Source organism: Setaria italica, chromosome VIII, assembly GCF_000263155.2.
Source record: "Setaria italica strain Yugu1 chromosome VIII, Setaria_italica_v2.0, whole genome shotgun sequence".
NCBI lineage: Eukaryota > Viridiplantae > Streptophyta > Magnoliopsida > Poales > Poaceae > Setaria > Setaria italica.
In genome coordinates, this window is record NC_028457.1 from 30,532,963 (window position 1) to 30,586,704 (window position 53,742).

Consider the following 53,742-nt stretch of genomic DNA (forward strand, 5'->3'; position numbering starts at 1 on the left):
TGAATTCATGTCCAAATATTGACCTAATTATGGCTCAAAAGATTCGTCTCACAAAGTACAACCACACGAGTGCAGTCAGTCTCACACTCTGCAAAAAAATACACTCGGCAATTTTTAAACCTGCAATCTTACGCCGAGCGGCCGGTGATCCACCGCGACGTCAGTCGTCCAATATCCTTCTCGATGCGAGCTGGGCGCCGCGCTTGACGGACTTCGGTTTGGCACGCACATGGGAAGGCCCGGACCATACGGAGCATGTTGTCCGCGGCACCTTTGCATACATGGATCGGATCACCTTTGCACCTTTGCATACGGGGCTGGGGTGACTCGCTGGCGATGAATCCCCTGGCGGAGGGCGGAGGGCGAAGGGGCGGCGGCGGGACACGGGAGCCGCGCGGCGGCGGGACACGGAACTGGCGGTGGGCGGCGGGGACTCGCGATGGGATCGCGCGTCGCGATGAAATAGAAGCAGGAACGGACGCGAATCGTCAGGGGGTTTTGAAAAAAGGCCGGCGGGTGGGAGGGCGCAAAAAAATCCCACCTCTCACACCATTTAGAATAATTGGGGTGAGATTCTCTCCAGATTTTTGCGGATGAGGTTTGGCTTGCTAGCACAAGAGAGCCGAATTCGCTCATCTAGGCTGGGCAAGCGCATCCCTGCACGAGCAAAATGAGACGAGGCAAGCCTCACGCAGAAACCAAGAAGTCCTTTATCTGTCTCCCATACGTACAGTAACTCCACATCACCAAATCATTCGCTCATCGCTCACTGTTGGGTCCGACGGTGCATCACCGCGCAGCCAAAATCCCGATGATTCTTTAAGAAAATTAGTCAAATATCAAAGGGAGAAACGCCTATAGTTTCTACTAAACTAGGATCGGATCAGCTTCCGTTCCCGTTCGTTAAAAGAAAGATCAGCTCCCGGTCCTTGCCAGTTCCTGAGTCCACCCTGCGACCATGCACCGTTGGGTCCAGTCGCCGCTCCAACATCCCTCTACATCCCAGTGGAGTATACATGCATATGTATGCTTGATGTGCTGGAGGTGATGATGCACCTTTTGAGTGTCAACTTTGGGTATTACTAGCTTGTTTCAGTTACAACATACATGTGTGGTGAAAATGGGAACATCTTTTGTGAAGGTCCAAAACTTACCTAAATCACGACTATAAACAAGATATGGCACGGCATAATACCATGCAAAAAGAGATCACGTAGCCTCTACAAGACTGCAGCGAGGCAGCGATCCCACACCATGGCGTCGTCCCGCGAGCTCCCCCTCCTCTTCCTCCTCGTTGTCGCGCGCGCGGCCATCCACGCCGCAGCGGCGGTGCCCGTGCCGGCGCCGGCGCAGGCGCAGGAGTACTGCGGCGACTCGCTTGCCGGCCTCATGGAGTGTCGGAGCTTCGTGTTCGGCGGCGCGGCGGCGCCCTCGCGCGCGTGCTGCGCGGCGTACGGCGCCGTCTACGCCTCCGACGACGACCACCTCTGCCTCTGCTACGTCGACGATGGCACGTTCTGGCGCGCCGCGGGGTACGACGTTGACTACGCCACCGGCGACTCGTTCCAGATTCCGGAAAGGTGCGGCCAGGTCGGGCCGCCCATCGAGTTCTGGTGCGAAGGTAAGCAGCTAGCCGCGCCGCCCCGGCCCTGATCTGGTCAATGGTTATCATCTTCGCCTCCGGCGTGCATCGCCGAGCGTTTCCTGACTGCTCGATGGATCGGTTCTCCGTGTTGCAGAGTCGGGCCAGCTACCTCCCTACGGGCCGCAGGGCACGCCGCCGGCGCAGCCTCCAGCCGCCGCGGCCGCCACTCCGATGGCGCAGCCGCCGGCGCCATCAGGTAATAACCGTGATCCGTCGCCGAGATCAAATCAGTTCGTTGCACCCATATCCACGGGGCTAGTTGCTGCAGCTGAAACTGATGATCTTCTGAGAGCTTTTGATTTCTGCATTGCCGCAGGGTCGTCGTCGGTAGCGACGGCGCCGACATTCACCTCTCCACCGCCACCACCGCCACCGACCTCCAAAGCGAAGCGCCATTCGTCGCCAGAGCTACTCATGCTGCTCGTCGCCATCGCCGCCGTGTGTTCCATCATCTAGATCCCTCCGGCGAGCGGCCGCATCTCTGAACACCATGCATGGACTGAAGTTTGAGTCGACGTCGACCTATCGACGCCCCGAGGGCGCGTTTAGGAAAGACACGTATGCTAAAGTGAGATATGGCAGGCTGATAAGTAGTCATAATCATGTTTAAAACATATTTGCTGCACGTAATTCAAATTTTTGACGGAGTGTTTTTTCGGTTGGGTCGTCCATCGTCTCTGGTCTCTCTCGTCTCGGCTTGCCGACAGGTGGGCCCAAACCCCCAACCTTTTCGTATCTCTCGTCTCAACTCACCGACAGATGGGGCCAACCGCCAACGCCCCAACCTTCTGGTATCTCTCGTGTCGACTCACCGACAGGTGGGCCCAACCTTCTCGTGTTAACTATAGATGGAATCATGGAAAGGTACCCGGTGGGGGGAGATGAATTCTGCTTCAACAATATCTTCCATTGTGCACCTAGTAAATGATTAGGACTGCACTTGCATTTAAATTCCTATAATCATGTACCACTTTCTTTCCTATTCTTTTTGCATGAGGATAGAGGAAACTTCCATGAATGCATATGGAGGATCATGCACACCTCTTCTTTCTTCCTATTTTATCTCCAATAATTTTTTTCCCAATTTATATCCTTCAATTTTGTCACATGAACAAAGAGGCTTCATTCCATCATACGTGTATATAAGAATCCCACATGAAAAAAAGAGAGAGATTGTTTATTAACTGTTACATACCGCGCCCAAGCGGAAGGAGAGAGAGACTAACACTACTACAGAAATTGTCTTCACCAACACTCTATCACTGTTGGTTTCATTTGAACCGTTGGTGATGCCTTTTCACCGCCAGTTCCGAAGCAAACGGGGCAACAACTATTAAAACCGGCGATGATACATCTTTTCACTGCTGGTTGGTGGTTAAAACCAGCGATGAAAACTTTCACCACCGGAGTGATGGGGGTGTTTCGGACCTGAAATTTTTATTGAACTCACCTTCGTGTCACTACAACATATGTGGCCTTTTGTAATGTTTCATTTATGTCATAAAAAACTGGTTTTATTATCATGTTTCATAATTTGTGACGCTAGCGTGACGAAATTCCCTCCGTCGCCTATACCCTATAATAAAAAGGTAATTTTGAAACTTGTTATTTCTTTTGCACTAAAGCCTAACTCTATAGTGGGCCTCAACTATTGGAAGCTCAATTTCTTATTTAATTTGGACCGTATCCATTTAGAGGTTTAATTCTCGAGTGGGCCTGAATTATGCCCACATCAAATCCCACCCATCACAGGCTAGCCCATATATGCATCAAAGCCCAATAGAACCCAGCAAATTCATCATAACCAAACAGCACATTAACTGACAGAAAAACAACAGATTCATCACTACTTCAAAAAATAGCCAAGTCACTGGACTTATTACAGGTTCATCATTTCTCCAAGTTGCATACATTGATACATCCATGCCATACATCCAAGTCACATACATCCAACCATCACATTCAACCGAAGTAATAAGTCATACATCCAACCGAAGTAAAAATCATACATCCAACCAACCAAGTCACACACAATCCATCTGAACTTGCATAATGAACTAGCTATGTATCAGGTCCAGCAAGGTAGCAACATAAATTGCAGTCTCGGTCCAGCCAACATCAAGGTAGCAAAATAAAAAATGCAAGTCTTAGGTCCAGGCAGCAAAATGATTCAAACTCATGAATATGTAAGGATAGCAATGATCCAACCACATGAACCTGTATGGAGTTAAGAAAATACCTACTCCTTGTTGAGGCACAGCAAACGACGAAGAAGAGCATTGGTCTCCTCCCCTTGCTTCTTCAGACTCTATATCTCTTCAATCTGCTTCTGTTTTGATGCTTCTGATTCCTGTATCTTGAGATTCATAGCCTCCAATTTGTTCCTCTGGATCTCAATTTGATCTCTAAGTGCTGCAGCACCCTGCTTCTCAGCTTGAACTTCATCCTCAAGTTCTTGCACCCGTGCACCAAAAGCGGACGTGACGCTCCTCTTCGGGGCTGCTGTCTCAAAGCCGGCATTTTGCAGAAATTTTGTTGACGGCAAGACTTGTGCGCAGCATCAGCAGTAGACTTTTGTGCTTGCCCTTCTTCTGCAGGCTCAGCCATGATAGCTTCCATTTGTTCCTGACATGATCCACCAAAATTACACTTACATTAGTATCCAGACCACAAATTTGTCTAACAGTTTATTATTCATCGATTCAGCAAACAAAAGGCAGTCAAACGAGGGCCTCCAATCATTATTCTGTTATCAGCTTGCTACAGAGCTAAAAAAAAAGTTGGGCATCACAACCACTGATAATTAAGATGTGACCAAATCTTAATGTTTTCAGCATAATGCAGCTAAAACAAGAGGCTCAAAAACTAACCACAAGCTTCCAGATCTGAAATAAAATTAAACAGTAGATAATCCCAATTCTGAATTCAAACGACATGTCTCGTGATTCATTTCCAATTCTGACCCAAGTCAAAGTCAATTGCCCACGCATATAAACAGTTACATGTTCACTGTTTATCTCTATTTTGTCAATCATCAACAAGCAAGTATTATGCTCTTTCTTTCTACCTCAAACAATCCATTAAGCTACCCCTCACACACAAACAACAACAACAACAATGAATTGAAACTCGAGCAAGATAGTCCTTTGAACTGATACTTGTAGAACAAGATAGAATATTATAGTACTAATGCATGGTATTTAAACATGGTGTCATACTTTTATCATTCACTAATCCAATAATGCAACTTATAACTATTCAAGACAAAACATGATTCCATGCATCAGGTTAATACCAATCCATTTAGTTTTTCAACGCTTATCAAACATAGCAAATGCAAGAACTGAACTTACAATAGCTTCCTTAATAGGCTCACTAATACCGGTCTTCCTGCTGCAGTGAAACTCCTTGAAAAGATCAATCGCAGTGGTGTCTTGCTTCTGAAATAACATGCAAATAATTTGGAGTCAGCTGCTGGATAGTGATAGATATTAGCAAGACAAATAGCAGTGAAACTCCTTGAAAAGATCAATCGCAGTGGGTGGCGCATCTTTATGTGTGTCTTGCTTCTGAAATAACATGTAAATAATTTGGAGTCAGCTGTTGGATAGTGATGGATATTAGCAAGACAAATAATATTGCTTATTTATATGCTGTTTAGTGGTTTTACAATTGGACATAGACATTTGTTTCACAGGATCATAACAGTCATCGCAGGAGAGAGGATATCAAGACCATAACAGCATAACTCAAGTACTTAACATATCCACCGGTTCACATGACACTTGCTGATGGTAAATGATTGAACAATCGATGAAAAATGTCTTAAATTACAAGGTTCCATGCAAAAGTGGAGAAAGTAGAAGCGGTGGCGGCGAACAGGGTGAGCCGTGAGCGGCACAGGGAGCTGCGGTGACTATCAACATTCGTAGGCAAATACTGGCTTGGAGTGGCGGCGGAGCATGGGCTGGCCCAGATCCTATGATGGGAAGTCCAGATCCGGTGACCCACATGGTGGTAGCGACTACCGACGACGGCGGTAATGCTAACAGCGGTGGCAATGGTATGTTTTTTCTTTTTTTCCTTTTTGACAGCGGCGATGCCAGTGGCGGCGGCTCACTGGAACGGTAGTGAGCGGGGGAGGCACGGCCAGCGGGTCGCTATCCAGGGTGGGGTTTCCTTTTTTGTTTTTTTAAATGGGCATCACCGCCGGGTGGTCATCCGTTGGTGAAAGAGATACTCATCACCGCCGACCCTTCACCAACAACGCTCAAAACCGGCGGTCGTGCCGTTTTTGGATCCGATGGTGATAGGATCCAGTGTAGTAGTGTGAGAGAGCCACATGGGAAACTGAAATCCGCTTCCCCACATGTGCGCGTGCAACACTTGGAGCTAACTATTCGTGTTCCTTCAAAATAAAGGAAGAAAAACCTAATTAAGATACATGTATTTGGTATAATACAGTGTATTTAAAAAATAGTATAATAGGATGGACACGTGTGCATACATGTGAATGTCTATATCTTTAAAGTTATTTCAAAAAAGTTGAAGAGGCAAGAAGAGGCAGCCAATGACCATGCCAAAAGAGGTTCCGATCCGGTGACATTGTGACCCATTTGGAACATGAATTTTTCACATGTTATTGTGACCCTATGATATATAGCCATCCATTTTCAAATCAAGGGGTGGATTGGATCATGGTTAGGTAAGGGAATAATAGGTAGATAAGAAATCAATGGTTGGATAGCACATCATGTAAGTAAGATGGACAGTGTAGATAGAACATGTGGCCACGTATACACGTGGAGAGGCCTTTTGCCCGGCCCATTTGGGCCGTCACCACTCATTTTCCATATACCGTAGCTAGAAAATCGTAATGAATCGACCGGAGAAGAAGTTCATTTTTCTCTCTATCCGTACAAGTCACTACCAATGAACCCACTCCAATATAAAAAAAGCACTTCTCTACTAACTTTTGCACTTCGTTTCTCCTCACAAGCACAACAACAGACTTCTTTCTTCCATTCTTTATTCAGTATGAATCGGATTGAAAATATGAGTCGATTCTTTCTCTCCTATGAATCGCCCTCATCCAATACGATGATCCGATTCAGGCCGGTACATTAGGTGGTGCAAGTGGCATGACCACACCAGGCCACCAATTTTGAGGGGCCAACCTAAGCAACAATTAGCCCACTAAAATATAAATGTTATAATTCAACGTCTTCCACGTCAAGCCAGTCAAGCCAATAGCTCCAAACCCAAATGATCAAATCAGCCATTTACAAAAAAAGAGTCTGTAGTCATAACGTCTCACCTTTCATCAGCAACTACAGCACGAGGCTGACGCGGACGCAGATGCAATCAACATTTAGCGAAATTGCAACTTAGCACGAGCCTGCGAGGTATTAATGATTATGGTAATTACATTGTTGAAGAGGCAAGAAGAGGCAGGCAATGACCATGCCAAAAGAGGCTCCGATCCCGTGATAATGTGACCCATTTGGAACATGAATTTTTCACATGTTATTGTGACCGTATGATATATAGCCATCCATTTTCAAATCAAGGGCGCAGCCAAGAGGTGGATTGGATCATGGTTGGGTAAGAGAATTGTCACACCCTGAAATTTTCGAATTTCAGGATGTGATTAAAAAGAGTAATTGAACAATAATTTTCTCATAATTTTAAATTTTTCCCAACATTTATTTTTCTTCACAGGAAATTTAGTATAGGAAAAATACTTGTTTGCTTTTATTAATTAAATAATGTTGTTCTATGTCTGTGCATTCATGTTGTTGCATCTTGGTGTTTCTTGAGTGCAAAAGTTTGAAAAATGCGTTTAGACGTTGCCCAGACCCTTGTGAGGATTTTTCATCTTTTTATGAAATTTATTCCCCTTTTCCTAGAGCTAAATCCAATTTTTAGAAGGCTCTAGAATCCTTTTCATGAGCTCCAAGTATTTTATTTGGATTCCTTGCGTCCCAATTCATCTCTGAGATTTATCTCAGATTTTTCAAAATTTTCTAGATATTTTTCTTGCTTTAGAAAACGAGTCCGGCTATTTCTGGAATTGTTTTCGCGCAGATAAACAAATTCAGAAAATCCGAAAAATCAAAAAGTCAACTCGAAAATATCTTTTTCCGAGTGTGGCGCATATATATATCATCGCGTTCATCTTGACGTGAGGATTTCAGATCTGAAAAACTTTTTACGAGTTGCATCTCCTAACTCCGTAGATCTGAAGTCAAAGTTCGGTCTTCGTCAAATTCCGGCGAGCTTTTCCGGCGAAACCGTGGACTTCCGGCGAAAACCGACACCACTATGGAGTTCCTCTCTTCGAGCTCTACGCCGTGGTGTGGTGGATTGCATGGATCCGATGTCGGCTCCGTCGTCTTCCCCAACTCCGGCGAGCTTTTCCGCCGCCATTGTTCATCTCTTGCCGAAGGTGAGCACACCATCTTGTTCGCCTCGTCGATATCGTTCCATTTTGACGTTCATGCGCGAGATCGGGCTTCGTTTCCGGCTCTCCCATCTTCTTCTCTCTTTCTCCTGTTTCTTGCAACAGGAACCGTGACTGCTCCTGTTTCTCCTGTTTCCGTTCGTGCGCACGCCGCTGTGCGCCATCACCGGCCGTGCGCCTGGCTCCTAGCCCGGCCACCGCCGCCTGCACCACCCACCCGAAGCCCCGCCGCACCGGAGCCCCGGCAGGCCGACGGTCAGGAGCTGCACCATGCCCCTGCCGTTTTCATCTGATTTTCATCCGTGATGCAGTCTGGAGGAAGAAGACAAGCCAGTTTTGCAAATATATCCCGGAAGAAATAGGTAATTAATTATCTTCTTCTTGTGTCTTGACAACTTCACAGAAAACCCCTCAATCTTTCCGGTTCCATTCAATTTAAACCGAGCCTCACAATCTTTTGGATCTAACCCTGTTATTTCTATTATTTGCGAGCACTATTCCTGGTGTCTTGCAAATTTTCCTTGCTAACCCCTGAGGTCTACGGTTAATTATGTTTAGACCCCTACAACCTTGTTTAACCCATAGAATCTACGTTTTAATTCCGTTTTCGTCCGTTCAAGTTGCGTTAGATTCATAATGATGTAAATTACACGTTAGTGGTAATGTTTTCCTTCACACATGTTTTTGAAAATAAAATTTATATTAAAATTGATTAATGCATGACAAACGAGTTCTTCTCTAAATAAAATCTATTTAGTGTTAAACATCGTTTTTCATAATAATTGTTAATTTGATTAATACCTACTTCATACCCTCTTCTAAATAAAAGCTAATTAGGTTATATATCGGTTTTTCATAAACTAAAGTTAATTGGATTAATTCCTATCTAAATAATTCTTCCAATTAAAAGCCACTTAGAATTATACCTCGGCGTTTCATAAATTAAATTCAATTTGATTAATGTTTATTCAATTTGTTTTCTAAATAAAATCTGTATAGGTTATATCTCGAGTTTTCATAATTAAATATTAATTTGGCTTATATAAATATAAATGTGTTTTTAATTTAATCTACTTAGTTGAACTCGAGATGTAAAGCTATACGCTTAGATGTCTACATGTATCTTATTTTTTTTTAAATTAAATGTTTAATTTGCATAAATTGTACTCAAATATTTATAAATAAAATTGGAGTAAGCTTTACACCATCTTTTCTTATGAAAATATAAATATGACTTGATTAATTCTAACTAAGGATATTTCTCTGAAATATCTTTACATTGCTTTTCTCAACTAAAATAAATAAAGCTTGTAGCTCTTATCTTTCTTTTATAATTCAAAACTCTCGATAGCTTTATCTTTTCAACCATAGTTCCGTTTTAAGTGTTCCTTACGTTCGCGTGACCTTAGATCGAGCCTTGTCGTTAGTACGCTCTTTTAAAGCTTTCCTTTTGTTTTGGTGTATTGTTCTTAGTTGTACTTGTTGTTCGCTTGTATGTTTGTACCGGTGTTTGCTTCGAGTAGAAGGATCGCCGTTCGGAAGCTCTGAAGAGTACGAGTTTCAAGTGAGCAAGAGCCGAAGAGCAGTAAGAAGTAACTTGTCGCTGGAGAAAGGCAAGTGTGTCCTTGTGTTTTTGTCCCAATAAATTTATTTAATCACTATTGCATATGCTTGCATTAAATTTGATGGGTCCTATTAAGGTTTGCCTAGTTTTTATGATTATTCCTTGCCAACCTGGGTTTACCTTTCTGTTGGGTAGCTATGCTTAGCTGCTATACTTGGGTTATGGTGGTTCTAATGAACAAAGATGATGAACTTATTTTATTTATGCTACACCTTCCTTTAATACAAGATCACTGTGATTAATTGGAACATGGAGAACCACCCAGGAAAACAGTGCTACCACAAGACTAAATGGCTCTGGTCTTGGCTGAATAATTAGAAACTCTAGTTTGGGGTAACCTTACCGAAAGGGCAAGAGGGGAGGCGTTGATGGGGTATAGCACTCGCTCTCTTGGGAAGTGGGCTTGGCTAAGACACTATACCCTCTAGGGGACTGCTATGTTTCGCTTCGACCTGAAACCTTAGCGGGTTACCACATTGCTAGCGAATCTTTGTAAAGGCCTCGTAGCGTCCCTATGCAATCACACCTCGGAAGTGTGGTATTGTGCCTGATCAGCACAAGCGTGGTTGGGTCTAAAGTTCTTTTGAACTTTTACGCGACTTGTGGGTAAAGATGTGCCACCTCTGCAGAGTGTAAAACTGATCGATCAGCCGTGCTCACGGTTAAGAGCGGCCTGGACCCTCACATGAGTAATATACTTGAAGATGGATTTAAATTGTGGTTTATGCTATGGTTATGGTTGTGCCATATGCTTATGGCTTATGTTTATGTTTCTATTAATTGTGGGTTGGTATATACTTATACCTTAGTAATCATGTGCTAATAAAATTTGACCAACTAAAAATGCTTAATGCAATAAACCGGTCAGCCTTTCCTTGTTTAACCCTTGCATTCATATTCTCCTCACACTTGCTGAGTACGACAAGTGCTCACCCTTGCTATAAACAACGTTCCTCAGAAGAAGAAGCTGCTATGAAGTTGTTGTGAAGATGGTGCTGAGTCCTAGGCATACGCAGCCCCCAGTCGATTGCCTGTGAAGTTTGGAGCCTCCGTTTCCATAATTAAGCTGTATATCTCTGATGGTTTGTAAGTCTTTATTTGTATCTTTTCACGTGATACTGTTGCTGTTATTCACTTATGATGTCACTATATGTATGAAATTTGATCCGGGCACACATATAGGTAGCATTCGGTTTTGCCTTTAAAATCGGGTGTGACAAGAATCATCGATGGATGAGAAATCAATTGTTAGATAGCACATCATATAAGTAAGATGGGCGATGTAGATACAACATGTGGCCATGTATACACGTGGAGAGGCCTTTGCCCAGCTCATTTGGGCCACCACCACTCCTTTTCCGCATACTGTAGCTAGAAAATCGTGTGCGTGCTATATAGTCACGAAATAACCGACCTATCTTTTCTTTAAAAGTAAAAATATGATGTTCCTGAGATGATGCAATTTTTGAGTGGCAGCTTTGGCTACTAGCTTAGGGCATCAGCAGTAGTGAATCGACCGGAGAAGAAGTTCATTTTTTCTCTATCCGTACAAGTCACTACCAATGAACCCACCCCAACATAAAAAAGTACTTCTCTACTAACTTTTGCATCAGACTTCTTTCTTCCTTCCTTTATTCAGTATGAATCGGATTGAAAATATGAGTCGGTTCTTTCTCTCCTATGAATCGCCCTCCTCCAATACGATGATCCGATATTCCGATTCATCGGTTCCACGCTCGCTCATGCACTCTTATATTATTACAACATACGTGGAAAAAAAAAGCATGTAATACGATGAACATCTTTTGTGAAGGATATATTTTTTTGTCACGGCGCGTGGTGAAAAAGTTATAACAAGGTGTTAAGCGTGTCTGTTTCTTGCACGACGCAAACTCCTCAGTGCTTCCGAATCCAAAACTTCATCCCTCCCTTATTTCTCCAAGACTCTGCTATCTTGACTATAAATATAATATATGCATGGCACGGCATTACCATGCAAATTACGTAGCCTCCAACCTAGGACACACCAGGGATCCCATGGCGTCGTCTAGCAAGCTCCCCCTGCTCTTCCTCCTGCTCGTGGCGGCGGCGGTGCTGGCTCCTCCGGCGCAGGCGGCACCGCAAGTGTACTGCGGGGACTCGCTGTCCGGCCTGATGGAGTGCCGGAGCTTCATGTTCGGCGGCGCGGCGGCGCCCTCCCCCGCGTGCTGCGCGGCGTACGAGGCCACCTTCGACGCCAACCCCTTCTGCCTCTGCTACGTCGCCGACGGCACGTTCGGGCGCGCCACGGGCTACGACGTCAACGTCTCCGACGCGCTCCGCATCCCCGCCGCCTGCAACCAGTTCCAGCCGCCCATCGAGCTCTGCGCAAGTGAGTAGCCGCCGTCCGCCGCCGCGCCCGGGCCTCCCGTGATCTTCTTCACCACCTCCGGCGACGGCGACCTCTGCAAATCTGCAATAATTCCTCGACTGTTAATTTTTCTGATGTTGTTTGTGCTGCAGTGCAAGGGCTGGTGCTCCCTCCCTACGCGCCGGAGGGCACGCGAGCGCAGCCTCCGGCCACCGCCGCTGCCGCTCCGACGGCGCTGCCACCTTCAGGGTCCTCGGAAGCGCCACCGTCGTTCACCTATCCGCCGCCGCCGGCACCGACCTCCAAAGCTGATCCGTCAGAAGATGCGTTCTTGCTGTTGGTCGCCACCGCGATCCTGTGGGCGCTACTTTAATTTGACTCGTCGGACCTGCCGACGGGGCGCTACTTCATTAATTAGACTGTTATTAGGGCAGGCACATATGTTATTACAGGTTGATAGCAAGTACTAGTGATAATCATGTTTAAAACATGTTCGCGACATGTAATTATATAAATTTCTGTGCCTTTTTGTGTCATGTGATTTGCTTACGAGTTCACATAGCAGATCATTAACGTGATGAAGGTACAGTGTTTTCAGAGATACGTGAGGTAAAAAGGTAGATCAGGATCTCAATCAAAGCACACTACTAATTTTTGTTCCTAATAACGAGACGTATAACTTGAAGGCATGCCTATCTTATTCAGCACTGCTCTTAGGCCTTTGGGCTAGAAGGCTTTTTAGCTCCCTTTTAAATAAAATTTTGATATACAATACACGCTTTGTCAGCAGCTCCAGGCTCGACAAAACAGAATAAGCTTTATCGAAATTGATTCATGACTTCAGAGACAGATCCATCTCAATATGTTGGTTATTTCTCTGAACTTCCTTGCGGAATTCTGCCCTGCAGACTTCAGCTCTGTCCCCAATTTCTTCCGGTGGCAATCCTGAACCAAGCCCAACTTCAACTCAACTGATGTGCCATGTTTCATTCAAACTTCATCCCGTATCATCTAGTTAGTCGATCACAACGCATCAGCTTGCCTAGTATCGCTCCATCAGACACCCGCCGTGTTCGAATTGCAAGTCTTGATGACAGCACTAGCCACAACACTAACCACTGCACAGAACATAGCACAAAAGTTGAGCTTATATGGCAACGCTGAACTTTGGATTCCTCAACTTCTTCCAGTAACCACCCATGAACTTCTTTCAGTTTTTCCATGGAACCAGATGTGACACTCCGTTAAGTTTGATGTCATCCCATGGCATATTATGGTGGACCAATAGTACCAAAGGGTGTCGCACAAACAAGAAACAGTCATCTTGCATGACTATTGTTCCATCAAGGATCTGCAATGTTGAGTCCTGAAGAAAGCACTTGCCATGAGAGCATTCACTACACAACACAGCTCTGGTATCACAGTCAACACTTGTTCCATGCAGCACCACCCCAAATAACTCACTTTTCGAGGTACAGGGAGGTTCTAATTTTCCTCCCGTGCGAAGTGAGATGACATCCTCAATAGCAACTTCTTTCAAGATTGTCTAGATCTCCTGTCAACCAAAAAGGGATGCATGGTAGCTTTTTTATGCGCAGAGAGCTTGCCCATAGTCTTGATCGAAAACCAAGCCCATTGCTTCAAAAAGACCATCATATAGATGATCCAACCACAATGATGGTTGGATAGCACATCCGGTAAGTAAGATGGACATTGTAGATAGAACATGTGGCCACGTATACACGTGGAGAGGCCTTTTGCCCAGCCCATTTGGGCCGTCACCACTCCTTTTCCACATACCGTAGCTAGAAAATCGTGTGCGTGCAATATAGTCATGAAATAATCGACCTATCTTTTTTTTAAAGTAAAAATATGATGTTCCTGAGATGATGCAATTTTTGAGTGGCAGCTTTGGCTACTAGCTTAGGGCATCAGCAGTAATGAATCGACCGGAGAAGAAGTTCATTTTTCTCTCTATCCGTACAAGTCACTACCAATGAACCCACTCTAATATAAAAAAGTACTTCTCTACTAACTTTTGCACTTCGTTTCTCCTCACAAGCACAACAACAGACTTCTTTCTTCCTTTCTTTATTCAGTATGAATCGGATTGAAAATATGAGTCGATTCTTTCTCTCCTACGAATCGCCCTCATCCAATACGAAGATCCGATTCAGGCCGGTACATTAGGTGGCGCAAATGGCGCGACCACACCAGGCCACCAATTTTGAGGGGCTACCCTAAGCAACAATTAGCCCACTAAAATATAAATGTTATAATTCAACGTCTTCCACGTCAAGCCAGTCAAGCCAATAGCTCCAAACCCAGATGATCAAATCAGCCATTTACAAAAAAAGAGTATGTAGTCATAACGTCTCACCTTCCATCGACAACTACGGCATGAGGCTGACGTGGACGCAGATGCAATCAACATTTAGCGGAATTGCAACTTAGCACGAGCCTGCGAGGTATTAATGATTATGGTAATTACATTGTTGAAGAGGCAGGCAATGACCATGCCAAAAGAGGCTTGACAATGTGACCCACTTGGAACATGAATTTTTCACATGTTATTGTGACCATATGATATATAGCCATCCATTTTCAAATCAAGGGCGCAGCCAAGAGGTGGATTGGATCATGGTTGGGTAAGAGAATCATCGATGGATGAGAAATCAATGGTTAGATAGCACATCATATAAGTAAGATGGACGGTGTAGATACAACATGTGGCCACGTATGCACATGGAGAGGCCTTTGCCCAGCCCATTTGGGCCGCCACCACTCCTTTTCCGCATACTGTAGCTAGAAAATCGTGTGCGTGCTATGTAGTCACGAAATAACCGACCTATCTTTTCTTTAAAAGTAAAAATATGATGGTCCTGAGATGATGCAATTTTTGAGTGGCAGCTTTGGCTACTAGCTTAGGGCATCAGCAGTAGTGAATCGACCGGAGAAGAAGTTCATTTTTTCTCTATCCGTACAAGTCACTACCAATGAACCCACCCCAACATAAAAAAAAGTACTTCTCTACTAACTTTTGCACCTCGTTTCTCCTCACAAGCAGAGCAACAGACTTCTTTCAATTCTTCCTTTCTTTATTCAGTATGAATCGGATTGAAAATATGAGTCGGTTCTTTCTCTCCTATGAATCGCCCTCCTCCAATACGATGATGATCCGATATTCCGATTCATCGGTTCCACGCTGGCTCATGCACCTGTCACTGAAGTCCGGAGAAGTCTTATATTATTACAACATACGTGGAAAAAAAAATAAGCATGTAATACGATGAACTCTTTTGTGAAGGATATATTTTTTTGTCACGGCGCGTGGTGAAAAAGTTATAACAAGGTGTTAAGCGTGTCTGTTTCTTGCACGACGCAAACTCCTCAGTGCTTCCGAATCCAAAACTTCATCCCTCCCTTATTTCTCCAAGACTCTGCTATCTTGACTATAAATATAATATATGCATGGCACGGCATTACCATGCAAATTACGTAGCCTCCAAAGGACACACCAGGGATCCCATGGCGTCGTCAAGCAAGCTCCCCCTGCTCTTCCTCCTGCTCGTGGCGGCGGCGGTGCAGCTGGCTCCTCCGGCGCAGGCGGCACCGCAAGTGTACTGCGGGGACTCGCTGTCCGGCCTGATGGAGTGCCGGAGCTTCATGTTCGGCGGCGCGGCGGCGCCCTCCCCCGCGTGCTGCGCGGCGTACGAGGCCACCTTCGACGCCACCCCTTCTGCCTCTGCTACGTCGCCGACGGCACGTTCGGGCGCGCCACGGGCTACGACGTCAACGTCTCCGACGCGCTCCGCATCCCCGCCGCCTGCAACCAGTTCCAGCCGCCCATCGAGCTCTGCGCAAGTGAGTAGCCGCCGTCCGCCGCCGCGCCCGGGCCTCCCGTGATCTTCTTCACCACCTCCGGCGACGACGACCTCTGCAAATCTGCAATAATTCCTCGACTGTTAATTTTTCTGATGTTGTTTGTGCTGCAGTGCAAGGGCTGGTGCTCCCTCCCTACGCGCCGGAGGGCACGCGAGCGCAGCCTCCGGCCACCGCCGCTGCCGCTCCGACGGCGCTGCCTGCACCTTCAGGGTCCTCGGAAGCGCCACCGTCGTTCACCTCTCCGCCGCCGCCGGCACCGACCTCCAAAGCTGATCCGTCAGAAGATGCGTTCTTGCTGTTGGTCGCCACCGCGATCCTGTGGGCGCTACTTTAATTTGACTCGTCGTACCTGCCAACGGGGCGCTACTTCATTAATTAGACTGTTATTAGGGCAGGCACATATGTTATTACAGGTTGATAGCAAGTACTAGTGATAATCATGTTTAAAACATGTTCGCGACATGTAATTATATAAATTTCTGTGCCTTTTTGTGTCATGTGATTTGCTTACGAGTTCACATAGCAGATCATTAACGTGATGAAGGTACAGTGTTTTCAGAGATACGTGAGGTAAAAAGGTAGATCAGGATCTCAATCAAAGCACACTACTAATTTTTGTTCCTAATAACGAGACGTATAACTTGAAGGCATGCCTATCTTATTCAGCACTGCTCTTAGGCCTTTGGGCTAGAAGGCTTTTTAGCTCCCTTTTAAATAAAATTTTGATATACAATACACGCTTTGTCAGCAGCTCCAGGCTCGACAAAACAGAATAAGCTTTATCGAAATTGATTCATGACTTCAGAGACAGATCCATCTCAATATGTTGGTTATTTCTCTGAACTTCCTTGCGGAATTCTGCCCTGCAGACTTCAGCTCTGTCCCCAATTTCTTCCGGTGGCAATCCTGAACCAAGCCCAACTTCAACTCAACTGATGTGCCATGTTTCATTCAAACTTCATCCCGTATCATCTAGTTAGTCGATCACAACGCATCAGCTTGCCTAGTATCGCTCCATCAGACACCCGCCGTGTTCGAATTGCAAGTCTTGATGACAGCACTAGCCACAACACTAACCACTGCACAGAACATAGCACAAAAGTTGAGCTTATATGGCAACGCTGAACTTTGGATTCCTCAACTTCTTCCAGTAACCACCCATGAACTTCTTTCAGTTTTTCCATGGAACCAGATGTGACACTCCGTTAAGTTTGATGTCATCCCATGGCATATTATGGTGGACCAGAACCATAGTACCAAAGGGTGTCGCACAAACAAGAAACAGTCATCTTGCATGACTATTGTTCCATCAAGGATCTGCAATGTTGAGTCCTGAAGAAAGCACTTGCCATGAGAGCATTCACTACACAACACAGCTCTGGTATCACAGTCAACACTTGTTCCATGCAGCACCACCCCAAATAATTCACTTTTCGAGGTACAGGGAGGTTCTAATTTTCCTCCCGTGCGAAGTGAGATGACATCCTCAATAGCAACTTCTTTCAAGATTGTCTAGATCTCCTGCCAACCAAAAAGGGATGCATGGTAGCTTTTTTATGCGCAGAGAGCTTGCCCATAGTCTTGATCGAAAACCAAGCCCATTGCTTCAAAAAGACCATCATATAGATGATCCAACCACAATGATGTTTGTAGGATATTATTTTTTGCTATCTCTCATGTGTGATAGATCCTGTGAATGAACCTTGAACTGTAAGAAAAAACCATGGTCAGCCTTCTATTGCAACAGAGATCATACAAATACGCAAGAACAGATAGACAGATATACACAATCCATTGGTAAATTGAATCCTGCATGATGACTTTAAGGTCGACATGATGCTTATTGAGTGAGCCAAATACAAATTTAACATAAGGTGCGGTGAGCAACTAGCTAGAGGAGTGTTTTATGAGATTATCAAAGAAACATAAACAAATGGAACGAAAATGCTAAGCTGGCAGAACAACCTACCATCAGTCAAGATGAACTTTTGGCTCAAAATTGAATTTCACCTCAACGTAAAACTGCTTCTTTTGTAAGTCCACATATAGACAACATGTTGAAAGTCAACAAAATGGAACATGGGATGTGGAACAGAACAGAGAAGACCAAAACACTAATTTCATATGCCTACATCAAAAGATTCGTGGAAAGTTGATAAGAGAGCGACCGAGATAATTAGAATTGCACGATCTCTTTATTGAACAGTAAACATCTTAAATTTCTACAAAATTACAACACTACCATGTATGGAGAGCTGGCTTCTACATTCAACATATGTCGTGATAAAATTATTAGTCCACAAATAACATGGGGCATAACTTAATTATCTTCAATCATGGCAAAAATTCCAGATATACTAGCATTCACCAAATCCTCTAGAACAGTCATTCCCATTTTCTAAATGACAAAATAGAGTCTGATTGCACAACATAATCTCCATCCTGTAGGATTGTTAGACTAACTGCAAGAATAAGTAGCAGCCCTCACAAAATTATGCTACTCGTTGCCAAGATGCAATATCCCGTACCTGAAATTACAAGGCTGAAAGAAATCACAAGGTTCTCGCTATGCAGCAGAACAGCTTCTCTAATATCTTCATCTCACAAATCAACTTACTTTTCCATCGAGCTTCAGAAGGATTTTATCACATTCTGGATGTTTGTCACCTCCAGCTGCAAACTTGTGATTAGGATCATTCAGCTCCATCCAACTGGATCCTGTTTCTTTCGAGAACCCATGGAGTTTCATTACTCCCCTCACCTCCTCAGCATCATTCCAACTGCCAGATTTTGCGTATATCTTCGATAGAAGCACAGATGCTCCATCATGATTAGGATCCAACTCCAAAACTTTCTTTGCAGCAAATGCACCAAGCTTGAGATCACCATGCATCCAGCATGCTGCTAACAGAGAGCCCCAGATAGCCACATTGGGCCCTAAGTGCATTGACTCTATGAGATCAACTGCTTCTCGCAAAAGTTTAGCTCTTCCCAGAAGATCCACCATACAACCATAGTGCTCATGCATGGGCTCAATCCTGTATTCTTGAACCATACATCTAAACAACGAACGACCTTCATGAACTAGACCAGCATGACAGCAAGAACAAAGTAAATTAAGAAACGTCACTTTGTTGGGTTCAACACCTTCCTTTTTCATCTGCTCAAACATAACTAAGGCAGATTTTCCATCGCCATGCATAGCAAAAGCAGCAATCATACTTGTCCAGGTGATAACATTCTTGTGAGGCATTTCATTGAAGATATTCAAGGCAAGAGTTATACCCCCACATTTGGCAAACATATCAATAAGAGCATTGCAAATGCGCAATATCTTGGTCATTCCGTTATTCTCAGTGAAGGAGTGGATCCATATGGCTTTATAAAGGGAACCTAAATTGGCACAAGCAGATATGGCACTTAACACAGTAACTTCATCAGGCCTGATACCATGCTCTTGCATATCACTGAATAAATTCAATGCTTCATTAGGTTGGTTACTTTCAGCATATCCTGAAATCATAGCACTCCAAGACACCACGTCCTTCTCTGGCATTCCATCGAATATAGAGCGAGCAATCTCAACTTTTCTGTTCTTGGCATATCCAAAAACCATGGCAGTTGATGATACCAAATCCTTCCTTGGCATCCCATTGTATAGCTTTTCTGCTATATCCATTTTGGCACAGCTGGCATACAAGTTTATGAGAGCACTACTGAGGTGAGCATTGATAAGAATATCCGACACCAGCATGTATGAGTGGATGGCTTTCCCAATTCTCAAATGTCTTAAATGCCCACAGGCTGATAGAACAGTAGCAAGGATCAATTGGTCAGGAACAACTCCAGATCTCTTCATCTCAGCAAACAGAAGCAAAGCTGCTTTGTAGTTCCGAGTCTGACAATAACTGTCAGATGATATTACATGGTAACGGTAAATCAACAAACCAAAATGGATAACTGCTTATTTGTTTTTCTGAATTGCGTAAAAAGATGGCTGCATTTAAGGAATTATGCTATCTGAAACTTAAATTACCTAGAGAGTTCATGCATGATAAATGGAGATCTTTTAATAAACTAAATATTGTGCCATTCCTGAAGCATATGACTCACATGGATAATGCACAATGTATATTCTACTTTCTTAGAATGTCCTTCATTTGCATCACCTTGCAATTTATTAAGTGATGTTTAGAAAAACATAGAAAAATCCCACAACTAATGCATCTTTCATAATGATTTGAGGCATTATGCTACTGCAAAGCCAGGTCCTGGCTACAATTTTCCAACTAATGTGTAGCTGATCTGATCGAATGTGTTCTGAACCTTAGAACAAGGTAGTTGCTCCTTGCTCCAATAAAGAAGTGTGGCAAGCAGCAAAAAGAAATATAAAGTTCTTGGCACGCAACCACTACTTATTTCTTTTTTTCACCCATGTAACATTATTTTCATGCAAAATACAGACGATGCTAACTTGCTAAGCTGTACAGCAAGTGCATTGGGCGGAACCATTGAAAGAAGTAAGAATCCATCTTTGGTCTCGACTCTCAAACGACCGCACAAAACAAAAATGTTGGATCCAAGCGCGTGGCACGTTACCTATCAAGCATCACGCCCCAGGCGACGACGTCCCGCACGAGCATTCCGTCGAACACCCTCCGCGCGTCCCCCACGCGCCCGCACGCTGCGTACGCCCCGACCAGCGCGGTCCCGACGAACCCGTCGCCCAGCGCCCCGACCCTGACCGCCACCGCGTGCGCGCCCCCCACGTACGCGCCGGCGCCATCGCAGCGAGCGGCGGAGCGAAGCAGGGCGGGGAGCGCGAGGGGCCCCGGCGCGGGCAGGCCCGCGCGGCGGAGGCACGCGCAGGCAGCGAGCGCGAGGCGCGGTGCGGAGGCGGCGGCGGCGGCGCGGATGGCGGCAAGGTGGGCGCGGTCGGGGTGCGGGTTGGCCTCCGGCGGCGGCGGGATGGGGAAGCCGCGGCGGAGGAGGGCGGCGCGCAGCTGGCGCGGGTGCTGCTGCTGGTGGTGCGCGTGCGCCTCCATCGGGACGGCGTGTTGAGCTGCTAGCGTTCATTTGAGCCGTCCGATGGGAAGCTTGGATGTCCGAGATTCATTAGACGTTGGTGGTTGATTGGTAGAAAAAGAAAGACAAGTCTAACTAAACCAACAAAAATAGTTCAACATCCAACATAAACACAATGCGAAATGAATAATGTTCAATCCAACTATTTTAAACCCAAGTCCATCTAAGAAATCCAATAGTAGAAAGATTAGTATAGTTACATGTGGGACTCCAACTCAAAAACCGGACCATAGAATTAAGATCCCATGTGTCACATATTAAAATGTTAGCAAAATTGAGTAAATTTGTTACGGAAGAACCAATATATGACTGCTAGCTACTTGGTATGGATTAACGTTTCTAGATACACATGTAGCCCCAGATGAGGAATGTCGAATGTTAAAACTAACACCTCACATACACTAGTAGAGATTTGGGCTTTAGTCCCGGTTGGTAGGGTGCAATAAATGGGGTCACCCACGGCCGGCGTTGCAAAAAAAAAAATCCCGAGCTCCCAGGAGGCCCCCCACACGCGATTTTTCACGCGAAATACGCGCGTAGCTTCCTTGCCATCCCACCTACACACCACATCTGACTATGTAGGGGATGCTATCCTTTTGTATTAACTCGTGGGGACCCTTTTATCCCGGTTGGTATTACAAACCGGGATAAAAGGGTTCGAGGATTTAATCCTATTCCAGTCACCTTCCAGTCATCTCGTTGGGGACCCTTTTATCCCGGTTTGAAACACCAACCGGGATAAATGAGCCCCTTTTATTTCGTTTTATCGCGGTTGGTATTACAAACCGGGATAAAAGGCTCTTGACCCTTTTATCCCCGGTTGGTGTTCCCAACCGGGATAAAAGGGGGGTCTTTTATCCCGGTTGGTGTTTCAAACCGGGATAAAAGGCCTCTCAAAGTCTTTTTTTCCCACTAGCCTTTGCAACCGGGATAAAAGGTCCCGGTTGGTGAGCCCCCCACCAGTGACCGAGTTTTAATCCCGGTTGGTGAACCTTTTGTCCCGGCCAACTTTAAACCGGGACAAAAGGGAGCGCATGGAAAGTCAATTCTCTACTAGTGATACATTAACTAATATTTGTGCGTGTATAGATAATAACATATAAACTAATTTAACATAGCAAATGTCTGTATATATAAGAATTGTACTCCCTCCGTCCCAAAAAGAATACAACTCTCGCTTTCCGAGAAGTCAAACAATTTTAATTTTGACTACATTTATACAAAATAATACTAACATTTATGGTACAAAATAAGTATCATTAGATTAATCATAGATATGTTTTCATACTAAATCTATTTAAAGACATAAATGTTCGTAACTTTTGGTACAAATTTGATCAAATTAGAAATCGTTTGACTCCTCCGGAACTAGGCCCAGAAGAACCCACGTACCAAATGGTAAGCAGCTTATTATTTGCCGTTTTCAGGCTGAATCCTAGAGAAGATCGTGTAGCCTACTTGCATTGTTTGTTTTTCTATAGTTTTCATTCTTTGCAATTAGCTCAGACCTACGGCTACGGTACATAACATTGGTGAGAAACTGATATAAATCGTCTGAAAAAGGGGAGAAAATTAGAGGTACATTAAGAATTTATTAGCAAGGGTCATGTGAGAATCGGTGAACCGTGCCCGTGACAGGGTGCAGCTAGGGATGAAAACGGATCGGATACGAACGGATATATCATATACAAATATAGATAGTTTTTTTTCTCAGATTGAATTCGGATACGAATAGCTCCAAGATGTGTCGAATATCGATACTCATCCTATTCTGATCTTAGAAATTCAACGGATACGATACGAATAACTACAGATATTGAATGTACAGATTTATTTGAGTGTCTCAACCCCTTCGGTCAGACAATCGAATGGATCATCCCTATGTGCAGCCGTGGAGGGAGGGAGCCAATCACCTATGGTTCAAACTTGAATGGCTGGGCCGATACAGCAGGGTATAATTTGCTTATGGGCCTTGTTTTGCCTACAAGTGGCCCAGTTTGGCACTAATTTGTTTGCACCGGGTACAATGTCTCATTCACGTGACACAAATCATAATCATAAGCAAATACTCTTTTAATTCGAATGTAACAACGACAATCTTCTGTCGAAAAGATTACTCATACATTTAACAGCATAGTCGTTGGTCAAAGGCTTATCCGATCCTAATTAACAAAATTAAATTGCATGATGCTTATTAAGTTTTTTAGGCCAATGATGCTTATTATACTAAGTTGGAGTGCAAGATTTTCCCGAATAGTGTGACATAAAGGTTGGTGCATCATGCATGTGATGTTGTATATGCGTGAGTCCATTAAGTTTTCCTATGTGAAAAGTGGAACTAGTTAATTTAAATTTTGTCATGAAGACCTAGATAGTTAAAGCAACTCCAGCAATACCCTTCAAACCAAAGCCCTTAAAAATTAAATGAGGTTCTTTCTATTTTTAAGGGTCATCAAAATTTCTCTAACTCCAGCAATAACCTCATGGATAGAGGACTCCCTAGAGACTCTAGGAATGGAGGGTGGAGGGGGGAATTTGGAGACCTCCCTAAAATAGGAAGCCAAGTAGAGGACATGCTGGAGTGCGTTTTTTTCACTTGACCCTCTAAACTTCGAGTAGGTGGCTATTGTTGCTCTGACAACTTTCTCATTTGTAAGACCATATTAAGCCCCGTTTGGATACCTCCTGCTAAAGTTTAGCAGCTGTCACGTTGGATGTTTGGATGCTAATTAGGAGTACTAAATATAGACTAATTGCAAAACTAATTGCACAGATGGAGTCTAATTCGCGAGACGAATATATTAAGCCTAATTAGTCCATGATTTGACAATGTGGGGCTACAGTAACAATATGCTAATGATGGATTAATTAGGCTTAATAGATTCATCTCGCGAATTAGCACAGGGTTCTGCAATTAGTTTTATAATTAGCTCATATTTAGTCCTCCTAATTAGCATCCGAACATCTAATGTGACACTGCTTAGCACCTAGTATCCAAACACCAGTTCAAGGCCGACACAACTAACAAAGACGAAACGGTCAATGCATGGTAGAAACGCATCGTAGTTCATTGCTAGAGAAGTAACTTTTAGTATCAGATCCAAATCCTCTCTTTTAGTACCAGTTTCAAAATTGGTATCACTATGTCGGTACTAAAGGGATCTGGGTCATCCACGCGGCACTAAAAGGCACCAACCAAGACTAAATTGTTTTGCTCCAAAAACTAAAGAAAAAATATTTGTTGAACAGCCGGGAGGCTCGTACACACGCGCATCGTCATAAGTTACAAGTGACCTTTTGGTACGTGGGATTCGAACTCACAACCTCAAACCTCCCGCAACCCTTCTTTATCATCTCATCTACACAAACACCCGGTACTAAAAGGTCTTCGGAGACCCCTAAATTTAGACCTAGTACTAATATTAGCATTAGTACCGGGTCAAAAATGTGGCTGGTACTAGTGCATGGGACGAAATGTGGTTAGAGCGAGTAGATACCGAACGATGAACCACACAATTCAAATAGGTCGAGAATGAACCACATTGCAGGTGCACGCATGAACCATTTTAGTGGGTTTACTAGTCCCTCCGTTTCAAATTTTAAATCATTCCAACTTTCTTGGAGAGTCAAACCATTTTTATGTTTGACCAAAATTATAAAGAAGATCATAAAGTTTTATGACACCGAATAGATATACTATGAAAATATATTTAATGAATAAACTAATGGTACTTATTTAATATTATGAATGTTAGTATTTTATTGTATAAATTTGATTAAAGTGTTTTTATCTCGAGAATGATTCGTAACTTGGACGGAATGGAGGGAGTACGCGGCAACGTTTGTTCGCGCATACATTGGCTCTACTGCGGCGTGCTACGTCGGATAAAGGAACGGCGGAGTCCCCATGCAGAGGCAAGGCGATGCTCATCCGCTCCATTCCTCCACGGAAACACGACACCGTCTCACCTACTCCCCTTCCCGGCAACCTGCGAAAACTCCAAGTCCCGATCACTCCTCTCCGGTCACGTGGAGGTGGAGCCCGCACCGCCGAGCCCGCGCCGCTCGTCACGCCACCTCGGTCGTCGACGACGCAAGCCAACTCTGCCACTGAGCTCGGTCACGCTCACTGTCACCCACCCTGCTAGCCGTCAAGTCACACCGAGCGTCCGATCGTGGACGTGGCTGCGGTCGACGTGGTGTCGCCGCGCCACGGCCACACCCCCGCTCGCCGCGCCACGTCGCCATGCGCCTCGCCACGTCCCGCCGCCGCCGCCGCCGTCGTCGTCGTCCCGAGATGCATGCACGCGCTGCGTCGATCGATCTCCCCCTTCCCCGCGCGTGTATAAATACACCCGCTCGTCCATGGCCATCGGCACCACACCACCCATCTCATCTCCACAGTCCTCGACCACTCCTCGACCGCTAGTAGTAGCAGTGATCGATCGGCGGCCGGCCATGGGGAAGTGTAGTGGGGGCGGCGCGTGGTGGGCGTTCCTCCTCCTCGCCGGGGTCCTGCTAGCCGCGGCGGCGACGGCCGGCGCCGCGGAGGAGGTAGCGTCCGCGGCGGGAGAGGTGGCGGCGGCCGAGGCCGACCGGGACCCCAAGGGGGACCTGCAGTGGTGCAGGATGGGGTGCCAGTGGCAGTACGGCAAGGACCAGGGCCGGCGGAGCGAGTGTGAGCGCGAGTGCCGCCAGCGGCACCGCGGCCAGGACGGCGAGATGCAGGAGGAGGCGGCAGCGGACGTCGACGTGCTCCGCTCCGGGAGGGGCGAGTGCCGGTGGAGGTGCGTGCGCCGCTACCAGGACCAGCCGTGGCGGTTGCAGGAGTGCATGACCCGGTGCCGCCGCCGCGAGCAGCAGGGCGACGGCGTCGAGGAGGAGGAGGGCGAGAGCGTCGGCGCGTACAACTGCAAGAAGTGTCGGGAGCGGTGCGAGCGCCGCCCCGCCGGGGACTGGCAGGAGAAGCAGCGCTGCCTCATGGAGTGCCGCTGCCGTGACGGCCCCATCGCCGACGAGGAGGAGGACAACGACCGCTGCAGGCAGCGGTGCCAGCACCACCACGACCACGACAGGAAGCAGCAGTGCGTGCGCGAGTGCCGTCGCCACCACCAGGGCGGCCGCGGCGACGCCGACGAGGACAACAACTACTGCTCCGACCGCTGCCAGCAGAGCTGCCAGCGCCACGGCGACCGTGAGACGCAGCGCCAGTGCGTGAGCTGGTGTGAGCGCCAGGAGGGCTGCCGCCGCCGCGACGGCCCCATCGCCGACGACGAGGAGGACAACGACCGCTGCAGGCAGCGGTGCCAGCACCACCGCGACTACGACAGGAAGCAGCAGTGCGTGCGCGAGTGCCGTCGCCACCACCAGGGCGGCCGCGGCGACGCCGACGAGGACAACAACTACTGCTCCGACCGCTGCCAGCAGAGCTGCCAGCGCCACGGCGACCGCAAGGCGCAGCGCCGGTGCGTGAGCTGGTGTGAGCGCCAGGAGGGCTGCCGCCGCGGCGACGGCCCCATCGCCGACGACGAGGAGGACAACGACCGCTGCAGGCAGCGGTGCCAGCACCACCGCGACTACTCCAGGAGGCAGCAGTGCGTGAGCGAGTGCCGCCGCCAACACGGCGGCGGCTGGGAGGCGGCGGTGGCCGGCGCCGTCCTCCAGGTGGTGTGACGCGCATGGCGTGGCGCACAGCGAGTAAAATAAAAAAACGGCCGTACGACGTGTCACCAGCCGCCGCCGGCGTGCCTACGTGGCTAGCTGGCCTGCGGAGACAACCCCCACATCGACCGAGCACTGCTTCCCGTCCGTATATACACCTGTATATACGCGCGCGTATACGCCTCGCTGTACGTAGAGGAGGCGTAGGAATAAAGAGCGGTGGATGCGTGCGTGGCGATGGCTCTCCGCACGAGAGAGCTGTCCTGTACCGCATGCGATGATGTAAATACGGGGATGTGAGGGACCTGCTATGTGGTAGCATGTTGAGAGGCTATGTGTGGTGTTAAATAAAGTGAACGTTTTCTGAAATTTTATGGTTCTTTTTTTTAAAAAAAAAGACTGTCGTGGTGATTTTTCTACGTTCCTACGAAAATTGAATTGTTTTAAGTTTTAACTACATGTCTACATCATAAACACATGGAACCAATCGCGCATGCTAAAAGTTCGACTGCGGTGGATACGATATGTGTACATATAGTACCTGTTCCTCAAGTTATAAATTTAGCATCAATAATAAACGATGTTCACACTATTCCATCCATTATTCTGGGATAGGTGACACTTTAGACATCTCTTCATTTCGGATTGATCAATGAATCTACAAAATCCCTCGAGTTGGATATAAATCTAGGCTTGCAACCAACTGGAGTGGAGTTGGATATAAATCTAGGCTTGCAACCAACTGGAGTGAAGTCGTAACAAGCCTTGCAACGGTCTTAACTAAATATTCAGACAAAAAAGCACAAAAATTTGAGTCAAACTTCTCTAGTTATGTTTATAGAAAAATACATAAACATCTACAAGCCTTGCAACGGTCTTAACTAAATATTCAGACAAAAAAGCACAAAAATTTGAGTCAAACTTCTCTAGTTATGTTTATAGAAAAATACATAAACATCTACAAGATCAAACACTTTCATAGTTTCATTAGATACACCATACAATATATATTGGTTGAGCATTTATTTAAGATTATAGATGTCAATTTATTTTCTTATAAACTTAGTCGAAGTTAGATAAGTTACCAGTTGCTATGTTTTACAAACTCCCTCCGTTCCTGTTTATAAAGCGCGCACGCATACTAAGATTCAAACTTTACAATCTTTAATCAATAATTTAGCTAACAATTTTTTATTTTTACAATGTAAACTTGGTACAGTTGGATTGTAATCAAATGTACTCTCCAATAGTTTTATAAGTTTATAATCATGCAGATAAGATAAATGAATGGTCAAAATCTAATTTGGGAGACCATGTCATGTCATATCACACCTTATAACTAGGAATGGAGGGAGTATTTTGAATAGAAAGTTCTCTCTCTCATTATAAATCTTTCCATATCTTGTCCTAAGTCAAATATCTACTACCATTTCAGTTACTAAACTCAACAAGTGAAAGGTATTTTGCAACCCAAAACTTGAAATGATTGGTTTTTTTTGAAGAACCCACGAAACTTGTCACTTGTTTGTTGTTTCGAGAGGCAAATCAACAGCTCGCAAGCACTAGATTTGTGACCTACTACTAGCCTTCCTAATCAACCTCCATGTGGTCGTGAAGAGATTTAGCCCAACAAATAATATCACATAACAATTCTATAATATGCGTGTACATTTATATATAGGTATAATAATTAGGCATTGGCACATACAACAATTAACATACTCTCTGTTTATTCTAGTGTCATCTCTAATCTCTCATGTCCAGTACTAGCTACATACACGCATATTTCGGTTGGACTGCTCTATAATCTATACTTGCATATTTTGTAGAGAGACGAGGCGACTTCACTATCTAGGCCATACCTTTCCTTTTGCAATGCTACAATGCATTTTGTAACCTGTCAAGTGCAGCAAAGAGCTGCAGTCTTTTCAGTGGCACCCCTTTGTACTTGTTTATTAGTTATTTTAAAAGAATGAATCTACCAGTGTAGTCTACTACCATCAACTCTGCAGAAGGTCACTAGCTTTGTTTTTCTGGCTGGCACAAGTTATGATTCATCCCATAGTACATTTAATTAACACATCAAGGGATTCACAGCCAAAGCACAACACAAAATTTCCTGCAATTAGAAACTCTCGAAGACTACTTAAGTACTGGTCTGCTTTTTCCACAGGTTCCATACTTCAGGATTCATCACCGCTGTTCGAGTCCACGGAGGAAGACGGGGATGGCGAGTCAGGAGACTGGTACTTCACTTGAGACCGTCGCCATGTCTGGTTCATGAGGCTCTGAGCATGGAGCAGCGGGGGGTGGCGAGACTGGTTTGCGGAATGCTTCTGGCTGTGGCTCATGTTGACGATCGCGGTCACGAAGTCCATGATTGTGGGGAGCAGTCTTGATAAAATCGTAAGAAGAGCAGATAGCTGCACATGGCAAAATCGTAAGAATAACAATCATTTTGAAATCAGTGTGAAACTACAGTAGTACAATTGCACTGAAATGCATCAGGCAGAAACACAAGAACATTATTATGTTGCTTGGTGAAAACAGATGAAGTGGGGTTCTAGGAGCAGAAACGCTGCTTTATGCAGCAACTTTGGATCTAATCTCTGTGTAAAGCGATGTTCTTACCGTGCCATGGCGAAAATAAGCAGTGATGTCATATTGCAGCCATATGGCATATGATAGCACGAAGGCAACAAAGAGCCCTAGAAGGTACAACGGGTTCCTGTTCATCAGCAAAAGAAAATGATTACACTAGTTACACGTGCTGACGTGCCAGCAATGAAATCTGCATTCTGGAAGTGTGTGCAATCGCTTATTAGGCTTAACCAAAGATGGAAAGTGAATAAATAAATTATTTTGGCGAGATGATTACCTAACAAGAAACATAAATTCATTGTAACCTAGAATTGCCAGAAGTAGAACAGTCCATGCAGGCGGCAACCAGTTCTTGCTACGCCTATGCGATTCCTGGCAGGAGAGAATTCAGATTGGAAGAGTTTGATAAGCAAAATGTATTCAGATTGAACTATCATAAACATAATTCATCAAAATTCACGTTATACCAATGATCCAGCAAAAGTATACTAAATTTAGAAACAGAATTCTGTGAAACCAAGGAAATCAGTTTCAAAGTTGATTATATGCAACAAAACTACGGATGCAAGTGGGCTGACCCGCGAACCCAGGCCTAGACGTGGGTTTGCCCGTCAGCCCCACCTGCATCCCTAAACAAAACTGTGAACATGGATCATAGTTATGCAATCACTGACCCCTCAACATGATGAGCAATTGAGAAGCAACTGAAAAAAAAAATACCTGCATAGACATCGCTTGTGCAACAGCATACTCTGTCTCTGCTTTGAATTGCCTCCAGATGGATTTACACTGCACTGGTGTAATCAGTGTATCCCTTGGTGACACCTGCACAATTCGAAAAGTATTCCAAACTATTTCTCACTGTATATCATCCTAATAAACCGTAAATATGCAGGTGCAGTGTAGGCAGCAAAACCTCTTCCCACGTGCTTGAAGCAAGTGGGTCATAAGTAAATTCAACACTCCTCTTCTGGGAAAGGGGTCCACCATCTAAAAGAGCAGTAATCAGAGCCCGTTCTATTTTGTCTGGTTTATCATCCAACCGTATAGCTGCCATTACAGACATAAGTCTTAAAGCCTGCAGTGCAACACGAGATCCAGATTATGTTATGGACAAACACTATGAATCAGGTCAGTGCAATATTGATTAGCTGAAAAAATGTCAAGGATAAATACTGCTAAGCGTGCTTCTCTAGTGATTGCCCAAAGATCTTCATCTCCTGTCCATGTCCTTGGCATTGAATCCCTATCACGGCTCAACACAGTGAAAAACCTACAATGATGTTAGGAGAAAAGGTATGCACGCTTATGGTAGTAGGACATGAAAACTGGGACTGCATTATCCCTTTCTAATTTTTCAAATAAAAAAAAGAAGAAAAGTATACCTTTCTTTCATACGCAGCAGAACATTTCCAGCTTCCTCTCTAGATTTCATTTCCACTACACTTCTTGCATGTTTCCTTAAGTCTGAGACCATCTCACTGGAAATTGTCTGGTCCAGGTCAAACTCAGAAAGGGAAGCTGAGAATGCAAGAGCAGCATTTTCAGTCTCACGCCTATATAGTCTCCTAATACAAGCCCAGGAGTCTCTCTCGCCAGTTTCCAGTAAGGATTGTACAGGCCCAGCAAGTGCATCTGATAACAGCTTCTGCAACATGCAATGGGAAAAGGTCAAAAGATAAGAAATGTTCTGAAAATGACCATGGCTTGTAGAACTTGCAAGATCAAGGGAGTTAACCTCATAATTAGCTTTTAGTTCAGCCAATTTTGCATTCCTAATAGATTCTACATGAGCTTGTATATGCTCTAGCAGTTTGTTCCTAAATTTTGAAGTATCCCACTCTACATGTTTTACTGCTGCATCTGCATAAAAAGGAACAAGGACTTGACATCACTGAATTGTAGATTGGCAAATATAAAAGATACATAATAATGAGTATTTTTTAAAGAAAACGCATGAGCAGGTGTTTTATTAAGAGGAGAGAATACATATAGCACAACTATCTATATAAGCATCATCTGTTCCAGAAAGACACACAAAATGGTAAAGGGCTTCATGAGCTTAGGATTGCACTGATGCTAATGCTACTGTCCACCAGAAGCTCAGAAAGCAAAATCTTACTGAAACCTGAAGTGTGCAATGAGTTGAGGATAACTTTGTAGCAATATATGAGATTTCACTAAATGTTACGTAGTTGACAAAGGAATATCTTGTTTAACTTGATGGCTAAACATTTTCTTCCCAAGACATCTAGTGGCAGTTGTTCACATACCTCTCAGTCCAGCATCAAACTCTGCTATTGCAGCCTGAGCACACTGACGAACTGATGCTGCAAATCCCTCTCTGCTCCTTAATGATTGTTCCAGATCACTTTCGAATTTTTTCAGAGTCACAACATGCAGGTGCTCTATCACTGTCTCGAGAGCAGGATATGTGTGCTGCAAAACAGAGTTACTCTCATGATACTATGAAATAAAAGGCCAGCTATAGGGAAGGTGAAATAGTCCATTAAGTTTCAAAGAAGTTGTCCTTTATTAAAATGTCCCATTTATAACATTACAGCAGCCATAATTATGCATGCATCATCCCATAGGACTTAGAAGCACACGGGAAAGATCTAGCTGTCCAAAAACAGGGCTGAGATGTTTGCATTATGATCACAGTGACTGGAATATACACTCAAATACTAGAAAATAACAACTTACAAAATAAGTCATCATTAACCACTGATTCTTAAGCAAACATAGATATTAGTCCTTGAGCTTAACTATGGCCCTCCTCATCAGCAGATATCATCAGGTAGGATAAACTAGCTTCTCAAATCAGAGGTGAAATTGGCCATTTGGAAATGAGTTACTTACATGTAGCATTGAAGATTCTAATTGTTGCCGCTTAGCAGTTCTTACACCTTCATCAAAATACATGGTTTCCATGTCGTACCTACAACAAAATTAGTATGATAATTTGTCACATGGGCTTACAAGAACCAATCAAAATAGCTCAGGAGACCTCTGCATCTGTGGGGTATCCAGGACTAAAATACGGCCAGTCAGATGTAAAAATATACTGTTCCCGGTGTTTGAGAATTTGCATGCTCCTGTTTGTAGGTTAAATTGTTTCAAGAGAATAGACTGCTTTTATCCTAGTACAAGCATTAATGGATGGGTATTTTTAGAAGTAGAAGGAGAAAAACCAAGGGCATTATAAGGAAACCAGTAATTAAATTGATTGATTGTCAGATACCAACTTAGTTTCCATATAAATGTCTAAGCATGCAGCATGAAAGGAAATGCATTAGCATTATGTCTCATGACTCAAGAGAATGAAGAACGACAAGTAGTCAAAGCCAGCGAATTCAGGCTGTTGAATTCATGACAGCCACTGTGTTTATCTTAACTTTCTTAAAAGAAACGCCGCAATGATTAGTCAGATCACCCACCCTGATAGATAAGAATTGAGAATAGCTCCGAGCCTCGTTCCAAAGCTCAGTACTGGACCAGATTTTACAGCTGCATCTAGCTCCAACCAACCCTGCAGATCACAAATTCACAATAATTAATCCCCATTCAGTCAATTAAATAAATAATGCAGAGCTAGACACAAGAGCACTGTTACCTTATCGGACAAAAATTGCCCGAGCTTTTCATTCACAATCTCTTCACATCGAACAGTAGCAACCATGACCTAGGAAACAGAAGAAAGTGTTACATTTTCAATATATAGTATTGAAAAACAAATTGATGGCATGCTCACGTGCACAATTATAACTGTTTAGTTTTGTAGCATTGATGGCAAAGAATTGCACAGCAACCTTGTGAGCAGGAAGGTTGAGGTCCTTATTTTCACGTATTACTTTCCAAATCTGCAGTGCACTGAGACAGAAACCTGAAGCAGGTATCACACCTCTTCTATCAGCTGCAAGACCGCCTGGTGCAATTGAATGATAAAACCTCTGCCTGAGTTGTCCAACCTGTAAGAAAGGAAAAATAAATATGACATGGTACACCATAAGGCATTAAAATGGAATAAGGTATGCATTAATGCAGAGCTCGTATGTTCCATTGAAGACAAAAGTTCCACAACAAATGCAATTGTAACCAACAGAGAAGTGAAGGGAATTCTGGTACATTAAAGAGAGAGAAATGGAGTACTTGAACGTCCAATGTACCTGCTCCATGAATAGTTCTTCTTTCTCTTCATAACTTGACAGAGCAGTAACCTCCACCTTTATATTGCAGAAAACATAGGTCAGTTGATGCATGAAAGTGTCACTTTCAGAAAACTGATGCACTGACATTGAAGAATTCACTAAGCGCTGCTTCCTTGTAGGCTTCCGGTTTCCGAACAGAGTCCCATATCTGGTAGAAAACGATCAACAGTTAGAGACGAAGAGAAAAGCAGGTAAGCACATAATAAAAAATTGGCACCTTCTGAATATCCTCCTTGAGAGCTTGAGTTAGAAACTCTAGTGGGGTCTAAAAATAGGAAAAACAGAGCACAGAAAAGTCAAACCAACTAAGAATATCAGACTGCAGATATACAGAGAAAGTGGAGCTCAGCCTCCGGAACTGTACAAACCTTTGTTTTATCACGGATAACAAGTAGCAGTGTCGTCTTGCGGGGGCTGAATAAGCGCATCAAAACCTTAAAGAGATAATAATAATAAGACGACTGAAAATGGGAGAATTCAGACACTGCCTTATTGGAAGATATCTATCACCTGAAATACCGTTCTCAAAAGAGGCCTGTTTGCAGCATGTTCTCGTCCTATGTCATGACACCACCTGCAGAACAGATAATAATTAAACATCTCTCTACTCATCCAAATTTTAACTTTCAATAAAGCATCAGTATGTGAACAGTAACTCACAAATTTATCATAACAATGTCTGAAACTGCAAGAGCAAACAGAGCACTCTGCTTCTCGAAAGCAGTATCATCCTGCAACAATAACACAAAGAATAGTATTTGAGTGATAAATAACATTATCATACAATAGTAACTAGGGGCTCACGAGTGGTAAACTGAAAACACTAGAGCATCACAACAGGAAACGAATGTCAGATTTATGAAACAAAATGACTGAATATGTACATTTTAAGTTGATGCGATGCAAGGAAATCTTCACTCGGCACTCATAGCAGGTATGATTAATTAAAAATGAAGTTAGTCTAATTCCACTGAAAATAATAGATGCTCAAATGAGTGGCTTGTATTCAGGCAGCAGGATGGTAAGCTAGTAAATAACATGGAAAGGGTCATGTATAGCTCCAGGCAACCAAATGCATTAATCACCAACGTGGCCCCTTTTTCGGAGCCATTACTCACAGCATGGTAGTCCTGGAGATCATCACAGCAAAGTTAACAAGGGCACTAATGCTGCATGTGAATCAAGCCAGGTACCACTAATTACTAAATGCAGCCATTTTCTTCTTGACAGGTTAGATGCAATGGTACATAGGAATGCAGCTACTTCAAATTTGAAGATCTGTCAGCACATAAGGTACAAGGAACACAAGAACATGCTATAGCGCAACGTACAGTTACTCCATCAATTCCACATGGAACCAAAAATGGATATGATGGGAACAAAAGGAAAGAAAAAAAACTCTGTTCAGGAACATTTCTGCAAGTAAACTTTCACCTGCCCCCTTTCCCTCCCGTCCGTCCCCTCCAGATCCAGTACAACGGTGAAGGGCTCGACCCCAACGGCCTTGGCGATCCAAATCCCCTTGGTGGTCTGGTGCCTGCCATCAATCAAACAAACAACAACAAAAAGCGTCCAGAATTCCGCACACCGCAACGCACCAAAAAAGCAGCTGATGAAGTCGACGGTTCCGGCACGGCCGTGCAGTTGGGTGCCCGCGGTGAGGCGGCTTACCTTCCTCTCAAGGCATCCATTTCCCTGAAGCTTGTCCCGAAGAGATGGTTGAGCAAGGTGCTTTTCCCTGAGCGCGGAGCAGAGCAGCCGTGAGCTCAGAGGTTTTGGATTTTAGTAATAACTTCCTAAACAAAACTTGCGACATGACGATAATTGGCGAAACAAAACGAAATCACCGCGGTTGCTCCCGACATCCTCTATTCCTCACCCCCGGTGATCACCGGAAGTACGTAACCGAGACGAACATAGCGTAGAGGGGAAAATCACGCAGCATCCACGGAGGGAGGGGAGGCGCCGAGGCGGCGGCTGGCGAAACGTACCGCTGCCCTGGGGCCCGAGGATGGAGACGACGGCGTAGGAGAGGCCCTGCCCCGGGAGCCCCGCGGCGGCGGCGAACCGCTCCATCGCGGCGCCGTCCATCTCGCCGTCCGCGCCCACCACCTGCGCCGCGTGGCACTCCCCGCCATCCCCGCCGCCAGCTGCGGCATCGCCCATCGCCCCTCGCTCGCCGTAGCTCCGAAGCAAACCCGCCGGCGGGGGGGGATCGGAATTCGGAAGCGACCCGCAACGGCTAGAGAGGAAGCAGAGGAGAGGGAGAGGGAGAGACAGGTGTCGGCGTGTGGCGTCGCCGCCGCCGCTGCGGGTTTATACGTGGTTTTACGGAAGGAATTGAAATGGCGGGTGGATTGCGACGGAAGGGTTGGAAAAGGGCCCAAAAAGGACACGATCACACACGGTCTAGGAACCCCTCCAGTGGCTTCCGAAGCATACGTGTGGCAAACCATGCAATTTCCTTGCCTTCTAATGCGTAGTACGTGGCTCCGAGAAGAGTTTGGTTGCATCGTTGGAATGCGTGGAAAAAAAATAATTAGAGTAATACTTAGTATCAGGATGTAAGTAAATAATAAGTTGGATGGAATTAACCTAGCAAAAAGGGATTCTCGTGCGTGAAGGACTTGATTCTGATGCGGTGACCGTTTTTCAACGGAGATTGTTCCATCGGGCACTGCACCTATAGCAGAATCTTTATTACATACCATGGAGCTTCTTTGATCTATCATCAGCTTATGATAACTAAGGGGGAAAATGTGATTTGGTATAATCTAACTTAACATTAGCGCTCGGCCTTAAAGAAACAAGGCCAAATAATATGAGTGGGAGGGAGTAATAAATTAGGTGTTCAAGCACTTTGCAAATTTAAATAACCTGTTATTAGCCAAATTCTAACCTCTTTAGGCTAGTGTGATAAGGTTTATACTATATTCCCAATCCAGTATTTGAAAGCCAATTACATGTCTAAGGCAATCAATTGACGAATTAGACAAGGTTCAAATTTAGAAATTAGGTGTAGGCATGTAGCATGGACATCATTAATTTTCAAAAAGAAATGATAGAAACTTTGGTTGTGGGTTCGGGGATTGCATAACTTGCAACCTCTGTAAATGGAAGCATGTTAGGGGAAAACTGGACATGGCATAGTAATTTTGTTTTTGTATAGGGTCATTTCGTATGGAATAAATATATTTGGACTGAACGTCAGACGAATTTGTGGGGAACGTGTCCTTTCTTCTGCTAAAACCTTTGGAACCTCAATTTTTTAAAGAACATAAAAATTACAAGTTTAAGATAAAAATAAATTCCCACGCGATGGATAATTTGCGAAGCTGCTTTCCTTTTTTACCGAACCTTTTCTACAAAATCCTGGCTGTTACGGCCCATGTGAAATGATGGGCACTTACCTTTCGTGGGCCTTCTGCTGGAGGCCTTCTCCAATGTAGATACTGGGCTGTTCGTTCCATGCTTGTTGCACATGTTGTGCAAACTGCAAAGTGCAGAGCACGCGTTCTTTTTTTTTTTTGTTTGTTTATTAGGTGATCGCGCAGTAAGTAACATTTGTACTATCCAAGTTCGCTATGAGCTTGAGAGATTGTTGTAGGGTTCTTTTTTTTGCGAGGAAAGTGGATATTGGACATTATTGTTAAAGATGAACAAATGTGAGACTACATAAGAGCTGTCTGCTATATTGATGAAGGAAAAGTTAGATGCTTGGATCTAGATTCAACACTTACATGGCTAAAACTAAAACTGCTGTATATCCTTGAACAACCAATGCTTATAACATGTTAATTAGATTAAAAATAAATTAATAGCTTATCAAGATCGAGAGAGAGAGAATAATGTTTTGCAAGGGAGTTGATTAATGTTGCTCACAGCTTGGCTTTCACATTTATTTGACGAAAAAAACTATTACCAAGTACAGTGCTTGTTTACCACGATACTGTTTTATGTGTAAGTAGGAAAACAAAATCATAACACGGAAGTCAGCAGTTGCAGATATCACCCTAGAAATATAAAAGAGGGACATCTCGTGACGGAGACCCTGTTAGATAGACGGAAATTAAAGGAGGCGGCCATCACCGTACCGTATCAAGTCAATCAGCCTGAATCCAAGGGCTCTTCAAATTACGATTTAAAAAAGACGAACCACCGTGAATGGGAATTACAAGCGCCTTATTTAAAGCTATAGGCAGTAAAAGAATTTCCAGCAGCCGTGCACGAGGTCTTGAAAAGAGAAGTACCGTGCTATACGTGTGTTCATGTTGCAAAGATCGGCTTAGACTTGGATCGTGCAGCCAGATGCTTTGGTTGCAGTAGCTATCAGAGGATATCGTCAACGTCGTCGTCGGTTGACCGAAACGCCGGGACGGTAGCGCTGGGGCGCTCGCTCGAGTTTTTTTATTCCGCAGAGTCGAACGGCATATTACAGTTTATGGCTACACGTTTTGACCTGGTGTGCGCTGGTTGACCCAAAAAGATCATATTACAGTTTTGACCTTTTTTAACTCCCTCTCTTTTGAATTTATATAACATTTGGATAAAATAGTTATTTTAAAATAACTAGCTAATTTATTTTAAACATCATATTTGATAACAAAGGTAATATCTTTTATGGCTACACGATACGAGATGTATCCTTTGAGCGGCGAGCGGCTGACCATCCCAAGCATGTCATGCATGCATATAGTAGAACCTATAAACCATTCCAAATTATAAGTTATTTTAACTTTTTTGAAAAGTAAAATTATCTCAAGTTTGACCAAATTTATACAATAAAATACTAACAATTTTATTACAATAAAGTACTAACAGTTTTATGATACCAAATAAATACTATTAGATTCTTCATTAAATATATTTTCATAGTATATCTATTCGGTGCCATAAATCTTTGTAATCTTTCTCTATAATTTTGATCAAATATAAAATAGTTTGATTCTCAAAAAAGTTGGAATAGCCTATAATTTGGAACGGATGGAGTAGTACTTATGCTATGTCATGTTATAATGGACACCGCTATAGAAACAATTCCAATACACCATATTCAGTCTGTCCAATTAATTAATCACTCAATTTCTCCCACTCCTATCCACTAATTAATCATCTTACCCATTTATCATCTAGACACGAACTCTGCACCAACACAAAATTTGGTAGTACCTAGTGTATTGGTTTTCTCATTCAAATTATATCTTACATGAATCAAATTGGTTTAAAAAACACTAGATGGCAATGTATTTAGTGTCATGGATACCATTCTTATTGGAGCATTATGGACTGCCCCGCGAGATGTTGCACCAAATATTTAGCTCTTTCAATTAGTTTGGACATTTAAATTGACATCAAAATTAAGGCCTATATATATGTATTCGTATAATAAACAAAGTGTACATTTACAGGACGGGGCCGCGTGGCAACGTTTTTCTCCTTTCCGCCGTCACCGTCAGGCGGGCCCGCTAGAGGGTGGTCTGGTAGGGCCTGTTCGCTGATGAGTTTTGGCCCGGCTGTACAGCCCAGCCGTTCAGCTACGGCCCAAACAGCATCAGCCAGTAGCCCAGCTGTTCGGCTGTAGGCTTATCTCCTGTTATCCGGTTCCCATCTGAACTCCCGTCTCCGGTTCCCCCAGTTGCCTTCCATCAAACTCGAGAGAAGGTAGGGTTTCGAGGCCGGCTACCGCCTGTCGCCTCCTACCCCGTGAAGGTCGCCGACGCTAGGAGGGCTCCAAATTGAGTTCTCGGCGCCTCCTTGATCCGTTCCCTCACCAGTGACAGGATCTCGCCGGAGCCGGCGTCGACACACTGTCGCATCTCTGCCCATCAGTGACTGCAAATTGAGCCGGCCTGCCAACGTGAGTATCCCTCCAATCTCCAATCCTCTCCATTCTCGATCTGCATGTTTGTATGCTGCTAGATTTCATGCATCTAAACACATAAGCTGGGGTAAGATCTCGTGTGCCTTTGATTAGGCCGTAAGCTTTTATATCGTGCGAAATTGATTAGGGATTTATCTTACGTTTTTTCTTTTTACTTTGGACATGGTTCAGTTTCCGATGTCAGAAATTCTAACGTTTCAATTTTGTTAGCTACACTAGTGTTCGTACTTCGTAAGTCAGAATCACACTGGAAGAGTCCTGATAGCTTCTTCGATCTATTCTTTTTTCCTAGCAAATGCAAAATTGTAATGGTAACTCATGATAATGGTTGTTGCATATTGTGCACATTCTTTTTTTACTCATTCCCAAGATGGATGGCCGTAGGCATAAAGAGAAAATGAAGTAGTAAAGGATAATCAGTATGGTAAAAGTTCATAATCTCACAATATATCAATGTTTATTCTTCATTGTGTTATCCAAGGAATCATAGTATTACAGTATGAGTTAGTATTTTGCATTGACATCCGCGACAAAATTTCCTGACTTCGCCCCTGTTGTTTACTCATATAACTGTCATACATTGTGCGGCCTTATCTGAACTGCATATGTTAGTATTCCAAGTTCAGTACATTACTATGTAATATGACTACATCTTTTCAGTAACATTAGAGCAGCTTACATATATTAGTTAATTTCTACACTTCCTTAATTTTTCTTATTGATATTTGTAATGTTCCATGCTTCATTGCCACACTGGTGTTATTTGGGCACATGGTGTTCCATGGGTGCAACCATTGGTGTGTTAGCTACGTATGCATCATCTACCTCAAGTGGAAGTGGGGTGCAAGATGGTTCCTTGCACTTGCAGGAGTTGACTGGCCGTCAATAGGTTGCTATTAACCTTGCTGACAGTAAGAAGTGCTACAAAAAATTTCTGTCTCCATCCATCTGCATTCCAGTTGTTGCATTCAATCTTAGTGTCCAACCATGGGCTAAAATCCACACGACAATGTGATTCAGTTGAGGCCTTAGGGATGTTCCTATGGGCATGTGGCACAAGATAATGCCAGAGACAAATGCCAGATAGATTCTGTAGGTCACTGGACACCGTGAGTCGGAAGTTCGGTGAAGTGTTAGATGCCGTGGTCTCTTTTGCACGTACTATTATTAAGCCAACAGATCCATTGTTCAGATGTGTGCATCCTAGGCTGCATCAATTCTCACCATATTTTGATGGGTGCATAGGAGCTATAGATGGAACGCACATTCCGGTATCAGTTCCTGAACATGCACATGATGATTTTATCAATAGAAAGAGGTTCGCTAGCCAGAATGTCTTGGCTGTTTGTGACATGGGCATGAGGTTCACATTTGTCGGTACGGGTAAGAAGGGTGCTGTCCTTGACACTGCTATTTTGAGGGAGGCTTTAAACCAGGCTGAGCATTTCCCTCACCTACCCCAAGGTGAGCTTATTTGTTTGTAAGGTTTATGGTAACTAACATATATAGGATTGCCATTCTAAATTGCTTTATGTATATCAATGTTGATATGTAGGAAAGTACTATTTGGTGGATTCTGGTTACCCACTGCGTGAGGGTTATATGGCGCCATATCGCAAGGGCATATGAGTTTAATGCCAAAGATCCTGAGAATTTGAATGAAATTTTTAACTACCATCATTCGTACCTTCGGAACGTTGTGGAACGGTCTTTTGGAGTGCTAAAGAATAAGTGGCAGATTCTACGAGGGATACCGTTATATACTAGCAATCAAAGATTATTGTTGCATGCTTTGCGCTACATAATTTTGCATTGGACAACGACGAACTCGGAATGGATGCGGCTGACATGTTTGGTCATGGCACCTACTTTTTTAGAATTGGTGATGAAAATGACCCTGTATCAGATTGGTTAGCTGCTACTGCCAACAACGATATTAGTAAAGTCCGTGATTGGATTACGGCTAGAACTATATGGTTTGCATTGATTAGATTACATTCTTGACCACATGATTTTGCTGATTTTATGGTTATAGTAGCATGAAATCTGTTAGGGGGTAACCTGCAACATATGTATGGTTAATTTAATGTGTGTAACATGTGGTGAATTCTGTCATCCGTGTGTCTTGGATTGAACATACTTTAAATTATCTTCTGTAAATTACCTAATTGCAATCTGGATGCATGGAGTGATTATGTAGAGGTATAAAGAATTCATGCTCTGTTCAAAATTGTTTTAGGGTGCTCCCCGCCAAGTTTTGATTTGTTGAGCTTCATATGAAATCAGCGTTGGTTGGCTGCACTGTTGGGGCTGCAGCTTGGTGTAACGGGCTGCTGCAGCTGCAGCCAGCACTACCGAACAGATCCGTAATTTCCTCGCGGTAGCACATATCTCCTCCTTGATTTTCTTTAGAAAAAAAATCGGATCGCGTTTTTCTCGCAGTTTCCTCCCGCGCTGCGGTTCGCTACGCCACGCCACGTCATCGTCTCGTCTTCCTCCCCTCTGCTCCAGGCTCTAGCACCACGACATTCTTCCAGCCGTGTTTCAGGGGGTGTTTGATTCCAGGGGCTGAAGTTTAGTCCCTGTCATATCGAATGTTTAGATACTAATTAGAAATATTAAATATAGATTAATTATAAAACTAATTGCATAAATAAAGACTAATTCGCAAGACGAATCTATTAAGCCGCTAATTCGTGAGACGAATCTATTAAACCTAATTCACGAAGTGTCGATGCAGCCTAGGAACCCAGCACCCCCTCGCTTCACCGCCACCATATATAAGCGAAATCAAACCAAGATCACGAGGAAGTTTCGCGGTTAGCGGTTACTCCACCACCACCACCACGCCACCACGGCCGAGGCGCACACCAGGCACCACCCAACCCAGCGCCCGCCGATCGAGAGGAGAAGCAGCAGCCAGCAGGGCAGCAGCAGCAGCAGCCACACCCGCCGCCGCCGACCGCCGGGGAGAAGAGGAGGAGGAGCTAGGAAGGGAGGATGCTCCGGGGCGTGGAGCTCGCGCGGCGGCGGCGCGTGCACTACCACGGCGACGCCGCCTCGTCGGCGGCGCCGGGCGCCGGGGACCACCACCACCACCACTACGCGCACGCCCGCCGCCACGCGGGGGACGCGGCCGTGGCGGGGCCCGCTATGGCGGCGCGCATCCGGCTCGAGGAGAAGCTGCGCGGCGCCGCGCTGCCGCCGTCGGCGACGTCGCCATCCAGGTCGGTTGCCTCGTTGCTTCCACCCCCTGCCCCCCTCCTGCCCTGTTTTCCAAGCTTTTCGTTGGGAAGATACGTGCTGACCCAAAACCAAGCGATTGGACAAGAGCAGGAAAGATTGCTTAATCCTTTCCTGCACTCCAAGATGTAGGATCACCCTGCGAATTCTCTGTTTCGCTGAAGAAGAAAAAAACATTCAGTTCGAGCAAGATTCTCGAATGCAACCATGCTACCTGCTGAAAGTGACATGGCACGCGGTTTCTGAATTGTTTTTGTTAGACAATAATGGAGCGGTTGAGATTTAGATGTAGAGCTCGTTTGATTACAACAGCATAAAGCCAAGCAGCCAGTCTGATGGCGGCTTCGATTCGGAGGCTCCAACTTTCCGAAACTTCCCATGTTAGATCGATCAGAGAGAGCCCAATGCTCCGTTGTTTTGCTGTCGACCTATGACTTTGACTTGCATCTTTCTTTGTTGATGTCTGAATCGCGTGATCAGATCGCTAGAAGGTAAGTAGGCCTAACATGGGAAAGGGGTGTTCCCTTTCTCCTTTTTTTTTTGGCGTTGCTAGCGCCCGGACGTCTGATGGGAATTTTCCCATCGGACGCTCCGTTGCAACATTCAAAAATAACATCTGCAACATCGAAAGTATGAGGTTGCAACGTTGAAAAATATACAAAAAATCATTCAATGTAAACATCATTTCCGATTAAAAAATTTCCCACCGCAACATCAAGCACATGTTTCATGCAACATTTCCAAACAAAAAATCACCATATGATAGGTTAAACACTTGCAACACGTGTGCAAAGCATATGCAACATCTAGATCTACTTTGCAACATCAACATGAAATTCTTGCAACATTTTTCTGAAACATCCGAAACACGTGAAACATACACTTGCAACATGCAGAAACATCTCGTCGGCCATGGAGACCGCTTCCCGCCACGCGCGCCCATGGCTGCCGGCCTCGCTCACTGACAGCCTCGCCGCGCCATGCGCCATGCCGGGAGGCGGCGGACGGCGACGCAGAGGAGGTTGGGGTCACGCCCGAGAGGATGCGGATGACGAGCTCCAGGCGCGGGGGCCTCCATGGTCGGCGAGGCGGGGGCGCGGTCCGGGCACGGCGAGGTGCCTCCATGGCTGGCGGGTTGGGGGCGAGATTCGGGGCACAACGGCATCTATAGCCGGCAGGGTGGGGGCGAGGTCCAGGCGCGGCGCTCGCCATGGCTGGTGTGGCGAGCTCCAAGGAGAAAGCAGAGCAGGAGTGAAGGATTTTGGGGAAAGTATAGCGGGCAACCCAGCATGCAGCACTGCAGCAAATAGATAACTCTCGATCGGACTTGAGCTTGCAACTAGCTTGGTTGAAATGATACTTCGGATCCATCACCCTAACGCCGTTTGAGTGGACCTGAGCGTCCGATATTTTCCGTCCGTGTCGGACGTAGGACGATTAGCATTACCGTTTTTTTTTGCTGCCACGTCACAGGATTTGTAGTGTAACTGTGTACCTACCGCGACATTCTTTCGCCGTCGATCTTGTCATGGGTTCTAGAGTTTTCTAGAGCCTGAATTATTGTGCGCCTACTTGGAATATGGAATCTTGCATGTGTTGTAGCATGTGTCTTAAAAGTTCAGTAACCCCAAAAGGTTCAGTCGAAAGAAGCAGAGGAGCTAGTACTTGCCATGTGATGAGAGAACACTTGAGTTTGCTGTTCCAAGTAAACGGCCGGGCAATCAATCAGCCTCGTTTATCTGAAAGGATTTTAATTCTGTTTCGATCAAGTAAATAGTGAAGACCACAGAGGTGATATATAAAAGTAAAACCACGACTAGATTAACCTACCTCCATGTAATGTCAAGAATTAGCGCCAGTGAACAAACCACAGTAATCTAACACTCTGTCGTCGATCTGTGAACGATGCAGGTGGAGCCGGCTGGTGGGAGAGCGGCAGGGACGGCCGGCCTCCGGGCGCCGTGGCCGACGAGAGCCGCAGCGGCCGCAGCAGGAGCAGGCCGAGCGAGGGATCCCGTCGGCGACACCGGCCCTCACCACCGCCTCGGCGGCGTCGACGGTCGGCGGCCGCCGGCGCGCGGAGCTGACGAGGACGCTGTCGAAGGTGGAGGTGTGCGCGGTGTGCCTGGACGAGGTCCGGGAGCGGCGGCAGCGGGTGACGCGGCTGCCGTGCTCGCACAAGTACCACTCCGAGTGCGTCCTCCCATGGCTCGCCATCCAGCCCGACTGCCCCTGCTGCCGCGCGCTCGTCCCCTCCGCCGACACCCTCGACTAGTGTGTAGTAGTAGCTAGCTGCTGGCGGTGACGTGGCAGTCCGGCCCTGCAGGCTGCAGCAGCTGCAACAAGTCTCTGCATCTGCAACTGACGATAGCTCTTTCAAATTTTTTTTTCTTTTCTTTTGGTTGGTTTGTGTAGTAGGAGGCTGTAACTGAAAGTTTGCCACATAGAGAAATTAGTTGTAGATGCAGGGTAGTTGAGCTTGAGCACTGGGAGATGATCTTCTGATGCTGTGCTTTTGTTCAAATCCATGTCAATTATGCACGAGCTGCGATGTGTGTTTGTATTTTGCCTGTAGTGCTTCATGATCTGTTGCTCCGGTATTGTGCGGGGTTTCTTTTTTGCATTGTTTTCATTTTGTTTTCCCACTTGTTGACTAAGAAATGGTCCTGGAATGTAGGTTTTGACAAGTCATCTAGGAAAAAACATGAGGAATAATGAAAGAAATTAGTGGCTACATTTGAATTTGAGGTTTTGTTAGTGGTATTAAAAACAAAATTTGTTATTTGCCGAAATATGAACTTGGAGATGAAATTTTCGGAAATTGTTTGTTAAGGTGCTTCGGTTCAAGGAGGATCCCAATTTGTGCTTTGGGCTGGACTAGAATTTGAACTTTCTGGCCCACAAACGGCAAGCCCAAAACGCCGTTCGATAATTTGTTTATTAGCAAGAGCAAAGTAGAACAAACAGGAGTCATGGACTCATGATGACGTGTCGAATAAACATGAAATGAGTTTTCGTTGGCTAGGAAACTTGGATCCAAGACAAATGCTGACGGTTGAACAGGAAAATAAAAAGAAGAAAGAGATATGGCCTAACTTGTGACGGTGTTCCCCATGATAGGTGATGGATGTACTGAATGAGCTGCAGCGGTTTGACTGAATTAGCAGAAATTTTCATACATACCACCTTGCTTTGCCCAATGTTTTCTTTTTTTAAAAAAAAATATATCAGGAGTCAGGACACCGATCTAGGGAGCTGCTCCGTATATGCTCTTGGTAACTCCCATTGATCCTTAGGCCAATAAACACGTATTTTGAACGTAGCTCTAGTGACATATATCTCTTTAAATGCCCTGATTGTTAACATTACATTTTTTTTTGCGAAATGATTGTTAATTTTACTAATTAGGCAAGCTGAAAATATCATAAGTGGGGTTTTCTCAATAATATGCTCTTGGTAATTAGTAACATTAACTTGCCATTTTAGTTTTGTTTTTCACTCTTAAAATTAATTACACGGAATGATATTTTGTATTTATTTTACCAATTTTTGGGCCGACCAAATGACCCAAAAGAATTGAAACTTGCATCCCTAGCCTTATGCCATTTCAAGAATACTATTACAATATTCGAAAGTAATGCTATTTGGTTTAACTAATATATTATATATTTTTTATATGGGTACTGAGAAATAAAGAGGTCATGCCTAATTAAGCATCTCTGCTTAATGTGCTCATCTTAGCAGACCTCTGTCCCATTTGATATGAACAATGCATCGATCAACTCTAATAAACCAAGAGTTATCCAATTTCAGATTTTTTTTCCACTTGGCTTCCGTGTCTTTACATGACGAATGGATATGCTTCGGCGCAGCTCGTAAGCATGTTTCGTCCACTGCATTAGTCCCGGTTGTAATTGGACCTGGTACTAATCTAAATCCTCCTTCTTCCTCCTCCTACCCAAGCCATTCACCACAGCTCGAGCTTTATCCTATCCATAACGCCATAGGGGAGGTGCTGCCGGATTGACGACAATTTCGTTGGGATTTCACTCATTCAAGTGTTATAAAGGTTAGAAACTTTATCCTCTCTTGATACTCTCTTGATACATGGTTAGTATACTAAATTTTATACTTTAGAGCTAGAGTAATTTGTGATTTTTAGAATAAGGTACAATGGAGAAAATTTTCATTTATCTACATATGTTATTTAGAGTTCATATTTGTGATTTTTAGAATAAGCTACAATTTTTTGGATGCTATGTTTCGTATTAGTCAAAGAAATTGATATGAGGTTAGAGAAATAATTTCATATTTTAGTACTTTTCAAATATGAGCTAAATAAATTATGACAAATATGAGCGAGATAAATTGTGGTACATAGAGATAATAAGATAAAATAAAGATACATAATTAGTCATTTTTAGAATAAATTACAATGGAGAAAATTTTCATTTATATGTTATGTTTGAGCTAAGTAAATTGTGGGGAAAATATATAATTCGTTCATAGTTTAGTCATTTGCAAATATAAGCTAAATAAATTGTAGTACATAGAGATGGCTTCTGCTGCTGGAAGTAGTGGTGATGATGAGGGCGATTGTCATTCCTCTCGTGGCAAGGGGAAAACCATAGTTGGCCCTCATGATAAGTCGAAGAAAATGAGCACGTGGGAGAAAGCAATGCTTTGTTATGCAAAGATGTCATGAAGATGCTGTTGCGATGGGTCATAAACCTCCTTTTGGTGGTCGTTATGCTCCACCGCCACTCACAAGTGTTTCAGGTCTACTTAGTACTACCGTTGCAGGAACCACAAATAAACCACAGGATGAGCCTGGGTCAGTGAAACCTTCGTCTTCGTTGCCCAAGGATGCTTAAAGTCCTCCTAGATAGTACTCAGTGGATGGTTTGTCATAGTGTATCATGTTGTTTGGGTCTGAAATTTAAATTTGTGTATTTCTATTTAAACTTTCAGCAACATTTGAGTTTAATGCTATTTGTATCATGTTTGTTATGTTTCATTTATAATTGTATGGATGATCAGAATATCTTTGGTTCGGTAATACTTTGTAGATGAATCAAAAATGGATGTACAACACAGACAAACGCTCCATGAAGTATATTAATGGCTTGCGTGGTTTTCTCGATCTGGTAGAATCTAACAAACTGCCGTTCGGTTTCATTTGTTGTCTATGCAGAATTTGCAAAAATAAGAAGGATTACACATCTAGAAATACTATTCACGCTCACGTATATAGTTCTTGATTCATGCCTAATTATTTTATTTGGACCAAGCATAGGGAAAGAGGAGTTATGATGGAAGATGATGATGAAGAAGAAGATGACAACATTTCTGACTGGATTCAAGGAGGTGCCTTTGCAGATGCTCCAATGGACGAGGCTGAAGAAGAGATAGGCGAGGCAGAAGATCCTATCGATGATCTAGGTCAGGTGTTGCAAGATACAAAGGAAGACTACAAGAATGTGAAGGAGTTAAAAAAGTTCAAGCATATGTTAGATGATCATAAGAAATTATTGTACCAAAATTGCAAATAGGGGCAAAAAAAGTTGGGTACCACACTGGAAATGCGACAATGGAAGGCAAAAAATGGAGTTTATGACAAGGGTTTTGATGAGTTAATGAAAATCATAAAGAATATGCTTCCCGAGGGGAATGAATTGTCATACTCAACGTATGAAGCAAAAAAGATTGTTTGCCCTCTGGGTTTGGAGGTACAAAAGATACATGCATGTCCCAATGACTGTATCCTCTATCGTGGTAAGGAATATGAGAAATTGGAGGCTTGTCCAGTGTGCGAAGCGCTGCATTATAAGATCAAGCGAGATGACCCCGGTGATGTTGAGGGGCAGGCCAGCAAGAAAAAAGTTTCTGCAAAGGTAATGTGATATTTTCCTATAGTACCACGGTTGAAGCATTTGTTCAGAAATATGGCACATGCAAAGTTGATGCGTTGGCACAAAAAAGAACGTAAGCAAGATGAAATGACCAGACACTCCACTGATGGGTCCCAGTGGAGAACAATTGATAGAGAATTTCCCAAGTTTGAAAAGGATGTAAGGAATATACAATTTGGTTTAAGTACAGATGGATTCAATCCATTAGGTGAGTTCAATAGTGGTCATAGCACTTGGCCTGTAACTTTATGTATGTTCAACCTTCCATCTTGGATGTGCATGAAGCGGAAGTTCATTATAATTTCAGTAATTATCCAAGGTCCAAAACAACCTGACAATAACATTGATGTTTACCTAAGACCGTTGGTTGATGAACTTTTATTGTTATGGAAGGAAAAATGTGTATGTGTGTGGGATAAGGACAAAAAGGATACTTTTAATCTACGAGCATTGTTGTTCGTAACCATCAATGATTGGTCGGTGCTCGGTAATCTATCTGGACAATCAAACAAGGGATATCGAGCCTGCACGCACTGTTTAGATGATACTTGCAGCATGTATTTGAAAATGGTCGTGTATACGGACTATTGTTGATTTCTTCCTGCTAAGCACCCATTAAGAAAGAAAGGGAAGCATTTTGAAGGGGAGGAAGAAAAACGTACTAAGCCTGTTCACCATAATGGTAAACGTGTATTTTCTATGATAAATGATGTGAGGGTAGTCTTTAGCAAGGGCTCTACTAGCTAACCTGTTCCGAACGATGAGGACGGACATGCACTCATGTGGAAGAAGAAGTCTATATTTTAGGAGCTACTTTATTGGAAAGTCCTTGAGATCTGTCATGTGTGATGCACCTAATGAAAAATCTTTATGTGATCATGCTTGGCTTCTTGGGTACATATGGAAAGGCAAAGGATACAATTGAAGCACACCGAGACCTGAAACGTATGAAATAATGAGATGGCCTACATTTGGAAAAGAGAGATGATGAATATTATTTGCATCTTGCTAGTTACACTCTTAGTAAGGAAGAGAAGGAAAACATGTTTGAGTGTTTGAATAGTATCAAGGTCCCATCGGGCAACTCCTCGAATATACAGGCAATAATAATTTTTAAAGAGAAGAAATTCATAAATCTAAAGGCCCATGATCGCCACGTCCTGATGACACAACTGCTACCTGTTGCACTGAGGGGTATTCTACCAGAGAATGTGAGAATTGCAATCGTGAAGCTATGTGCATTCCTCAACATGATTTCTCGGAAGGCAATCCATCCAAACAATTTACTAGAATGACGTGGTGCAATGCCTTGTCAGTTTTGAGATGGTCTTTCCACCTTCCTTCTTTAATATCATGACCCACCTTCTAGTCCACCTTATTGAAGAGATTTTTGTTTTTGTCTTATATTTCTACACAATATGTTACCTTTCATGAGGCTTATGACAGTTCTGAAGAAGTATGTTCGTAACCGTGCCCATCCGGAAGAAAGCATCGCAAAGGGATATGGAATAAAGGAGGTTATTGAGTTTTGTGTTGACTTTATTGATGACCTAAGTTCGATTGAAGTCCCTGTATCACGCCCTGAGGGGAGACTCAAGGTAAATGGCACACTAGGGAGGAAAGCTCGGATGGATATCGATAAGAGTACATTTCATAAAGCACACTTCACGGTCTCGCAACAATCATCCCTAGTGGCTCCATATATGGAGGAGCACAAGACCATTGTACGGTCCTCAAACTAGGGGAAGATTGAGGCCTGGATTACACATCATCACATTGACACTTTCGCATCTTGGTTGCGGCGACGACTGATGGGTGATGACACGATTGAAGAGCAACTAGCATGGTTGGCTAGGGGTCCATCTATCTCAGTATCGACATTCCAAGGATACAAGATAAATGGGTACACATTTTACACGAGAGGCCAAGACCAAAAGAGAACAAACCAAAATAGTAGTGTCCATATATATGCAATAGACAACAATGGAAAAAAAGACAGATACTATGGTGTCATTGAGGAGATATGGGAACTGGACTATAGACCTTTGAAAATTCCTCTGTTTTGATGCCAATGGGTGAAACTTACTGGAGGAGGCGTAACAACAGATAACTATGGGATGACAATAGTGGACCTCAACAAGATTGGATATAGAGACGAACCATTCATCCTAGCCAATGATGTGACTCAAGTTTTCTACATGAAGGACATGTCAAGCAAACCAATAAGGAAGGTTGCTAATAAGTTAGATGACCAACCAAAGCGCCACATAGTTCTTCCAAACTTCGAGCACAAATAAACCGTTGGATCAAGCCTCCATGTACCATTGGTTCAATTTGTACATCTTCGTTGGAAGACGGTCCACCAACTTATTTTCACATCTAAAAGTATCAAAGTAATTTTCACTTATTTTTATACATTTCTAAGAATTAACATGATTTTCTATAATTTCTAGCTACTTCAAGAATTTTTTTTCTAAGAATTAACAAGATTTTCTATAGTTTTTCTTACAATTTCTAGCTAATTTCTATTGCTGTAAAAATAAAAAAGAGGATGATGATGTCAGCGACCGGCTGTGGGCGTATGTAAGCAGACATGACGCGAGCCCACGCCTGGCCGTGTGGAGGGGCCGGGGGGCACGGTGGTGGTGGGGTTGGGGGCGGCGATGGCGGTCGATGGGGGTGGCGACGAGGGGGCAGCAGCGGGGGTGTACGGGCAGGGACGACGGCAGCGGCGGCATCAGTCGATGGGGGCGGCGATGAGGGCGGCATGGAGGGCGATCACGAGGGTGGCGATGGGAGCGGCGACGGGGGCGTACGGGCTGGGGGCGGCGTCAGTCGACGGGGTGGTGGTGACGGCGATCGACAGGGGCGATGACAAGCTACGGCATACAAGTCGGGGCGGCGACGAGGCGGGGCGTCGTTGGAAGAGGCGGGGCGGTGACGGATTTGGCGAGGCGGCGGTGACGGGCGAGGCGAGGAGGCGGGACAGATGACGACGACGACGAGGGTGCGGCGGTGTGGATTCGGATTGAATGACGAAATGGCTAAGTGTTGGGGAACACGAAGGAGCGCCTCCTACTTTAACCCCCCAGTATCGGGCAAGAAGCCTACCTGGTACTAAAGGCCCTTTAGTACCTGGTGGGGGCAACACCTAGTACTAAAGGCCTCCTTTTAGTACCGGGTGTACTAGGGGTGGGTGCGCGCGCGTGAAACGAAATCCACCCCTTTAGTACCGGGTGTACTAAGAGGGGGGAGGGTGGGTGCGCACCCGTAAAACGAAATCCACCCCTTTAGTACCGGGCGTACCTAACACCCGACACTAAAGGGGTTGCTTTCTACTATTTCAGTTTCTGACTAAACATCTTTTTATTTTTCTTTCTTTTACAATTGCTATTATATTAGTTTATTGCATAGTAAATAAAATAACATTCATAAAAATTGGAAAAATAATTTGGTAACTTGATGTTGATTAGATATACCCTATAAAAATATTAGATGCAGTCAAATATCAAAATTAAAATTGGTTAAGTTATTAATTTTAACTTACTAATAGGTTATAATGGTCATAATACTTATGTTAACTTTAAAATTCAAAAAATAGATATTTTGACCATGCAAAAATTTAGAAGAATAGTGCCTGTAGTGTTATTAACATGTTTACCATGACTTAATCATGTACTTGTTTAATTTTACGTAAATTTATTGTTTAGTATTTAATGGTGCTACAAAAAATTGAAATATTTAATGTTTTAACCATGAAAAATTCAGTTCTTGTTTAATAGGGTGAGATTTTTGCAAATAGTATTGTTAATAAATGCGACGGATACATGACATATCATTACAATGCGTTATTACATTAATTTGTTCCTTTGTTGATAATCACATGCACAATATGTCTATATATATAATAGTATCTCAAATGTAATATTATAGATAAATACAACTTCATATATATATATATATATATATTAACATATTAGAACTAGTATACGTAAAGGAAAAAAATACGAAATACTAATATAGAATAAAGAAACAAAAAAGAAAATGAGAAAAGAAATAGGAAAAAAATAAATTAGTATCGGTTGGGAAGACCAACCGTACTAATTTGGTCACGGCCACACGCGACGTGGCAGGCAAATTAGTACCGGTTGGTCTCCTGAACCGGTACTAAAGGCCCCCCTTTTAGTACCGGTTATTTTTCAACCGGTATTAGAGATCCCTTAGTACCGAACTAGCAATACCGGTTGCGAAACCGGTACTAAAGGACGGGACTTTCCCTAGCAGAGATGCTTAATACCACTAACGGATATACCATTGTTAACTGTGACGACAAGCGTAGCTTTGCTTCACCGACCCTTCTATCTTGGACGAAAAAGTTCTCGTTCCCTTATACTATATAGGAGTATGTTGTACAAGAACAGTAGAAATTTAGACAGGTTCATGTTTTATATATAGGAGAAAGACTGCTCAGTGGTTGCATTCAACAGAAATTTATTTACAGAAAGTTTATGAATTGTCTGATACACATGCACTGCACGATTTGTGGAGGTATGAACCTTCCCCATTTGTTGTTGGTCCACTGATGTGTGTGTTTTCCGCACCTCCTTTCAGCTTTGTCCCTAGCTGATAAAACATTTCCCTTCAAGCTTAAAGACACGTGCCGGTGAAGAAGTGGAAGATCCTATGGCAGGGCATGTGCGACCCGGCTGGCCGATCGACGAGGCGGAAATCCTGTACGTCCAACATCAGCGGCGGCGCGTCTCCCGACCGGCCGGCAATTTGCAACTAACGGAGCTAATAAGCTAATTAAGCTGGCTGGTCCCGTGCGGATTCTCCAAGTAACAAGAGCTCAACAAATGTCAACGGGAAAGCCTGGTGATGACTGGTCGATGACAAAGCCACTTGATCGGGGGGGGGGGGGGGGGGGGGGGGGGCACCAAAGCACCTGAAATCGCTGCCATCATCCCTTATACTTGCAGGAGTACGGCATGTGATTCCATCATTGCCTTTGCATCTGCCTCGTAAGAAGGAAATTTTGAGGGCTTCGGTCCGACTGCCTCATCAAGAATGAATGGAACACACCGCGAATTCAACCATAGCCTACGACTATGACACGTCTAGATGAAAAATCAATTGAAGAAGAATTTATTATATCTACCGCCGAAGTTGCTGCTCGCTTTA

The 53,742-nt window shown here is 44.2% G+C and overlaps 5 protein-coding genes across 8 annotated transcripts; 3 read left to right on the top strand and 2 right to left on the bottom strand.

The window, feature by feature from the left end:
* Positions 1 to 11,769: 11,769 nt before the first annotated feature.
* LOC101777818 (non-specific lipid-transfer protein C6) lies at positions 11,770 to 12,455 on the top strand. Its single transcript, XM_004980592.1, has 2 exons — positions 11,770 to 12,103; positions 12,235 to 12,455. Exons 1-2 carry the CDS (start codon positions 11,770 to 11,772, stop codon positions 12,453 to 12,455), a joined length of 555 nt encoding a protein of 184 aa, XP_004980649.1.
* A 4,149-nt stretch (positions 12,456 to 16,604) lies between these two features.
* LOC101758751 (pentatricopeptide repeat-containing protein At4g14820) lies at positions 16,605 to 20,849 on the bottom strand. Of its 3 annotated transcripts, XM_014805600.2 has the most exons (4): positions 20,567 to 20,848; positions 18,496 to 19,875; positions 17,937 to 18,095; positions 16,605 to 17,675 (listed from the first exon to the last, which is right to left on the bottom strand). In XM_014805600.2, exons 1-2 carry the CDS (start codon positions 20,608 to 20,610, stop codon positions 18,576 to 18,578), a joined length of 1,344 nt encoding a protein of 447 aa, XP_014661086.1. In that variant the 5' UTR covers positions 20,611 to 20,848; the 3' UTR covers positions 16,605 to 17,675; positions 17,937 to 18,095; positions 18,496 to 18,575. The 3 variants fall into 3 exon arrangements, 2 of the variants coding, with proteins under 2 accessions (XP_014661086.1, XP_014661087.1); XR_002678700.1 differs by lacking the exons at positions 18,496 to 19,875; positions 20,567 to 20,848 and adding an exon at positions 18,210 to 18,481; XM_014805601.2 differs by lacking the exon at positions 17,937 to 18,095 and having other exon boundaries at positions 20,567 to 20,849.
* Positions 20,850 to 25,510: 4,661 nt separating this feature from the next.
* LOC101778627 (antimicrobial peptides) lies at positions 25,511 to 26,725 on the top strand. The gene is made up of 2 exons (XM_022829531.1): positions 25,511 to 25,609; positions 25,643 to 26,725. The coding sequence occupies exons 1-2, from the start codon at positions 25,511 to 25,513 to the stop codon at positions 26,723 to 26,725; spliced, it is 1,182 nt and encodes a 393-aa protein (XP_022685266.1).
* Positions 26,726 to 28,672: 1,947 nt separating this feature from the next.
* LOC101759155 (protein ROOT HAIR DEFECTIVE 3 homolog 2) lies at positions 28,673 to 35,832 on the bottom strand. 2 transcript variants are annotated; one of them, XM_004979503.3, is made up of 22 exons: positions 35,517 to 35,832; positions 35,197 to 35,263; positions 34,960 to 35,062; positions 34,186 to 34,256; positions 34,036 to 34,099; positions 33,894 to 33,959; positions 33,743 to 33,790; positions 33,611 to 33,673; positions 33,484 to 33,540; positions 33,127 to 33,285; positions 32,931 to 32,999; positions 32,755 to 32,846; positions 32,177 to 32,255; positions 31,588 to 31,753; positions 31,053 to 31,177; positions 30,700 to 30,962; positions 30,491 to 30,560; positions 30,231 to 30,392; positions 30,035 to 30,139; positions 29,592 to 29,686; positions 29,345 to 29,441; positions 28,673 to 29,136 (listed from the first exon to the last, which is right to left on the bottom strand). In XM_004979503.3, the coding sequence occupies exons 1-22, from the start codon at positions 35,689 to 35,691 to the stop codon at positions 28,897 to 28,899; spliced, it is 2,436 nt and encodes an 811-aa protein (XP_004979560.1). In that variant the 5' UTR covers positions 35,692 to 35,832; the 3' UTR covers positions 28,673 to 28,896. The 2 variants fall into 2 exon arrangements, with proteins under 2 accessions (XP_004979560.1, XP_004979559.1); XM_004979502.3 differs by having other exon boundaries at positions 30,491 to 30,587; positions 35,517 to 35,830.
* A 6,417-nt stretch (positions 35,833 to 42,249) lies between these two features.
* Positions 42,250 to 45,212, top strand: LOC101759839 (probable E3 ubiquitin-protein ligase RHY1A). The gene is made up of 2 exons (XM_004979504.3): positions 42,250 to 42,633; positions 44,561 to 45,212. Exons 1-2 carry the CDS (start codon positions 42,407 to 42,409, stop codon positions 44,922 to 44,924), a joined length of 591 nt encoding a protein of 196 aa, XP_004979561.1. The 5' UTR covers positions 42,250 to 42,406; the 3' UTR covers positions 44,925 to 45,212.
* The last annotated feature ends 8,530 nt before the right edge of the window (positions 45,213 to 53,742 follow it).

Coding starts and splice junctions, on each gene's coding strand:
- LOC101759155 (XM_004979502.3), bottom strand. CDS start 35,691: ATGGGCGATGCCGCAGCTGGCGGCGGGGATGGCGGGGAGTGCCACGCG. Junction 35,063..35,196: donor ATGGATGCCTTGAGAGGAAG/GTAAGCCGCCTC, acceptor GATTGATGGCAG/GCACCAGACCACCAAGGGGA. Junction 33,674..33,742: donor TCAAGGAGGATATTCAGAAG/GTGCCAATTTTT, acceptor GTTTTCTACCAG/ATATGGGACTCTGTTCGGAA.
- LOC101778627 (XM_022829531.1), top strand. CDS start 25,511: ATGGGGAAGTGTAGTGGGGGCGGCGCGTGGTGGGCGTTCCTCCTCCTC. Junction 25,610..25,642: donor CCGGCGCCGCGGAGGAGGTA/GCGTCCGCGGCG, acceptor GCGGCGGCCGAG/GCCGACCGGGACCCCAAGGG.
- LOC101759839 (XM_004979504.3), top strand. CDS start 42,407: ATGCTCCGGGGCGTGGAGCTCGCGCGGCGGCGGCGCGTGCACTACCAC. Junction 42,634..44,560: donor TCGGCGACGTCGCCATCCAG/GTCGGTTGCCTC, acceptor TGAACGATGCAG/GTGGAGCCGGCTGGTGGGAG.
- LOC101777818 (XM_004980592.1), top strand. CDS start 11,770: ATGGCGTCGTCTAGCAAGCTCCCCCTGCTCTTCCTCCTGCTCGTGGCG. Junction 12,104..12,234: donor GCCCATCGAGCTCTGCGCAA/GTGAGTAGCCGC, acceptor TTTGTGCTGCAG/TGCAAGGGCTGGTGCTCCCT.
- LOC101758751 (XM_014805601.2), bottom strand. CDS start 20,610: ATGCTCGTGCGGGACGTCGTCGCCTGGGGCGTGATGCTTGATAG. Junction 19,876..20,566: donor TGGGGCGTGATGCTTGATAG/GTAACGTGCCAC, acceptor ATCATCTGACAG/TTATTGTCAGACTCGGAACT.